General features: G+C 43.3%; 3 protein-coding genes across 5 annotated transcripts; all 3 read left to right on the top strand.

Annotated features, from left to right (window-relative positions):
• Positions 1–17,227: 17,227 nt before the first annotated feature.
• Positions 17,228–23,087, top strand: LOC109760819 (1,4-alpha-glucan-branching enzyme, chloroplastic/amyloplastic-like). Of its 2 annotated transcripts, XM_040395220.3 has the most exons (7): positions 17,228–17,441; positions 17,550–17,630; positions 18,030–18,234; positions 18,333–18,402; positions 18,609–18,875; positions 18,979–19,846; positions 22,586–23,087. In XM_040395220.3, the coding sequence occupies exons 1-7, from the start codon at positions 17,355–17,357 to the stop codon at positions 22,940–22,942; spliced, it is 1,935 nt and encodes a 644-aa protein (XP_040251154.1). In that variant the 5' UTR covers positions 17,228–17,354; the 3' UTR covers positions 22,943–23,087. The 2 variants fall into 2 exon arrangements, with proteins under 2 accessions (XP_040251154.1, XP_040251153.1); XM_040395219.3 differs by having other exon boundaries at positions 17,228–17,630.
• Positions 23,088–24,964: 1,877 nt separating this feature from the next.
• On the top strand, positions 24,965–53,712 carry LOC109760822 (1,4-alpha-glucan-branching enzyme, chloroplastic/amyloplastic). 2 transcript variants are annotated; one of them, XM_045231159.1, is made up of 22 exons: positions 24,965–25,080; positions 25,178–25,249; positions 25,370–25,396; positions 26,484–26,691; positions 26,800–26,869; positions 26,978–27,244; positions 27,350–28,259; positions 28,555–28,671; positions 28,828–28,890; positions 29,567–29,668; positions 48,757–48,964; positions 49,051–49,120; positions 49,381–49,650; positions 49,751–50,657; positions 50,977–51,093; positions 51,248–51,310; positions 51,794–51,901; positions 52,368–52,469; positions 52,653–52,720; positions 52,812–52,893; positions 53,013–53,129; positions 53,222–53,712. In XM_045231159.1, the coding sequence occupies exons 1-22, from the start codon at positions 25,006–25,008 to the stop codon at positions 53,441–53,443; spliced, it is 4,245 nt and encodes a 1,414-aa protein (XP_045087094.1). In that variant the 5' UTR covers positions 24,965–25,005; the 3' UTR covers positions 53,444–53,712. The 2 variants fall into 2 exon arrangements, with proteins under 2 accessions (XP_045087094.1, XP_045087095.1); XM_045231160.1 differs by lacking the exon at positions 25,370–25,396.
• Positions 53,713–59,845: 6,133 nt separating this feature from the next.
• On the top strand, positions 59,846–61,038 carry LOC109760823 (NAC domain-containing protein 22). The gene has a single exon (XM_020319629.4). The coding sequence runs from the start codon at positions 59,930–59,932 to the stop codon at positions 60,824–60,826; it is 897 nt and encodes a 298-aa protein (XP_020175218.1). The 5' UTR covers positions 59,846–59,929; the 3' UTR covers positions 60,827–61,038.
• The last annotated feature ends 11,051 nt before the right edge of the window (positions 61,039–72,089 follow it).

Here is a 72,089-nt window from a genome sequence, read left to right as displayed (position 1 = left end):
CTCGGATTTCATGGCCTCGAGCCATTCGTCGGAATATGGGCCCACCATCGCTTCTCCATAGCTCGTAGGTTCATAGTTGTCTAGCAACATGACTTCCAAGACACGATCACGCATTACTCTGAAGTAGTGCGCATCCTCGTCGTCCTACGAGGTTTGGTAGTGACTTGATCCGAAGTTTCATGATCACTATCATAAGCTTCCACTTCAATTGGTGTAGGTGCCACAGGAACAACTTCCTGTGCCCTGCTACACACTAGTTGAAGCGACGGTTCAATAACCTTATCAAGTCTCCACCATCCTCCCACTCAATTCTTTCGAGAGAAACTTTTCCTCAAGAAAGGACTCGTTTCTAGAAGCAATTACTTTTGCTTCCAGATCTGAAATAGGAGGTATACCCAACTGTTTTTGGGTATTCTATGAAGATGCATTTATCCGCTTTGGGTTCGAGCTTATCAGCCTGAAACTTTTCACATAAGCATCGCTGCCCCAAACTTTCAAGAAACGACAACTTAGGTTTCTATAAACGGTGTCGTCTCAACGGAATTGCGTGGTGCCCCTTTTAAAGTGAATGCGGTTGTCTCTAATGCCTAACCCATAAATGATAGTGGTAATTTGATAAGAAACATCATGGTATGCACCATATTCAATAGGGTGCAGTTATGATGTTCGGACACACCATCACACTATGGTGTTCCAGGCGGTATTAATTGTGAAACACTTTCCACAATGTCTCAATTGTGTGCCAAACTCGTATCTCAGATACTCATCTCTATGATCATATCACAGACATTTTATCCTCTTGTCACGACGATCTTCAACTTCACTCTGAAATTACTTGAACCTTTCAATAATTCAGACTTGTGTTTCATCAAGTAAATACACTCAGCATCTACTCAAATCATCTGTGAAGTAAGAACATAACGATATCCACTGCATGCCTCAGCACTCATTGGACTGCATACATCAAAATGTATTACTTCCAATAAGTTGCTCTCTTGTTCCAATTTACTGAAAACGAGGCCTTTCAGTCATCTTGCCCATGTGGTATGATTTGCATGTCTCAAGTGATTCAAAATCAAGTGAGTCCAAATGATCCATCTGCATGGAGTTTCTTCATGCATATATACCAATAGACATGGTTCGCATGTCTCAATCTTTTCAAAAACGACTGAGTCCAAAGATCCATCTACATGGAGCTTCTTCATGCGTTCTATACCAATATGACTCAAATTGCAGTGCCACAAGTATGTGGTACTATCATTACTATTTTATATCTTTTGGCACGAACATGTGTATCACTACGATCGAGATTCATTTTAGGTGCAAGACCATTGAAGGTATTATTCAAATAAACAGAGTAACCATTATTCTCCTTAAATGAATAACCGTTTTGCGGTAAACATAATCCAATCATATTCAACGCAAACACCAAATCTCGATGGTAGAGGGAGCATGCGATGCTTGATCACATCAACCTTGGAAACACTTCCAACACATATCGTCATCTCACCTTTAGCTAGTCTCCATTTATTCCGCAGCTTTTATTTTGAGTTACTAACACTTAGCAACCAAACCGGTATCTAATACCCTGGTGCTGCTAGGAGTACTAGTAAAGTACACATTCATATAACGTATATCCAATATACTTCTGTCGACCTTGCCTGCCTTCTCATCTACCAAGTATCTAGGGTAGTACTGCTTCAGTGACCGTTCCTCTCATTACAGAAGCACTTAGTCTCGGGTTTGGGTTCAACCTTGGGATTCTTCACTAGAGCAGCAAACGACTTGCTGTTTCATGAAGTATCCCTTTTGCCCTTGCCCTTCTTAAACTAGTGGTTTTACTAACCATCAACAATTGATGCTCCTTCTTGATTTCTACTCTCGCGGTGTCAAACATCGCGAATAGCTCAAGGATCATCATAACTATCCTTGATATGTTATAGTTCATCACGAAGCTCTACTAGCTTGGTGGCAGTGACTATGGAGAACTATCACTATCTCATCTGGGAGATTAACTCCCACTCGATTCAAGCGATTGTGGCACTCAGACAATCTGAGCACATGCTCAACGATTGAGCTTTTCTCCCTTAGTTTGCAGGCTTAAGAAACTTGTCAGAGGTCTCATACCTCTTGACGTGGGCACTAGTCTGAAATCCCAATTTCAGTCTTCGGAACATCTCACATGTTCTGCGACGTTTCAAAAACGTCTTGGGTGCCACAATTCTAAACCGCACTGAACTATCACGTAGTTATCAAAACGTGTATGTCAGATGTTTCGTAACATCTACAGACGACGCTGAGGTTCAGCACACCGAGCGGTGCATTAAGGACATAAGCCTTCTGTGCAGCAATGAGGACAATCCTCAGTTTACGGACCCAGTCCGCATAATTGCTACTACCAACTTTCAACTAAATTTTCTCTAGGAACATATCTTAACCAGTAGAACTAAAGCGCAAGCTATGACATAATTTGCAAATACCTTTTTGACTATGTTCATGATAATGAAGTTCATCTGATTATGAACTCCCACTCAGATAGACATCCCTCTAGTCATCTAAGTGAAACATGATCCGAGTTTAACTAGGCCGTGTCCGATCATCACGTGAGACGGACTAGTCAAGATCGGTGAACATCTCCATGTTGATCGTATCTTCTATACGACTCATGCTCGACCTTTCGGTCCTCCGTGTTCCGAGGCCATGTCTGTACATGCTTGGCTCGTCAAGTCAACCTAAGTGTATTGCGTGTGTTCCGAGGCCATGTCTGTACATGCTAGGCTCGTCAACACCCGTTGTATTCGAACGTTAGAATCTATCACACCCGATCATCACGTGGTGCTTCGAAACAACGAACCTTCGCAACGGTGCACAGTTAGGGTGAACACTTTCTTGAAATTATTATAAGGGATCATCTTACTTACTACCGTCGTTCTAAGCAAATAAGATGCAAAACATGATAAACATCACATGCAATCAAATAGTGACATGATATGGCCAATATCATCATGCTCCTTTGATCTCCATCTTCGGGGCACCATGATCATCTTTGTCACCGGCATGACACCATGATCTCCGTCATCATGATCTCCATCATTGTGTCTTCATGAAGTCGTCACGCCAACGATTACTTCTACTTCTATGGCTAACGCGTTTAGCAACAAAGTAAAGTAAATTACATGGCGTTATTCAATGACACGCAGGTCATGCAAAATAATAAAGACAACTCCTATGGCTCCTGCCGGTTGTCATACTCATCGACATGCAAGTCGTGATTCCTATTACAAGAATATGATCAATCTCATACATCACATATGTCATTCATCACATCTTCTGGCCATATCACATCACATAGCACTTGCTGCAAAAACAAGTTAGACGACCTCTAATTGTTGTTGCAAGTTTTTATGTGGTTTGTAGGTTTCTAGCAAGAACGTTTCTTACCTACGTATGACCACAACGTGATTTGCCAATTTCTATTTACCCTTCATAAGGACCCTTTTCATCGAATCCGTTCCGACTAAAGTAGGAGAGACAGACACCCGCTAGCCACCTTATGCAACTTGTGCATGTCAGTCGGTGGAACCTGTCTCACGTAAGTGTACGTGTAAGGTCGGTCCGGGCCGCTTCATCCTACAATGCCGCCGAAACAAGAAACGACTAGTAGCGGCAAGAAGAATTGGCAAACTCAACGCCCACAACTGCTTTGTGTTCTACTCGTGCATAGTAACTACGCATAGGCCTGGCTCATGATGCCACTGTTTGGAATCGTAGCATAATTTAAAATTTTCCTACGCTCACCAAGATGCATCTATGGAGTATACTAGCAACGAGGGGAAAGGAGTGCATCTACATACCCTTGTAGATCGCGAGCGGAAGCGTTCCAATGAACGTGGATGACGGAGTCATACTCGCCGTGATCCAAATCACCGATGACCGAGTGCCGAACGGACGGCACCTCCGCGTTCAACACACGTACGGTGCAGCGACGTCTCCTCCTTCTTGATCCAGCAAGGGGGAAGGCGAGGTTGATGGAGATCCAGCAGCACGACGGCGTGGTGGTGGATGTAGCGGGTCTCCGGCAGGGCTTCGCAAGCTTCTGCGAGAGAGAGAGAGGTGTTGCAGGGTAGGAGGGAGGCGCCCAAGGCTGTTGTGTGCTGCCCTCCCTCCCCCCTTTATATAGGCCCCCTGGGGGGGGGGCGCCGGCCCCAAGAGATGGGATCTCAAGGGGGGGCGGCGGCCACAAGGGGGGGAAGGGGTTGCCTTGCCCCCCAAGGCAAGGGGAAACTAACCCCCTAGGGTTCCCAACCCTAGGCGCATGGGGAAAGCCCAAGGGGGGCGCCCCAGCCCACTAAGGGCTGGTTCCCTTCCACTTTCAGCCCATGGGGCCCTCCGGGATAGGTGGCCCCACCCGGTGGACCCCCGGGACCCTTCCGGTGGTCCCGGTACAATACCGGTAACCCCCGAAACTTTCCCGGTGGCTGAAACTGGACTTCCTATATATAATTCTTCACCTCCGGACCATTCCGGAACCTCTCGTGACGTCCGGGATCTCATCCGGGACTCCGAACAACTTTCGGGTTTCCGCATACATATATCTCTACAACCCTAGCGTCACCGGACCTTAAGTGTGTAGACCCTACGGGTTCGGGAGACATGCAGACATGACCGAGACGCCTCTCCGGTCAATAACCAACAGCGGGATCTGGATACCCATGTTGGCTCCCACATGTTCCACGATGATCTCATCGGATGAACCACGATGTCGAGGATTCAGTCAATCCCGTATGCAATTCCCTTTGTCAAACGGTATGTTACTTGCCCGAGATTCGATCGTCGGTATCCCAATACCTTGTTCAATCTCGTTACCGACAAGTCTCTTTACTCGTACCACAATGCATGATCCCGTGACTAACGCCTTAGTCACATTGAGCTCATTATGATGATGCATTACCGAGTGGGCCCAGAGATACCTCTCCGTCACACGGAGTGACAAATCCCAGTCTCGATCCGTGCCAACCCAACAGACACTTCCGGAGATACCCGTAGTGCACCTTTATAGTCACCCAGTTACGTTGTGACGTTTGGCACACCCAAAGCACTCCTACGGTATCCGGGAGTTGCACGATCTCATGGTCTAAGGAAAAGATACTTGACATTGGAAAAGCTCTAGCAAACGAAACTACACGATCTTTTATGCTATGCTTAGGATTGGGTCTTGTCCATCACATCATTCTCCTAATGATGTGATCCCGTTATCAACGACATCCAATGTCCATGGTCAGGAAACCGTAACCATCTATTGATCAACGAGCTAGTCAACTAGAGGCTTACTAGGGACATGGTGTTGTCTATGTATCCACACATGTATCTGAGTTTCCTATCAATACAATTCTAGCATGGATAATAAACGATTATCATGAATAAGGAAATATAATAATAACCAATTTATTATTGTCTCTAGGGCATATTTCCAACAATATGTATGCGGAAACCCGAAAGTTGTTCGGAGTCCTGGATGAGATCCCGGACGTCACGAGAGGTTCCGGAATGGTCCGGAGGTGAAGAATTATATATAGGAAGTCCAGTTTCGGCCACCGAGAAAGTTTCGGGGGTTACACGTATTGTATCGGGACCACCGGAAGGGTCCCGGGGGTCCACCGGATGGGGCCACCTATCCCGGAGGGCCCCGTGGGCTGAAAGTGGAAGGGAACCAGCCCATAGTGGGCTGGGGCATCCCCCTTGGGCCTCCCCCCATGCGCCTAGGGTTGGGAACCCTAAGGGGGGGGAGTTCCCCCGTGCCTTGGGGGCCAAGGCAACCCCTTTCCCCCTTGTGGCCGCCCCCCCTTGAGATCCCATCTCTTGGGGCCGGCGCCCCCCCAGGGGGCCTATATAAAGGGGGGGGGGAGGGAGGGCAGCACACAACAGCCTTGGGCGCCTCCCTCCTCCCCTGCAACACCTCTCTCTCTCTCGCGCAGAAGCTCGGCAAAGCCCTGCCAGAGAACCGCTACATCCACCAGCACGCCATCGTGCTGCTGGATCTCCATCAACCTCTCCTTTCCCCTTGCTGGATCAAGAAGGAGGAGACGTCGCTGCACCGTACGTGTGTTGAACGCGGAGGTGCCGTCCGTTCGGCACTCGGTCATCGGTGATTTGGATCACGGCGAGTACGACTCCGTCATCCACGTTCATTGGAACGCTTCCGCTCGCGATCTACAAGGGTATGTAGATGCACTCCCTTCCCCTCGTTGCTAGTACACTCCATAGATGCATCTTGGTGAGCGTAGGAAAATTTTAAATTATGCTACGATTCCCAACAACAATGTGGAGGGGTTTATTGATACAATTGCTATAGGGGAAACTAGGAAGGTTTCCGATGCAAGAATTACTAGCATATATTTTCCTGTTTTACGTTACTTTGCAATTTTTTCTAGTAGATGCTTAATTGGTCACGGAAACTGTGGCAACCTTAGTGCCCCAGATATTGTTCTTTTGAGCCATGCCCTGTTTCGTGATGACACATTTAGTATGGGCGCTATTGTTGCAAAGCGGTTAAATCTTAACCGTACTAAGGGCCCCATCTTGGGAGGCATCTTCACCTTGCGCCTCGCTGCGTACTTTAACATACCTATTAGGCATTATGAGAAAGAAGAAAAGTTGTTGCCTACTGTTTTTCTAGACTACAAGAGTATGGTTGCACATGATTTCATTGTTAAGAACAAGAAAAAGGAGCTTAACTATAGACTGTTATTTGATAAAAATCACCCTGAGACTATTACTTTTCCTACTCCTTCCTTGTTTGACTTATCTGCAGGCAAGTACCTTGTTCCTCTGGAGGCCATTCATGCCTATCGGAACCCCACATCAGCTTCAGAGCCAGATTCGGAACCACAATTGCATTGTCCCAAGTGAGGAAAGGATGATGGAGACTATGATTCCCCCACAAGTCGGGATGAGACTCCGGACTAAAAAAAAGAGGCCATAAAAAAAGAGAAAAGGCCCAATCCAAAAAAAAGAGAAAAGAGAGAAGGGACAATGCTACTATCCTTTTTCCACACTTGTGCTTCAAAGTAGCACCATGATCTTCATGATAGAGAGTCTCCTATGATATCACTTTCATATACTAGTGGGAATTTTTCATTATAGAATTTGGCTTGTATATTCCAATGATGGGCTTCCTCAAATTGCCCTAGGTCTTCATGAGCAAGCAAGTTGGATGCACACCCACTTAGTTTCCATTATTGAGCTTTCATACACTTATAGCTCTAATGCATCCGTTGCATGACAATCCCGTTGATACGCCTAGTTGATGTGAGACTATCTTCTCCTTTTTGTCTTCTCCACAACCACCATTCTATTCCACCTATAGTGCTATATACATGGCTCACGCTCATGTATTGCGTGAAGATTGAAAAAGTTTGAGAACACCAAAAGTATGAAACAATTGCTTGGCTTGTCATCGGGGTTGTGCATGATTTAAATATTTTGTGTGGTGAAGATAGAGCATAGCCAGACTATATGATTTTGTAGGGATAACTTTCTTTGGCCATGATATTTTGAGAAGACATGATTGCTTTGTTAGTATGCTTGCAGTATTATTACTTTTATGTCAATATTAAACTTTTATCTTGAATCTTTCGAATCTGAATATTCATACCACAAATAAGAGAATTACATCGAAAATTATGCTAAGTAGCATTCCACATCAAAAATTCTGTTTTTATCATTTATCTACTCGAGGACGAGCAGGAATTAAGCTTGGGGATGCTTGATACATCTCCAGCGTATCTATAATTTTTGATTGTTCCATGCTATTATATATTCTGTTTTGGATGTTTAATGGGCTTTATTATACACTTTTATATTATTTTTGGTAATAACCTATTAACCGGAGGCCCAACCCAAATTGCTGTTTTTTTGCCTATTTCAGTGTTTCGAAGGAAAGGAATATCAAACGGGGTCCAAACGGAATGAAACCTTCGCGAACGTGATTTTCGGAACAAACGTGATCCAGAGGACTTGGAGTGGACGTCAAGAAACGAACGAGGAAGCCACGAGGCAGGGAGGCGCGCACGCCCCCCTAGGCGCGCCCCACCCTCGTGGGCCCCTCGTAGCTCTCCCGACCGACCTCTTTCGCCTATATATACTCATATACCCAGGAAACATCAGACACGGAGCCAAAACCCTATTTCCACCGTCGTAACCTTCTGTACCCGTGAGATTCCATCTTGGGGCCTTTTCCGGTGCTCCGCCGGAGGGTGCATCGATCACGGAGGGCTTCTACATCAACACCATAGCCTCTCCGATGATGTGTGAGTAGTTTACCTCAGACCTTCAGGTCCATAGTTATTAGCTAGATGGCTTCTTCTCTCTCTTTGGATCTCAATACAAAGTTCTCCTCGATCTTCTTGGAGATCTATTTGATGTAACTCTTATTTTTGCGGTGTGTTTGTCGAGATCCGATGAATTGTGGGTTTATGATCAAGATTATCTATGAACAATATTTGAATCTCCTCTGAATTCTTTTATGTATGATTGGTTATCTTTTCAAGTCTCTTCGAATTATCAGTTTGGTTTGGCCTACTAGATTGATTTTTCTTGCAATGGGAGAAGTGCTTAGCTTTGGGTTCAATCTTGTGGTGCTCGATCCCAGTGGCAGCAGGGGAAACGACACGTATTGTATTGTTGCCATCAAGGATAAAAAGATGGGGTTTATATCATATTTCATGAGTTTATCCCTCTACATCATGTCATCTTGCTTAAAGCGTTACTCCGTTCTTATAGACTTAATACTCTAGATGCATGCTGGATAGAGGTCGATGTGTGGAGTAATAGTAGTAGATGCAGGCAGGAGTCGGTCTACTTGTCACGAACGTGATGCCTATATACATGATCATACCTAGATATTCTCATAACTATGCTCAATTCTATCAATTGCTCGACAGTAATTCGTTAACCACAGTAATACTTATGCTCTTGAGAGAAGCCACTAGTGAAACCTATGGCCCCCGGGTCTATTTACCATCATATTAATCTCCCGTCAACAAGCTATTTCTGGCGCCGTTTATTTTTGCTTTCTTTACTTTTAGTCTTTATCATAAAAATACCAAAAATATTATCTGATCATCTCTATCAGATCTCACTCTCGTAAGTGACCGTGAAGGGATTGACAACCCCTTTATCGCGTTGGTTGCGAGGTTCTTATTTGTTTGTGTAGGTGTGTGGGACTTGAGCGTGGTCTGCTACTGGATTGATAGGGCTGGACGTACGAGCGAGCATTTTAGCTCGGCTCGAAGCTCGTTCTAGCTCGGCCCGACTGGGCTCGGCCCGACAACTAAAAAGGACGAGCCGAGCTGGAAATATAGGCCCGTTCAGCGACCGAGCCGAGCCTGTTTTCGCTCGGTCCAGCTCGGTGGCCCGTTTCGTCGCACACTCAAATTTTAAGATTCCGCAGCCCAGCGCTACACGAGCAGGCCAAGCCCAATACAAAGCAAACCGCTTTTCTCTGACCTACACGAGCAGCACGCACCCACGCACCCCATCCAGCACCATCCCCGCCGCCGCCGCCGCTGCACCCATCGGTCGCCCCCAGCCTCCCTCCTTGCAATCTCTTCTTCTTCCCGACGCCATCCATCGATCTGCCATTCTCTTTCCAAGCAAGTTGAGGAGGAGCTGACGTTGCGGCGGCGCTGGGCAACATGCCGCAGGGGCACCTGGGGCAGGACAACGCGACCACGCTGGACGCCGCGCCGACGCATGCCGTCGTCGGCGCGCACACACGCACGCCGGTGCTCGCGCGCTACCCACCCACGTCCTTCTCTGCTCCTAGTCCTCCCCAACGTTGGCCGCTGCGTTCCCGAAGCTGTGCCGCCACACTGCCCACGTCACTTGCCGTCCCGTCACGAGCCGCTCGGGTTGGACCGAGTCAGTGAAAAAACGAGCCGAGCCACCCATATGCAGCTCGTTGGTTTCACGAGCCGAGCCGAGCCGAGCCGCTCCACAGCGAGCTAAAGCGTGGCTCGGACCTAACTCGGCTCGGCTCGGCTCGTGTCCAGCCCTATGGATTGATACCTTGGTTCTCATAAACTGAAAGAAATACTTACGCTACTTTATTGCATCATCCTTTCCTCTTTAAGAGAAAACCAACGCAGTGCTCAAGAGGTAGCACCCGTCCACCACCGCGCGCTGCCGCCATCAGCCGTCTGCTTCGACCGACCGGCGGCCGCCGATACGACGTCTCCTGGGCGGTGGGGCGGGGCCGGGCGCGATTCCGTTGCTGCGACCCCAAGTCGTTGAGGAGCAACATGAATCGGGCTGGGCGCACCCGTTCCTCTGCTCTGATCTTCTAGGCGCGGTTGGACGCGGGCCGTCCGCCGTTTGGTCACTGGCACCGTTGCTCTGCTCTGCTGTCGTCATCATTGGTGAGGAGCCCGGTTCCATCAGTAGCGTCGTCTTCCAAGGGACACCACATTCTGGTTTGCCACATAGCTTACTTCACTGCTACTGAGTCTGGACTAAGCTTCTCGATGTGGAGATCATGTAATCATGTTGTTCTTCAGTAATTCTTCGTTTGCTGATACTAACCACACAGTCCACTGCCTGAACGTCTGTGCAGCCCCTCAACTGACCCACACTTTTATCTTATCAGTTGCCATTTACGGCCATCCAATAAACTATTCTCCTAAAAATCAAAGAAACCCTTCTGCTGAACGTCATTGATGATTGACACTTCACTTCCTCTCCCCATTATGTCCACAAGAAAATGATGGATTCCCATTTAAATTGGGTGCTCCACAACTCATTTCATTCCCGTCGTCCTCCATACGGGTGGCCGTTTTGCCATACTACTCATACAGCTACTAGTGGTGAGCAACTCCCTCCAATGGTTCCGTCATCTTAAATCCACCCCATGAGCCCCTCTCCCTTCCCAATCCGCTCGTGGACCATGGCGATATTCATGCTCCACCATCACTGTTATGACGCCGGGAATAACAAGGCTGCTGTCATGGGATGTTGATAGGCCGAAGAGGAGAATGGTGACAGTAAGGAGGCCAGTACAAATCTGCACCTCCTAAATACAGGTGAGTCTCTGCCGCCTCAAGCTGATTCCACACCCTAGCTTTCGAATTTCTCATGTGCCATCGTTGCTTTTGGACGTAGGGATTTTGGTGTAGGGATTTGCCTGCCGTGTCTAGGTTATGTTTGATTCGTCTAATCATGGTGTTCATGCCCTTAACTCTGTTTTGGCAGGTTTCAACGACATTGGACATTTGGGATCAATATTTTTGTTTTCATCCCTTGCTTCGTGTCTACATAAGTACATGATGATTTACGTTTTCTGTTCTTGCTGCTATGAATTTGCATGGAGGAGATACGGGTTGCTGACAGAAATTAGAAGAGCAATTTCTACCGTAATTTGGACATTGTTTCTTTCAAGGCTGCAAATGGAATACCTCACATTCTTTATTCCAAAATCAGGTTTGTTAGCTCTCTTTCAGTTAAGCCTCCCATATTATTTCTGTTTTTTTAGTTATTTCACATTGCTAAATCTGCAAAAAATGATATGTTGTAAGTACAGTTTCAGGTGTTCTAGAAAGTGGAATTTTGGAATTTTGATCTTCTGCTGCGAGAGAGCAAAAAACTGTTTGTCCATTATGCTACAATTGTTGTTTTATAGACCCGGTTCATGAATCCTAAGTGAAATGTCTTGCTTCGTTATGCTACTGCTTGATGGAAAGTTCATGCCTTGGCCGATGGAAAGGTATGCTGAACTTGCTATGATGTAGCCAATGGAAAGTTCATTTTTCCATGTACTCATATATCACCAGCATGTGTCAGTTAGTTCATTTTCCTCATATGTTTCTACCGCACATTAATACTATTTTCCGGCTATGCCTATGGATTTTAAGTTCTGGAAATAGGTAATGCTGATAAGGCTGTCAAGCTTTGCATGTAAACTAAACATGCAGAAAAATTTAGTGTCACCTATACTAAAAAATCATGCCCATCACACCATTTTTTCAGTTTGTAGTAGTGAGCAGAAAAGTAGGAGTGCATTTTATTTAGCTTCAATTGGTTCAGATATGATGCCGAACAATTTTGTCTTGAAAGCCATTTGTAGATACGTTAATTTTCCGTGCAACATTGCAAACTAGCTTTTCTATTTCTATATTTTATTTGTAGGCCATTATGTTACTACTAAGAATGCAAAGAATCTGAATGGTAAAGATTTAAGCTTATCCTCATTTGTCCAGCTACCCAGGACTTCTTAATGTTGCCGATTATTGTCGTCTCAGACTCTGAGTTGACTTCTTAACAAAGATTATACCACATATAATGTATCATATTATTGATTCAAATTAGTTTTCTTCTTTTCTATGTCGATGTTACTCTAAAAATCCTTGACACATTCCCGCAGCAACGCGCGGGGCATCATCTAGTTTAAATTAATTATTGTTACTCATGCAACAATTATCATGTTACATTTGTGGAACTTCATCTTGTGGTTTTCTCATGTATTATAAAGATCATATTTTTATTGTGTTACCATGTGCTTGTTGTAGTAGCTATCATAGTGTTGAAACCCACGGTTATGCATTGGTTTTAAACCCTTGGCTCAAAAACAGCTGCCTATTCCCTTTTTCTTGTTTGCTTTAGTCGGTATTCAGTGAAAGATTAGGCTGGGTAATTACAGTTACCAATGGTAAGGATTGTCACATGAACTTTCCTTTTTATTGAGCTCGAAAAAGCAATGGGTGGGTTGGCTGTGAAATGAGAGTAAAGCTTTTTAGTTTAGTAAGAAAAGTGTATTGGGTTTAAACCAGTTTGAGTGGAAACATAGCGGCTTCAGTTTTGGTTGGGATGAAAATGATAATTAAATGGGTATGGTTCAGGTATAGTTCAAAGAGATCATAGTATGGTTCAGGTATGATTCAGTTTTGAAACCATTCTCAGATTTACTGCCTTCCCACTTTTCCCGATTTTGATCATGTTGTGCTTATGATTTGAGAAGATGGGTAGTGAGGAAAATAGATCGCACCTATTTATACCAATATTTTTTACTTCTTTACAACCCATTGTTGTTAAATTTACACTATAAATGGCACAACTTTCATCACGCAATCTCAACAACAACTTTTGCACTATGTATAACACCGATTAAGACATAACATATTAATGTTTAAACTCAAGTTTATTGATATAAAATTAAAACTCTATCATTACAAATACACCGATACAATAATTATGTCTTAATCTAGACAAAGCATAAAACAATGAAAAATAATATTCATATAAAAAATATTGTGTCACTTTGATTTATTGTGTGTGTTTGGGACTTGGTTGGGGGGTGCATGTGCTTATTTGTGTCTATACTAATATATATAAATATCTTGATAGACAGTTCTACGATCCACGTGACTTAACAAATATTGCAATAAAAGTCTGATACAAGTTTGTAGAATAGGAAGTTTAGATTAGTTTTAACAAATATATATTTGAAAAACGTACAAGGTGTCAACAAGAAGTATGAAACTAAATTCCCCTCTAGTCCTTGCTACTTGGCATTGTTTTCCACCCTTCCATGGAAAATTCTTCTATTTCCAATTGGGTTCAATCTACATATGGCTAGCGTGCCTATCTAGTTTTTGCAACTAAACTAGGAAAACCACTTAACCGCTAACAAATGGAAACCAACCCAACCTAGATGTACCCAAATTTGTGCATTTGAGATGGCTTGAAAACTTACTATTGTACTTGTTGATGCAATAATTTGCCTCGTTGTGTTTTGGAGATTGTTTTCAAAAACAGTGAGGGACTAATGTGTTTGCTAGTGCACATAGAGACTATAGGTCCCTGGAGTCAAGAGGATTTTGGTACAAACTCCGAAGATAATCACCTGCATAGTAGTGAAGATTATGATCGAAGATTATGCGTGAGGAAGTTGACCCCCAAAAATTGCTGAAGTGAAGCAATTGCTTCGGGGCCTGGTCTGAATGATTTGAGTGCGGCTGGGAAGAATGAAGACGGAGAAAAAACGTAGTATTTTCTTTCGTAGTTCATTTCCTCATTCTTGAGTCATAGGACCATCGGACTACCAAGAGGGGCATAGTGTTCGAAAATTTTGTTTCTCTGATGGTAAACCGAAACCTATGAGAGTTGAGAGAAATCTCTTTGTGTTCCAAACCATCACTTGCCAGCCAGAGACGATTGATCTTCTGGGTTGTGAGAGATATGCTTCGGACCGAGGAGTCAAGTTACTTGTTTCTCAAGTAAAGTTGTTGGGTGCATTTGAATTACGTCCGTTGGAAACATGTCAGTTGGTCATTGGCTAGTTGTCACGTCCAAAATGGTCTTTTCCCTCTCAGAAGGACCGTGGTTGTAAATAGCCACCCCACTCCAATGTGGACTGTTGACTACTCCGTGTCATGCTGACTAGTTTGTTTGAGCACCCACTCTCCGAAAGATTTGAGTTTAAAATCCATCGAGAGAAAACCCAAAGCCAACAAATTAGATACTGGTTTAGCATCACATAAATCTATGTTTAGCATGCTCCACCTATTACTCTTGAGAGCTGCAAACTCTCTAGACGGTTAGGTGTAAAGTTCCTCAGTAATCAAGAGTAATTGTGGTTAACGAAGGCAAAGTCTGTGAAGGTTATGGAAGATCGCCTCAAGTATCTACCCTGAGGGATCGACACAAGTTGACGAACTTGTTGTCGAAGAGTACAGGAGGAAGAGAGTTTATCTTCTGTGATAAATCACAAGCCCATCCAACCAGACATATTTCTTTTGCAGAAGAGTGAATTGGTCTACCAAATCACTTGTAGCCATCGTGCATCACTGGTTTCGTCTTAACCCTCTATTCCTTCGGTTGTTTATCCTCGGTTAAGTTTCAGTCATGTGATTTCTCTTTGGTAGTCATACTTGATGTGATTCAGTAATTTTATTTTGTTGTCTTGTATCTGTTTAGTACCCTTATCCGCTGCAATGTTCTAAGAGATTTGAATTTCCTGAAAGAAATTTTAAATCTCCCATTCACCCCCTCTGGTGGAAACCAGTACCAAAAAGCAGTGAATGTGTAAGCTGGCGTGACATAGACATATACATCATGTCCCTATAGGTAGGGAGGTTCTAGGGTGGATTTCCTTGTTGTCCTAACCTATGCTCGGCAATACTCAAGAAGATTTATATCGGCCTAACTCATATGTAGTGTTTTCCGTTCGGTGGTAGTGAGACAATGATGTCGTCGTCGACCTTGTTCTCTCTCCCATGACATTTCTTGGTATCATTGCGAGGCTGGTGGAAGATTATATGTGCCCATATTTGTCTTAGTCTAGCGTTGTCTTTTGCAGGTTTCTCTTAGTCGTAGTGTCCTGCAAAGTGAACAACGTGATTTTGCGTCTTGATGCTCTGGGTCTGGCATTTGCTTATGCAAATTTGTCTCGGTCATGTTGTCCCGCGGAGCAGACCACGTGGTTGTGTGTCTTGGTATTCCAGTTGATCCAGTTTTGACCAACGAAGGTTGGCCAACCTCGGCCTCATCAGGAGCGTGTGAGATTTGTATTTCCCAGGTCCGTACTCATCGACGTTTATTTCTCCAGGGCGGCAATTTTCTATGTAGATCAACCACGACAAGTAATCTGGTCTACATCGACGACTTTCCTGCTGATGCTTCTACAAGCTACTGGGTTTGAACAAGTCCGCTTCACTGAGACGGAGATTCATTGATGGCAATGAGCTTTCTTCACGACGCTTCGCCGATGGATGCAAGAGTAAGAAGAGTTGGGCACCCCATGACAAGGGGGTATTTCTCAAATTTTATAAGGGTGCTTTTGAAAAGGTCTATGTTACTTAATATATGGTATTTAGCCTTTCCGCAAAACAAAATGAAAGTATGATGGACTAAGTTATATATTTCTTAACTGAATTATGGTTTTCGTTAGAAAGATAAAACAAAAACTAATACATTATTTTCAAATTTAAAATAAATATAAGTTTTAGCTTAATATCTAACAATACAGATTCATAACATGCATATCTTAACACACTAACCATCCCTCTTTCGCATGTACTGAGTGTATCCTTTCTCTCCTCCCTATAAGGTGAAAGAACCATGACCCAGTTTCCTCCTACATCTGTCGGCGAGGCCACGGGCTCTCTCCCGCTCCGACGGTAAGTTGGGGAGGGGACCCCAGTTCTCAGCCTCAGCTGTGTAGTTGGGGTCAGGATATGTGTTCCCTTGTCGTCGTTTAGATGGCAGTGACGTCTGCAGTTGGAATAAATTTCCACCGGTCCTGGCTCCATCTTGGCGACGCCATGACAAAAAGGTCGAGGGATCCATGTGACTTTGTCTTTGGTTGTTCCCTTGGTGCAGTAGATCTCGTGTCCCTTGGTAAGCCGGTGGTGGTTTCCCTAGATGGCATCGTCCATTTGAGTGGGAAGGCGACAATCCAAGAACTAGGATGTGGTCTGTGTATGGCAGTGCATCTGATATGCCTCGATGACGTTGTCGACAAGCAGCGGTTCCACGATAGAAGGAGTACTGGGACGTCGCCCAGTCGACGCGTCATAACGACTTTGGTTCCGCAACCGACGGGCCTCTCAATTGGCTTGCAAAACACTAGGGACTTTCTTGTATTTTCCATTTTTGGAGGGATGTTCAGCAAATGTTTTTGGACTCATATCTTCCCTCGCCCTTTCTAGTGATTCCACTTGCGCGTGTTGTATCACGACTTGTGATCATGTGATAAATGAATAAGTGGCAATCTTCTTTAAAAAAAACAATACATATTCATTAGGTACGCCAAATAAGGCACCTAGCCCGACAACCGACTCAAAATCACTTTTTCGGGTGGCTTGGCATAATAGTAGCAAAGTAATAGCTGAAACAAGAGATTCTCTAGTTCAAATCGTATTTTCCTTAATGCTAAAAATTCATCAGAACATGATCATATGATATCCAAACAAGGAATGTCACTATGCATCCTGTCTGTTCTAGAAAGTCTCTCTCTCAAACTTTTTTTTCTTCAGAAACCTCTCGCAATGTCGCAAAGTGAATTTTTTTAGGCAAGTCGCAAACTGACGAAAGCTGGGAGAGAGGCACGTGAGGGCCCAGACTTTTTCACTGGCTTTACCGCTTGCCTGTTACGCACGGGCACTCCCCGACCGTCCACGTGGCACCCGGCCCGCCCGGGCCCACAGATCCGCCTCGTCTTCCTCGTGCCTCCCCTCGTCAGTTGCTACCACTCTGCACTCCACTCTCCCGTTCCGTCTCCGGCGCCACGCTCCTCCTCCGGCCGCTCGAAAGCACGCCGGGCCACGAGCTCCGCCGACACCCCCGCCGTGCCGTGGACGACGATGCTGTGCCTCGCCTCCTCCTCCTCCCTGCCCTCTCTCCGGCCGCGAACCTCTCCCACTGCCGACCGGCCCGGTCCGGGGAACTCGGTGAGCAGAGATCTGTTCTGTTTTATTCTTTTAACGTTCTCCTTTATGCTTGCCCATGGCGAGGTTCTTGACGGCCCTGATGCGACGATGCTGACCGGTCGCCTGCAGGGCGGCGGCGGCGCCGGCGGCAGTGTGCGGCTGAGCGTGGTGTCCGTGCCGTCTTCGCTTCGCTGGTCGTGGCCACTGAAGGTAAACCTCTTCTCTGCCTATCAAGATCCGCTGGAAATCTTGTGCAAAATGTAATACGGAGTACTACTAATACACCGGAATTCGTCCACTAAACACCGTTTTGGGTCTAAAATGTTTCAACAAGTGGATGTGATTTCAATCAAATTTCTTTATGTATGTGGGATCAATACATAGAAGTATAACCTCTGATGCAGTATAAAATTTCAGACGTGCTACTTGTTATACAACCGAAATGTGCATAATCTGTGATGAATGTAGCAACCAATTAGTTGCTGCATTTGTGACATAAATATAGTTAACTGATATAGGCACATGATTATCTGCTGTATCTCTACTACTGCTTGTTCAGTTCTAATCTGCCGCTCGCTTTAACTGTCATTAGTCGTTCATATATGCAAGGCCAATAGCAAGATTTCTGTTCCCGAGACTGCGCGGGAGAACAAAACTGTGGCAACAGAAGATGGTGTCAGCCACCTTCCAATATACGATCTGGACCCGAAGTTGGCCGAATTCAAGAACCACTTCAACTACAGGATGAGAAGGTATCATTACCAGAAACATTTGATTGAGAAACATGAGGGAAGCCTTGAAGAATTCTCCAGAGGTTAGCTCTTGTTCATGCATTCGAGATGCTGGTATTTGTGATGCCCACAGCACATAGTAATTAACTCTGTTTCTGGCCTTTGGTGTGAACATATCTAGGCTATTTGAAGTTTGGGATCAATGCAGAACCTGGTGCGACTGTATACCGGGAATGGGCCCCTGCAGCAATGTAAGTTCAAATATTGTCATGCAGCTACTTGTTAATGGTCCAGGGTTAACGTACAATTAAAACAGGCAGATCCATGATGCACTACAGAGAAAATATGATCTGATTTCTTGTTTTTTTAAAGGTGATTTCTTATTTTCGACAGTACTTACTTCTCACTATCTTTAGTAGATCCATGTACTCACTTGCAAGGCTTTACTTTATTGTAGGGAAGCACAACTTGTTGGTGACTTCAACAACTGGAATGGTTCTGAGCACATGATGACAAAGGATAATTTTGGCGTCTGGTCAATCAAGATTTCTCATGTCGATGGGAAACCTGCCATCCCTCACAATTCCAAGGTTAAATTTCGATTTAGGCACGATGGAGTATGGGTTGAACGGATTCCTGCATGGATTCGTTATACAATTGTTAATACCTCTAAATTTGGAGCTCCATACGATGGTGTTCATTGGGATCCACCAACTAGTGAAAGGTCTACCTTTAGTAACTTGAGAGCAGGAAATTTAAGTAAAACCAATTAAAATAAAGTAAAATAAATAATGCCGTGACATGATATTTTTATCTTTGTTTAGCAGGTATGTGTTTAAGCATCCCCGGCCACGAAGGCCTGATATTCCACGTATCTATGAGGCGCATGTGGGGATGAGTGGTGAAAAGCCTGAAGTATACAGAGAATTTGCCGACAATGTGTTACCACGCATAAGGGCAAAGAACTACAACACAGTCCAGCTTATGGCAATCATGGAACATTCCTACTATGCTTCTTTTGGGTATCACGTGACAAATTTCTTCGCGGTTAGCAGCAAATCAGGCACTCCAGAGGACCTCAAATATCTTGTTGACAAGGCACATAGTTTAGGATTGCGTGTTCTAATGGATGTTGTCCATAGCCATGCAAGCAAAAATGTGACAGATGGTCTAAATGGCTATGATGTTGGACAAAGCGCACAAGAGTCATATTTCTACGCAGGAGACAGGGGCTATCATAAACTGTGGGATAGCCGCCTGTTCAACTATACCAATTGGGAGGTCTTAAGATTTCTTCTTTCCAATCTGAGATATTGGATGGACGAATTCATGTTTGATGGCTTCAGATTTGATGGGGTCACATCCATGCTATACAATCACCATGGAATCAATACGTCGTTCACTGGAAATTATAAGGAGTATTTTGGTTTGGATACAAATGTAGATGCAATCATTTATATGATGCTGGCTAACCATTTAATACACAAACTCCTGCCAGAAGCAACTATTATTGCTGAAGATGTTTCAGTCATGCCAGTTCTTTGTCGGCCAGTTGACGAAGGTGGAGTAGGGTTTGACTATCGCCAGGCTATGGCTATTCCAGAGAGATGGGTCGACTATTTGAAAAACAAAGATGCCCAGGAATTGTCAATGAGTGGAATATCACAGACTTTGAATAACAGGGACAAAGATCAGGTATGTTCTTTCTCATTTGTTGTTGTGCATGGGTGCATGTTTTCTCGGGTGGGGTAGCTATTCTATGGACTTATGGTTCAAAGGTGGGGGACTTTCTTTGCATGTTTGGAAATTTTAATAAATGTAAACACTTGGGTAGATGACTTTAGGTACCTTCTTTGCATAGGCTATCACAATTCTGTTTAGACAAATGATCATAGTAACCACTAAGCATCTACTCCCTCCATCCCAAAATAAGTGTCTTTGCTTTAGTACAACTTTGTACTGAAGTTGTACTAAATCAAAGACAATTATTTTGGGACGTAGGGAGTATTACGGACCATAGCATGTCCAAGGATCCAGTGTTGTATATCATTGACTTCGTGTTGGTCTGTTGAAACGACAACTTTAATCTTCACACAAATATTCAGTCTATTGTTGGCCATAAGACTATGAAGTTTCTCTGGATGGGCATGGAAACATATGTTGGTATGTCGGACTTGGAACCTGCTTCGATCATCTATAATTGATCGTAAAAAATCCACAACTTTGGAAGCTTTTGGATGACTCAAACCATCCAGGGTTGCCCCACAAACTTTAGAGTGACAAGTTTCAGGAAGAACTCAAGGGAAATTCAAAAGAGGCCAAGTGGAATCACAAATCTACTGTTCCTTTTTCTCTCACTCGAATCAAGGATTGATGGTTGTAGAGGGAGGATAGAAGCTCAAAGTGCTCAACAATGATAGAAAGCTAATGTGTGGTCGCCTCCTTCAGTTGGGGAAGAATGGCAACCTTTCGTATGGTCCTCGATTTTTGAACGTTACTCGGCAATCCAGATCAGCTTGTAGCCTCCCGTGCATCCCAGATATCTTGGGTCCTTCTGGGAAATACTCTCTTAACTTGCAGGATTAAGCCCAAACCTAGACCCCCCCCCCCCCCCCCCACCCACACACACACACAAGCAGGTCGGGATGTTTTGGGGTCCTTTTGCTGGCAAGAATGACAATTCCTCAATTCCTAGGGTATCTTTTGGGGTTTGTCACAAGGCTTTTTCGGAGTGTGTAGGATTTTGTACGTCGTCAATCTCCACTCTTGTCTGGTAGACTCCTGTCAATAGTACAGCTTCCCTATGACTCAAAGATATGAAAAAAAAATCTACGATTAAATTTAAAGACGTAGTCTTCTTTTATATTGTTTTCCTTGAGTGGTCTCTAACCACCCTTGCTTCATTTCCTTGGGACTAATAAACGACTCATCCACTCCAGAATATCATTAGTACCCCAATAACCCGTCATTATCACCAAATCCTACTTTTGGGCTAAAGATGTCATTTTAGTTGGCAACTGGAACAAGCAAACAGATAATTTTTTGGAGTTGTCACCTCAAAGAAGCAAAACTATCTTTCTTTAAAAAAAAGACACCCAAAAGGCATCTTAGATCCGATAATTATCAACAAAAATAGTACAATGGAATGACAACTAGACACAGAATGACAAGAAGAAAATAAATTACCTTAAAAGTCATACTAGCCCCCTTCTTCAGATTGTACACCATATTTCGGAGATTAAAAATTGCACTCAACCGACAATAAAGGAAAGGGATGCCTACAAACACCCTCGCCATACTAGGCTTTAAAGACTGCAATAGCCACTCTCTGCTTGAGAAAAGATCTAAAACACGCTGAAGAAGCATCGGTCGGTGCATCACCCCATGCAGTACAAGAGTTGGAGATACCAAATCATGCCGTAGAAGAACACGTAAGAAGATGTCGAAGTTGCTGCACAAATAGCCAACCATTTGCTCTCATTGATAGGCACATCAATTGTCAAAATCCGAAGACAGTCAACAAATTTGGCGACGCAAACTCTTAGAGGCCCTTTATCGGTGCCTAATCGAACGTCGTTGATGTAGAGACATGCTGAAGAGACCTTATTCCAACATGCCATCACCGCCAACACTTCGTTGATGCAACCAGGTATACAAAAGTGAAGGAAAAGAAAAATGAGACAGATGGGTCCCCACTCCTCTTGCCGTCGATGAGGCCACTGGAGGGGGAAGAAGAGCAGGACCGAGGCGATGGCATGGAGGAAACCTTTGACCAAAAAATGAGCATGCAACACCATGACTTTCCAGGGCGTCACCCATTCTAATACTACTCTCATCCAAGCATGCTTAACTTTGCTATTCTGATGGGATCCGTTGCTTTACTGTTGGTATAAACCTCGAAGAAGCAAAACGATCTTAGACTCAAGCATATGACTATTATCTTGTAAATGTGTGTCCCTCTTGTATTATTGTATATAAACTCTTTATCATGTTAGAGCAACTTTGCATCATGTCCATAGGCCAATGATGATGTTTAAAACCTTGGCATAATGAATGTTTGACGATGCTTTGCTTTATGTGTCTGCGGATATATGAAAATCTTAAAACTCAAGCAACACAGAATATGCATTCATTTGATGTCCAGCAATGTATAATGTGAGGTCTAGGTTGGTAAGTGTTGCTACGTTTTAGACGTACAAGCACATAAAGTCTAGGCAATCCTTTCTAAAAAGAGTATATCCCTATTGGTCTAGATGCATCGTGTCATTTTAAGCTAATGCAAGTTCAAGTATAGAAATATAGCTTCCCATGTCTAATTGTAGGATGCAAAATATTTAATATTTAATTTACCATATAGAAGTTAGTATGTTTTTCATGATTCACTGTTGTAACTTATTTCAACCTTACTCATGTCTAGTAACTGAAACTTAATAGGATGCAATTGAAACTACGATTGCACAACAAACGACCCCAAGATCAACATTTGATGCCGTTTCCGAGATACCCTCCCACATAAGTCCCACAAGCACCTTTGAACATAATTCCCAATTAGAGACAAGCCCATCGAAGTTGCCAATTATTCAAGCGCTTGAGGCTCTACTACTGGCTGAAAGACAGGGTGCAGCTGCACTCCGAGATGCAACTGACATCATGAGGAGGCAAATAGAGCAATCAGATGCACTCCTCACCAAAACCAAACAAGAGATGGATGAAGTTAGAAAGAAGCAAGCAAAGACCGACCAAATTCTTAGGCTTCTAATATCTGGAGCTCAGGGTAATCCCACTTCATAATCTTAGTTGAAATGTTGGTTCTCTTTGTGGGCTTGTCATGTGAAGATGTGTATGCATGAACTATTAGATGTATGTCAAACGTATATGAGTGTAATACGGGATGAACTAAAAATTATTGATTCTCCAAATTACTTACTGACAAAAATGATGTGGAGGTGGCAATGATGTGGATGTGGAGCCTATGACGAGAAAAAAGATGTTTCATCCAAAAAAATCATCTATGACGCGACATTTTCATTGTGGAGGTGGCAATTAATTCCATGTTGTAAGCAGAATATGGAGCGTGCACCTTCTCTCTATGGGGAATTCCCAATAGACGCAGGACGAGAAGACCCAATTTTTTGTATGTATCTAAATAAAGACCCAATTTGTGTATGTATCTCACTGTTTCATGAAACTTACGCGTTGATTTTCCTTTTCGGATACTGGTGTGTCTCTCATGGCGAGTGGTGATAATGTTTTTTCTCAATGGTGCATCATAATACTAACAAAAAGGAAACCGCCCCCTCTCATGTTGCCCCACCTGCAACGGGGAAGGAACCCTACCCGCCGTCTAACCCCCCCTCCCCCAGTCATCTCCCCTCTTCCTCCCATGACTCCGCCAAAGGGCACGGCTGGGCTAAACCCGACGGGCGTTGCCGGCGGCGGGGCGTCCTCGTCTCCTCGCAAGGTGGGATCGATGCGGGGCGGTGCTGCCGATGCAACACATGTGTAGGGTCATGATGGTGTGCCAGGGCGGTGATGACGCAAGAGGGAGGTGATGACGCAAGGGGGTGACGGCGGCGTGATGGGCTGCGTGGTGGCGGTGCGTGCCTGGGGTGGCAGCGGCGGCGGGTGCGGCTGGATGTGCCCTGCGGGCGACGGGAGCTGCGGGCGTCCATGGATCTGGGTGGTGGAGGCGGCGGCGCAGTGGTGGTGGGTTGGGCTTTGGAGTTTCCAGCCGGGAGGCGCAATCTCGTACAAGCAACTTCTCTTTCACTTTCGAAAAGTAGCAAAGCGGTGTCAGGTTACAAGCATGCGAGCCAGTTTGTTATAGCACCTCATTGGTCTAGCAGGCTAGGGTGGCTATGGGCAGCCGATGCGGGCGTCTTGGTATTGGGTCGACAACTAGGTAGTGGTCCACGGTAGGTGGCGGCAGAGGCTGACGAAGGCGTGGGTGGTGGTGATGACTGTCGATGCAAGGCTACCCCCCCCCCCCCCCCCGTTCTAGATCTAGAGTGGCCAGATCTGACGGGGCACTGGTCGATGCTCCATCTGAAGTGACACGCGTCTAGTCGTCGTGCAGGGCGGGGCGCTGCCCCTGCCTGATCTGGATATCCCCATGAGCGTCGGGTGCTTTTTACCAGAGGGTGCCATGGCGGCTGTGGCATTCTTCCGCTCTTCTATTATGGAGTGGGCCCATGGGTTCGATGGGAGGTGACTGCTTCCCTTCCTGGTGAGTGGCGTCAACTCGTTTTGGCATGGGTGAGAAGTTTGGCACATGATGTTGGGACAGCGGCCTCAGATGGTGGGCTACCCGGTCGACTCTCCGGTGGACTCCCTGTGTGTGTATAGCGGGACGAAAGCCTAGTTTCTTTCTCAATCCAATCTTATACTCCCTTCGTCCGAAAAATCTTGTCCCTAACTTGTTTCTCAAATGGACGTATCTAGCATCAACATCCATTTGAGGGACAAGTTTTTCCAGACGAAGGGAGTACGTTGTTCTACAACCTGCCCTCGCTATCTGACAAAGCCTGTATTTATTTTTCTGCTGTTCTAGACAAGTGAGGGCCCAGGCTCGCCCAGAAGTGTCGTGCGCACTACTCGTCGTGTGCACAGCAGTTTCGTGCCTAGAAACAGCACGGGCTCTCCCCCGCCGTCCACTCGCACTCTGGCCCCGTCGTCCTCGTGCCTCCAGCTCGTTGCTTCTACTCCACTCTTCTGCCGGAAGCGGCCAAGCAGAAAGAAAAGCTCTTCCGGCCGTTATAAGGCACACGCCGGGTCCCGAGCTTCACCGAAGATGGGACTTTCGTCCGCCACCAAGGCTGACAGCTCCACCGCCCTCGGTTGCGCCGTCGACGACGATGCTTTGCCTCAGCTCCTCTCTCCTGCCGCGCCCGTCTGCCGCTGCTGACCGGCCGGCTCCCGGGATCATCGCGGTGAGCCGAGATTTGTTATGTTTTACTAGTTGTTTCTGCGTTCTCCGTCGGCATGGCCCCGGCGAGGTCCTGATGCGGTGGGTCTCCTCTCGAGCAGGGCGGCGGCGGCAAGCGGCTGAGCGTGGTGCCGGCTGTCCCGTTTTTACTTCGCTGGTCGTGGCCACGGAAGGTAGACATCGTTTCCTTCCTTATTTCTGGGCAGGATACTGCTTTGGGTCTGGGTTCAGCAAGTGAATGAGATTCCCATTATATTTCTTTACATTTCTGAGATTCATATTTTATCCTGCAGTATTTGAAGTTTTCAGCCGTACTACTTGTAAGTTTTTCTTTAGGGGTACTATTTGTAAGTTGCAATACTACCTAAATGTGTGTATATACGTATCATGTCAAAATAATTGATTGTCTGATACAAGCCACATGATTATGTGCAATACCAAAAATATTGCTCTGTGTCCTAGTCCACCTGTGCGTACAGTCGGATCACACATTCTCTGACGACTTTTTGGAGATATACGTGTCCCTTTTTATTGTTAAGTGATGACTAACATACCTATATAACTCTTAACTTATTTGAACACATTATCCAATATCGCCCCCATATCTTTTGACTTGTTTGGATTTTTTTAATGTGCCTCAATGTGTCATTGAAAAAATATGACGTAAAAATCACAAAGATCAAATCTTCATGAAGTAAAGAACAAAAAATCTGACTTGTGTTAGGAAACAAGTTTAGTATTCAACATCTTTCTTTTTTAGAGCACCAGGGATTGTTTTTCACTAAGGGTGAATTATTATTATTATTTGCATGGAGTTGACATGAACATGTGAAATAATAGTTTTGTTAGTTTATATATTTTTTCACTATTGTTAATATCCTGGAAGTCCTAGTGATGTGCAAAAATACAAGCATGTCTTTTTTTTTAATGACCACATGGTATGAAGTGATATGGTAGCATTATTTTAGAAGCAAGTAGCACTAAAAGAACCGAAAGAAAACTACTTGTCCTAGACTCTGCTAAGCTTAAGATCCAATGGTTTTCAGCATAGGTGTGGGTGGATCCATGATCTAGAAACTCATTTCAGAATTCTGTGCAATACTAACCAAATAATTAATTCATGGATACTGGCCACACATGATCATTTGTTGTATCGGTACTACCGAGCAGCCGACACACACTAGCCGAACATGGGACGACACTGTGATCCAGCGGATGGCCTTCACTTTGTGCCACGCATGTACGGTCAGATCAGTACCATCGTGCAAACATCGGCCGCACACCGTCGTGTGTATAGCAGCGGTCTTGTTGTATCCCCATTGCTTGTTTAGTCAAATATGCCACTTGCTTTTACTCGCAAACAAAATATGCCACTTGCTTTAGTTAACTGTAATTCATTTATGGAAGGCCAAGAGCAGGTCTTCTGTTTCCGTGACTGCACGAGGAAACAAAATTGCGGCAGCAAATGGATATGGTTCTGACCACCTTCCCATGTATGATCTGGAACCAAAGTTGGCTGAATTCAAAGACCACTTCAACTATACGATGAAAAGGTACCTTGAACAGAAACTTTTGATTGAGAAACATGAGGGAGGCCTAGAGGAATTCTCTAAAGGTAAGCCTTTGTTCATGCATTCAAAATGCTCACATCACGAAATGACTTGTTTATACCAGTACAGGCATTATATCTAGCTCTGTGTTTCTGGCCTTCAATGTGATGTAGGCTATTTGAAGTTTGGGATCAACACGGAGCATGGTGCATCTCTGTACAGGGAATGGGCCCCTGCAGCAGAGTAAGTTCAACACAGAGCATGTTGCCATGCAACTATCCGTCAATGGTACACCTTCAGTATCTTTAGTTGATCCTGGTATTTACCTGCAAATCTCCTTTATGGGTTTAGGGAAGCACAACTAGTTGGTGACTTCAACAACTGGAATGGTTCTGGCCACAAGATGACGAAGGATAACTTTGGCGTTTGGTCAATCAGGATTTCCCATGTCAATGGGAAACCTGCCATCCCTCACAATTCCAAGGTTAAATTTCGATTTAGGCATGATGGAGTATGGGTTGAACGGATTCCAGCATGGATTCGTTATGCAACTGTTACTGCCTCTGAATCTGGAGCTCCATATGATGGTGTTCACTGGGATCCACCAACTAGTGAAAGGTCTACTTCTAGTAGCTTGAGAGCAAGAATTCGAAATAAAGCCCAATTAAAATAAAATACAAAAAATAATGCAGTGTTATGATAGTTTTATTGTTCATTTTGCAGGTATGTATTTAACCATCCTCGACCTCCAAAGCCTGATGTTCCACGTATCTATGAGGCTCATGTGGGGGTGAGTGGTGGAAAGCTTGAAGCAGGCACACACAGGGAATTTGCAGACAATGTGTTACCGCGCTTAAGGGCAACTACATACAACACGGTTCAGTTGATGGGAATCATGGAACATTCTGACGCTGCTTCTTTTGGGTATTATGTGACGAATTTCTTCGCAGTTAGCAGCAGATCAGGCACACCAGACGACCTCAAATATCTTATTGACAAGGCACATAGTCTTGGATTGTGTGTTCTGATGGATGTTGTCCACAGCCATGTGAGCAATAATGTGATAGATGGTCTCAATGGCTATGATGTTGGACAAAGTGCACACGAATCCTATTTCTACACAGGAGACAGGGGCTATAATAAGATGTGGAATGGCCGCATGTTCAACTATGCCAATTGGGAGGTCCTAAGATTCCTGCTTTCCAATTTGAGATATTGGATGGACGAATTCATGTTTGATGGCTTCCGATTTGTTGGGGTTACATCGATGCTATATAATCAAAATGGTATCAATATGTCATTCACTGGAAATTACAAAGAGTATTTTGGTTTGGATACCAATGTAGATGCAGTTGTTTATATGATGCTCGCGAACCATTTAATGCACAAACTCTACCCAGAAGCAATTGTTGTGGCCGTAGATGTTTCAGGCATTCCAGTTCTTTGTTGGCCAGTTGATGAAGGTGGATTAGGGTTTGACTATCGCCAGGCTATGACTATTCCCGATAGATGGATTGAATACTTGGAGAACAAAGGTGATCAACAGTGGTCAATGAGTAGTGTAATATCACAAACTTTGACTAACAGGCGATATCCGGAAAAGTTCATTGCGTATGCTGAGAGGCAAAATCATGTATGTTTCTCCCCTTTGTTGTTGTGCGTGAGTGTGGTTTCTTTGGGGTGGGGAGGTCATTCTAATGTCGGGCACTTTCTTTGCGTGGTTGGCAATTTTATTAAATAAACAATTGGGGATGGGAGGGGGGCTTTTAGTTACTTCACAAGCTCCAGATAATAGCACAAGCCATCACAGGTTCTAGATAATTGTTGGGAGGGGAGGGGGCAAGGATTCCCATTTGTATACAGCCAACTTTGTGTTCATCTATTTGAAATAACAACCGTATAGTTATTTTTACCACATAAATTTTCAGTCTATTATTGGCAGCAAGACTATGGCATTTCTCTTGATGGGATGGGAAACGTATTCCGGTATGTCGGCCATGGAGCCTGATTCACCTACAATAGATCGTGGCATTGCACTTCAAAAGGTTAAATTCCTATTAAGTATTCGTGAATTTAATTGTTCTATCTAGTTCTAAGTATTGCATTCCTTCTAGCTTTACTTAGATTTCTGGCTAGCCCTTGAAGATAAGGTGTCCTAGTCCCTTTAGGTAAATATGACTTACTGTGTTACAATATTTCAGATGATTCATTTCATCAGGATGGCCTTTGGAGGTGATAGCTACTTAAAATTTATGGGTAATGAGGTAATATCTAGTGATGTGTAAAAACTTGTTATCGATTAATCTATTTCATGATTCCTTCAAAATTGTTTTGTGAGTACAAGCATTTTCCGCAACTGATGTAAACAAGATAGAGATATTTCTCAAGTCCTTATTATCATTGGTTAAAAAAGTCGCCATTCTGATGGTAATGTTTCACAAATAAGGAAAGCTTCTAGCACAAAATTAGCAGTATATATCAAATAATTGACGCTATCCCATAACATTTATATTTCTTTTCTGATGCGCAATTACGTGCAGTTTACTTTCAGTTTGGTCACCTATAATGGACTGAGTTGGTCTCAAATGTCCCTTCTAAAACAGCTGATCATTTTGTCAACGTGGAAAATCAGTTGGGCTCAAATTTCCTTTCGAAATTGCCAATACAATGATCAAATATTTTTATCTTTTTTGGTGGTGGAACAATGGTCAAACATTGCCTGTGTTTACCTACTATTTTTCTCGATTCTTACATGTTACTAATATGTAGTACATGCATTACCGATACATAAATTGGCACTGTATTTTCCAAAATTTATTTGAAGGCTGCATTATTTTGTTGGTATGAAGTTATTTTTTCAATACATTTTTTATGTTATGGTTAGCTTTTCTGCAATACAACATTTTATTGATTTGTCACCTAATATATAAATTTGAACAGTACATGAATGCATTTGATCAAGCAGTGGACACGCCCAGCGATAAATGTTCCTTCCTATCATCATCAAAGCAGACTGCCAGCGACATGAATGAGGAAGAAAAGGTACTTAACTATACAATCTTCAGTCAAGGCACTTGTTTGAATCATTTGTTTCACTCTTATACTCTTTAGAATAGAACCACTAACTTGCTTGTGCGTTTAATGTGACTGAGAAAGGTGAAACCGTATCCATTTCATATGAATACTTGTTGTGTCAAAATGGCCTATGCATTTACTACATCACGGTTATTTGATTCGAACGTGTAGATTTGGTGTCCGTCTTCAGTTCTTATCATAGTAAAACTTATGCAAGAAAATGATTATGCACTGCTCATTGTTCCTTTTCTCCTTTTGTTTTTGTTAAAGTTTTGCTCTCTTTCCTTTTGTGTTTCCCTTTTTTCGGGTTTGGGGCCACCTCTGGATTACTAGGATATGTTTCTAACATGTCAATTCTTAATCTCTGATGATCTGGTTCCTGCGTACCTAGGTGTGTGTAATTCTTGTACATATAAGAACTCTGTGTGATAATATCTGCTTTTGTCAAAGGAGCATCCATTATATGGTCTTGCGTGGTCTACCGACATTGATAGAATACACAACACGTACAGTTCCGCCTTTACATAAGTCTCTCTCTCAGAAAGTGTTCGAACCTAATCGCTTTCACAAAGTTTCATTCTCCATATATATTGTTGCAACCAGTCTTGTCGACTGTCCTGCCCTACGCATAGTCTGGATGACCTCAACGATGAGCCGGTTGCAGCAAGGAGCCATTGCCCGCCTCAACAACAGCCCTACCTCCTGAGGAGGCAGTGCACACTTACCTTGCCTCCTTCCTTTCTTTTTGTTGCTTTAGCTCACTATGTAGCTAAAGAACGAAGCCATGATATAAAAGAATCAGCAGATGTTTAAACAATGAGGTACCAGTTCTGTCCCTCATTTGTGCCCTGAGCATGCAGCCACACCTCGCAAGCTGTTAAGTGGCATTGCAGGGGCAATCTTCTTCCCGTTTTGTTTCATCTCCAGTTGTTTGGAACCTTTAGACGGACGACGACGCGAGCAGCTAGTTGTTTCTCTCCATCATCAAGAGTCACCAAAAGCTTTGAACAGATGGCGACCACTTTGCACTAAAAACAGCACCAGCCACATGTACAAAACATAAAATAAAAAGAAATAAGCAGTTGTAGAAAAGGTACATTTTAATGTTTGTTTTTTTGGTACACAAGCTAGTGGATCACAATAAACATCTTCCAAGTAACAATGGTCAGATGCGTACGGGCTCTCCTGGACTGTCAACTAGCACAACACCCCTCTCGATCATCTCTCCTCTTGTGAGCTTTCTATGGAAAAACTATCCCCTCTTTTACTCTGGGCCAGCTGTTGGCTATGGTGTTGTCTTGAATGAAAGAAATAAACAAGCCACCAATGATTTTAGCGTTTTCTGTTCATGGATGCAATCACATGCACGTAGATGGCTGCAAAAAAAATTTTTTTGTAGCTTTTAGTTTCTTCAAGCCAAAGACTATATATTATGCTGTAAAACACGAGCACAGGATTTTAGCACCTGAGCTCCAGTAAGCTCTTTAATTTTAGAAATATTAAAAAACATAAATTAATAAGTTAAAGGATCCAAAGAATTTCTACCAGAATGCACTCCAAGCTGCCTGTTAGATATTACGAAAAATATTTCAAATGCCGCCTGCAAAAAAAATATGGTGATCTAAAATAGAAATAATGAAGATGATATTTGAATTTAAAAGTGTAGATCATCAAGCTTTGTTTCTCCCTTGAACCTCGCGGATAAATGCTTCTCCCAGCCCGCTAAATTTTGTTCATTCATCCATAGTGTATTCTCATATCTACACGTGATAGTTATTATGACGCATGTACATATTTTTTGTGTGTGTTTCTTTTCAAAATAAAGAAACCACTTGAGCTCAACTACCAAAATAATTGCCTAGAGAACCCACATAACAACACCCGACCTATCTCTCGACGATGTTTTCATCAGTCCCTCGTTTTATTTGGTTCTCTTATTCTCAAATGAAAAAGAAAACAATCACTAGTGTTTTCATATTCTTCCTTCGGTTCTTCTCATTCGCCTTGTTTTTTTGTTATTCGCAAAGCTCAGGTTTGCCAACTTGTAGACTAGTATATCATGTCTTGTTTATCATAACTTCTCTCTACCAGTTGTTGATTGCATTAAATTAACTGCTACAAAAAAGATTCATGATTATGTTGGTCTAGACGCGATGTATGCATGTACCAAAATAAAACGCTTATTATGATAAAATCATAAAATGGTATGGTGAATCGAAAGCTTGAAAGGAAATTATGCTCATCGGAGTCCTTGGTATCTAATGTTTGATCTCATCGCGGCATATCTACTTCACATATATTTTGATGCAAATGTTTGCCTCTGTTTACAAGTATGACTCCCTAGTAAACATTTACTACTTTCTTAACTAGTAAACATTATATAATAAAACAAACAAAATGCTCCAAACTTGTGAGATATAGTAAACATGCAAAACACAATAAGCACATGATGTACTTGAGACACGCGATGCAGTTGAGATGATACCGTTGACACATGCAAACACGGGTGACTGCATCTTTGTATTCTCAAATGCACATTTGTCTTTTTGTCAAGGCAAATTTGTGCTTATCAACTACATCTTTGTCGTAGTCAATTGCATCGATATCAACTACACCCTTTACTCAATTTTATAGGATAATGTGCACTTCATAAAATATTTTTTAATGCTCTATTTCCAACAGATTTCAAAATATATATTTTGCTCTTGATTAGTTTTTGATGGTGTGACTTGTTAATTTTGCTAAAGAAGATAAATTCGATATATATTGACATCAGTAAAACAATGACCGAGATGATTATCGTAGGTTGAACTTGATACTTTTGTAATCAAACTTGAAGTCATCAAGATCAGAACCATAGCATATTTAGGTCAACTAGGGACATAAAGACCTAGGGAATAAACCGACGTTTGCAAATGATATATGTTGATTTTTGGCGCATTATATTTATAGTTTAATGTGGTCCTCAACATCAATGGGATTACATGGTTGCCTTCTATTAAAATCAAATAACAGAAAATTTCACAATATTTTGAAAAATCTCTTATACAAAGACAAAATATACTCCATCACTATCTTCCATTTTCATAAGAATCTACTCTACTCATGAATCGTGCTTCTTCTAAACCAAAGCCTAATCACAAGCGGTTAGCTTAATCAATTTTGAATTATATGACACTTTCGAATGTGGAGAGAACATATCATTCACAAAGTGCTCTTCCTTATTTATAGTAATTTTTCTTACTTCCTTATAAATCACTGCCTTTAAATCGATGCTTGCTTTTTAACACAAATACATTTTTCATCTTATAATTGAAACGGCTATCAGTAACTATATATAACAAAACATAGCACATAATAGCATTAACAATGTTTTATGCTCGGAATTTCATAGATATATAATGTAGCGACCAGACCTCAAACAGTCTAGTCTCTGTGCATCAGTGTCATCCCTGGATCGGTAATGCTGACACGCACAGTACTTTGAAGGATATATAACAGAGTAGCAATCACACACTTATTACATCGAATAGTTCAAGAGAACTCAATACAATAAATATGGCTTAAGGCCATCTAAAATACGATAACAGCGGAAGGCTTGGAAGATAAAGTGAGTCCATCAACTCCAACGGCATCACTGAGTATAAGACCTCGACCTAAGGCTCCTTACTCGTTGCCTGAAAAGTCTGCAACATGATACGTAGCAGCCCGAAAACGGGTCAGCACATGGAATATGCTGGCAAGGTAACACATAGAGAGTAATGAACAGAATAATGCTATCACTACATGCATATTTGGCTGGTGGAAAGCTCTATGGTTACAGTTTTGCGAAAAGCCAATTTTTCCCTACCACAAAGGAATAAATTTTATTTAACTATCATGGTGGTTGTTAAACATTGAGAAGGTACCTCCAACTCAATCCCAATTAAGAACATGATTAACCCAATCAAATTAAATAAAGTAACATGATGATGAGATTCACATGGTAATCCAAGAATTAGATACTCAAGATGTCCATAACCGGGGACACGGCTAATCATGATTAGTTTGTACACTCTGCAGAGGTTTGTGCACTTTTCCCCACAAGACTCGATCGCCTCCGCTTGATTTCTCGCACTACATGGTGTTTGAGAAACGGATGACCGAGACACAGTCTTTCAGAAACACTACTCTTTACTCCGGGTGGACAGTTACACCTACTTTCCCCTATATCTGCTAGCCCACCTCTTCAAGAGGTCATGTACCTACTCAACTATGCTAGAGCCCATAATAGCTTGTGGCTGCACACGGAAGTTTCTAGCATGAATAATCTCATGATCCCTTTGAGTCTGGGTGGCGGTCCATAGGATGATCACACGGGTACTCCGGGATATCCAAAAATACAGACAACACTAGTTTCTCCAGGTGCCTCAATCCACCCAGATGTAAATTAAAGTAGCCACCTTAAGTTGAACCATAAATTAATAATCTCACATCTGTCATGAAGAATTCACTCAAACCCAATCCACGTCTACGAGCATAGCATAGCAATATAAGCAAACGTAGAAGTAACTCCCAAAGGTTTGATAGTAAACAGGACAATAGGTACTACCTCATCTACTTCCCAAAACCCACATATTAATCAGATCCTAATCATGCAACTGTTTGAGGATTGATCTAATTCAATAAAACTGGATGATGAAAAGTATGATCAAAGTGTTACTTGCCTTGCTGACGATCCGTGAAACCTAGAGACTCGTAGTAGCACGCTTCGCACTCCGGGTACTCTATCGCAAACAAACAATACATACATAAGCAATCAAGCAAGGGTGCACGAAATAAAACTCAAAATAAGAGATCTAACCAGAAAGTTCAACTTAAGAACTCCGGTTTGCAAAAAGAATCAATTCAAACGAAGCAACGAAGGTCAAACGGCGAAAGAAACAAGCTTCGTTTACTAATCTGGATCTAAGTCAAATTTTACATTAGCAAAAACTTGTTTGAGTTGGTTAAACGGAAAGAGAATTTCGAGACGAAACTCTAGACGCTTGAATTGCCTGATTCCGATAAACGAGCGAAAAGTTATACTAAAACGAAAAACAGATCGGAAATCGCGATCAGGAATAATCGCGAAAAATCCGAGAAAAAAAAACTGACGAACAGGATAACGATCGAACATTCGCTGTCTGTAAAAAAACGAAAACCGTTCGTTTAAACGAACGAACGAACGGGCGTTCGCTATTTAACTAAACCAGAAAAAAAATAAACCGATCTAATATAAAAAAAACGCATCTCGGTTTCGAAATAAACCGAACGGTTTTTTGAGAAAAACCGGCGGCTACCTCGGTTCGTGTGACGGCGGCGGCGGCGAGCGGCTCCGGCGGGTGGCGGCGTCGGGCGAGAGGCGGCGGGGCTTCGGCGGCGGCGGCGGACGGCGGCAGGGCTCGGGCGGGTGGCGGGCCGGGCGGCAGGGCGCGTGGCGGCGGGTCGGGCGGCGGGGCGACGCGGGGCGGCGGCGGCGCGGGGCGGCAGCGGCGGCGGCTAGGGTTTCGGGGCGGCGGCGACTTGGGCTGAGGCGGGGCTCGGGCCGCGGCTTTAAAGGCCGGCCGGGCTGAGGTGTCCGGGTCGGACACGGCCCGTAAGGCGGTTGACTTTTAAAAAAAAATCGGACATGTAGAAAAAGTAAGAAAAGAAATACTAAACGGACTCCAAAATTTCCGAAATAAATTTTCCCCGTCCTCTAAAAATAAGCCGGACAAGATGAACATTTATTTGGGCCTAAAATGCAATTTTGAAAAACGCGTATTTTTCCTAATTCGAATAAAATCAAATAAAATCAAATATTTGTTTTTAATATTTTTCCTCCAATATTTCATTATTTGTGGAGAAGTCATTTTATCCCCTCTCATATATTTTGATATGAAATATTTTCAGAGAGGAAAATAATTAAAACAAATGATTCTATTTTCAAAATTTGAGAAAACCCAAATATGAAAATAACGAAATCCCCAGCTCTCTCCGTGGGTCCTTGAGTTGCGTGAAATTTCTAGGATCGCAAATCAAAATGCAATAAAATATGATATGCATGATGATCTAATGTATAAAATTCCAAATTGAAAATTTGGGATGTTACAAACCTACCCCCTTAAGATGAATCTCGCCCTCGAGATTCGGGTTGGCTAGAAAATAGGTGAGAGTGGTCCTTCCGTAGATCTTCCTCTCGCTCCCAGGTGGCTTCATCCTCAGTATGGTGACTCCATTGAACTTTGCAAAACTTGATATCCTTGCTGCGGGTGACTCGGCTGGCATACTCAAGAATCTTAACTGGTTTCTCCTCATAGGTCAAGTCACTATCCAGCTGAATCGCTTCCAATGGCACTGTATCTCTCAGTGGTATCTCAGCCATCTCTGCGTGGCACTTCTTCAGCTGAGAAACATGGAACACATCGTGAACTCCCGACAATCCTTCGGGCAATTCCAACTTGTAAGCAACTTCCCCCATATGCTCCAAAACTTTGTATGGTCCTACAAAACGTGGCGCTAACTTTCCCTTAACTCCAAAGCGCTTTAATCCTCGAAGTGGTGATACTCGAAGATAAACTCTGTCTCCGACTTCGTAAACTGTCTCCTTGTGTTTAGAATCCGCATAACTCTTCTGCCTGGACTGGGCTACCTTGAGCCTATCGCGAATCAACTTCACTTTCTGTTCAGACTCTTTAATCAAATCTGGTCCAAACAACTGGCGGTCTCCAACTTCGTCCCACAACAACGGTGTCCTGCACCTCCTTCCATACAGAGCTTCGAAAGGGGCCATCTTCAAACTGGATTGATAACTGTTGTTGTAAGAGAACTCTGCATATGGCAAATTGTCGTCCCAACTAGATCCATAATCTAGCGCACAAGCTCTCAGCATGTCTTCCAAAATCTGATTGACTCTCTCGGTCTGTCCGTCTGTCTGTGGATAAAAGGTTGTACTGAACTCTAGCCTGGTACCCAAAGTCTCGTGCAACTGATTCCAAAACTTTGAAGTAAACTGGGTTCCTCTATCTGATACAATGGTCCTCAGAACTCCATGCAGACATACGATCCTGGTCATGTATATCTTTGCAAACTTAGCACTTGTATAAGTGGTCTATACTAGGATGAAATGAGCTACCTTCGTCAAACGATCGACTACAACCCATATCGAGTCATAGCCTGAACGAGTCCTGGGCAATCCTGTGATAAAATCCATGCCTAGCTTATCCCACTTCCATTCGGGTATCGGCAATGGTTGTAGCAATCCTGCTGGCTTCTGATGCTCTGCCTTTACTCTCTGACATACATCACAAACTGCTACATACTCTGGAATATCCTTCTTCATTCTGGTCCACCAGAAAGTATCCTTCAAATCCAAATACATCTTGGTATTTCCTGGGTGAATCGAATATGGTGAATCATGGGCCTCTTGCAGAATCAACTTCCTGATCTCCGGATCATTGGGCACATAAACGCGGTCCTCAAACCATAAGGTATCGTGTTCATCCTCACGAAATCCCTTGGCTTTTCCTTTACACATCCTTTCCTTTATCTCAGCAATTTCCTTGTCTGTTTTCTGAGCTTCTCTGATCTTATCCATCAAAGTAGACTGAATCTCCAATGCTGCTACAAAACCTCTTGGAACTATTTCCAAACATAGTTCACGAAGATCCTCTGCTAACTTCTTGGGTAACTCTCCGGTCATGAGCGTGTTGACATGGCTCTTGCGGCTCAACGCATCGGCTACTATGTTAGCCTTTCCTGGGTGATAATGCAATCTCATATCATAATCCTTAATGAGCTCCAACCATCTCCTTTGCCTGAGATTCAACTCCTTCTGCGTGAAAATGTACTTCAAACTTTTGTGATCCGTGTACACCTCACAATGGTTTCCGATGAGAAAATGTCTCCATGTCTTCAACGCATGCACTACGGCTGCTAACTCCAAATCATGTGTAGCATAATTCAACTCATGGGGTTTAAGCTGATGTGAGGCATATGAAACAACTCTTCCCTCCTGCATTAGCACTGCTCCAAGTCCTCGATGAGAAGCGTCGCAATATACTTCATAATCCTTGCGTTGATCTGGCAGAATCAACACTGGCGCTGTAACCAAACGTTTCTTCAATTCCTGGAAACTAGCCTCACATTCCTCAGTCCAAATGAATTTGGTGTCCTTCTTTAACAACTCCGTCATAGGCTTTGCAATCTTCGAGAAATTCTCGATGAATCTCCGGTAATATCCTGCGAGTCCAAGAAAACTCCGGATTTCTCCAACTGCCGTGGGTGCTTCCCAATTTGTCACAGTGTTAACCTTGGTGGGATCTACTGCTATTCCTTCTCCGGATATAACATGTCCAAGGAATCCAACTTCCTTTAACCAAAACTCGCACTTGCTGAACTTGGCATATAACTGATGTTCTCTAAGCTTTCCAAGTACCAAACGCAAATGCTCCTTATGCTCTTCTTCATTCTTCGAATAGACCAGAATATCATCAATGAACACTACGACGAACTTATCCAAAAACTCCATAAACACTTTGTTCATCATGTTCATGAATTAGGCAGGTGCATTAGTCAGGCCAAATGACATAACGGTGTACTCATATAGCCCATACCTTGTGGTAAAAGCTGTCTTGGGTATATCCTGCTCTTGAATCTTCAACTGGTGGTATCCTGATCGCAAATCAATCTTGGAAAATACTTTAGCTCCTTGTAGTCGGTCAAACAGATCATTGATCATCGGCAGTGGGTACTTCTTCTTGATTGTTACTTCATTCAATCCACGATAATCAACAACCATCCTCAACGATCCATCTTTCTTCTCCACTAGAAGTACGGGTGATCCCCAAGGTGACGAACTTGGGCGAATATATCCTTTATCCAGTAACTCCTTAATCTGCTTCTTAATTTCTTCCAAATCCTTAGCGGGCATCCTATACGGTCTCTTAGATATTGGCCTAGTGCCTGGCAAAAGCTCAATCAAAAACTCGATGTCTCTATCCGGTGGCATGCCTGGCAACTCCTCTGGAAATACGTCAGGGAATTCCTTCACCACTGGTACTTCCTCCTGTACAACTCCTGATAAGGAATTCACTTGAGTCCTCTTCGGCACATGTCGGGATACATACTTAATCCTTCTTCCTTCTGGGGTAGTAAGCAAAATCGTCTTACTAGCGCAATTGATGTTTCCTCCATACATCTATAGCCAATCCATTCCCAAAATTACATCCAAACCTTGTGACTCCAAAACTATTAGGTCTAAGGGGAAAACATGCCTACCTATGGCCAATGGCAACTGAAAACATCCTTGGCTTGCCATATACTCTGCTCCTGGCCAGGTTACTAAGATAGGTGTTCTAAGAACTTTGGTGGGCAACTTAAACTTATCCACAAATCCCCTTGATATGTATGAATGTGATGCACCAGTATCAAAAAGAACGATTGCAGTAAATGACTTAACCAAGAACTTACCTATTACTGCATCAGGCTGTGCTTCAACCTCCTCCACATTAATGTGGTTCACCTATCCCCTGTTGAAAGGGTTCAGCTTCTTCCCCGAGATTCCATTGCCATTTCCATTCTTTGCTTCTGGACAATCAGTGGCATAATGTCCAGTCTCCTAGCACTTGAAACAGGTAACGTGGCTTAGATCCCTCTTGGCTGGGGTTGATGGGTTGGTACGGTTCTGTCCGTTGCTTCCTCCGTTCCCATTGCCATTCTCGGGGCCACTATGATTGTGCGAACTTCCTCCATTGTGAATGTGACCTCCATGGTTATGCTGAAGGTGTCCTCCCGAGTTCGGGGTAAAACGAGGCTTCTGGTGAACTCCTGTACTGTACTTTCCTTGTCCATACTTCCTCTTACGACTCTCAATCTGCTGCTGCTTCCCTTCAATCATGAGAGCTCTATCTACCAACTCCTGGTAGTTGTTAAAAGTTGCCACCATCAACTGCATGCTCAGCTCATCATTCAGTCCTTCCAGAAACTTCTCCTGCTTAGCTGCATCCGTAGCAACGTCATCTGGGGCATAACGTGCTAACTTACTAAAATCCTCCACGTACTGGCCAACGGTACGTCCTCCTTGGCGTAAGTTGCGAAACTCACGCTTCTTCATGGCCATAGCTCCTACTGAAACATGGGCAGTACGGAAAGCTTGCTGACTGGTCCCATGTGACAGTGTCAATGGGGTGAGTGGCTGTGTAATTCTCCCACCATGATGCTGCGGGTCCATCAAGCTGATGTGCGGCAAAACGCACTCTCTCCGCATCTGTGCATCCTGCAGTGGTCAGCTCCCTTCCAACCTTGCGTAGCCAATCATCTGCCACAATCGGCTCGGTGCTACTGGAAAACACTGGCGGATTCAGCCTAAGAAATCGGGCTAAGTGATCAACAGGTGGTGGTGGGTTGTTGTTGTTGTTGCCTTGGTTTTGAACTAGCACTTGCATCAGGGCATTCTGCTGCTGAATCAACTGAGTGATCTCCGGTGGGAAAACAAATCCGGTGTCGCGTCTCAGAGGCATCTGATGGTTTAGAAAAGATGAGAAAATAGAATAGAATGAGGTCTAGAGGGAAAACACTACCCATATGCACATGAGACAAACACAATCATATCACTCCAATCAATTCAAACAAGGCATACAATCGATCTAACTATCGTTACAAAGTGCTTGGACTATAATATATACATGGTGGAATAATACTACTAATTTGGTGGTCTACTAGAAAAATTGCTCAGTCGAAGACTCCATGATATCTGCTCCGGCTTCATCCTCCAAATCATCCTCACTGGGGTCCGAGTTGGTGTCATCAATGATGATGTAATTCTCCGGGCAAGTAGAATCGTCATCATCTCCTCCTGGTGCTGGGTCTCCCATGAAAACTCCTAGCTTTTTTGTCAGGTCGTCATTCTTCTCCACCGGTGCGACGATTTCCTCCATATAATCCTCGCGTGTAGCCTTGAGTTCTTCCTCCAGTTCCATGATCCTAGTCTTTGCCTTCTTCAGTTCTATCATGTCTGCGCACATCTGGTTCTCCTGGCGACGAATGTGCTGGTTTAACTCCTGGATGAAAGCTGCAATAGATCTATCCTTCCTGGTACTGATCATCTCCCATTGCTCGTCTCGGCGCCCACAAATCTGATAGATAGTATCCTTGAGATCATTGTGTTACACTTCTCCAATGCGTCCCATGGTGATGTGGGCTGCCATGCTCTTTCCTAGACTCCAGGTTGGTGCATCAAAGGAAAACTCTATGGGCTCAGTGATTGGCGTGAACGTCCTTCCTGGAACTTGAACTTGAATCATCCAGCGCTCCTCTTCTGGTAGTGTGGCGTTGTAAGTTCCGGTGAAGCTTGGTATTCCGATGTTCAGGTACTTAGTAACTTCCTTCAAGTGTCGTCCAAAAGGTGTATCCTCATCTGGTTGCGCTAACTTGTTCCTTGCATCCGCCATCCTAAAAGAGTGGAAGAAAGGAGAGGAGTCAGAAATGAGAAGAGAGTAGTGATCTAGGGCTTTAGCTTAGTGGTCGTGTCCTACAGTCAGCATGTGCTCTGATACCATCTCTGTAGCGACCAGACCTCAAACAGTCTAGTCTCTGTGCATCAGTGTCATCCCTGGATCGGTAATGCTGACACGCACAGTACTTTGAAGGATTTATAACAGAGTAGCAATCACACACTTATTACATCGAATAGTTCAAGAGAACTCAATACAATAAATATGGCTTAAGGCCATCTAAAATACGATAACAGCGGAAGGCTTGGAAGATAAAGTGAGTCCATCAACTCCAACAGCATCACTGAGTATAAGACCACGACCTAAGGGTCCTTACTCATCGCCTGAAAAGTCTGCAACATGATACGTTGCAGCCCGAAAACGGGTCAGTACATGGAATATGCTGGCAAGGTAACACATAGAGAGTAATGAACAGAATAATGCTATCACTACATGCATATTTGGCTGGTGGAAAGCTCTATGGTTACAGTTTTGCGAAAAGCCAATTTTTCCCTACCACAAAGGAATAAATTTTATTTAACTATCATGGTGGTTGTTAAACATTGAGAAGGTACCTCCAACTCAATCCCAATTAAGAACGTGATTAACCCAATCAAATTAAATTAAGTAACATGATGATGAGATTCACATGTTAATCCAAGAATTAGATACTCAAGATGTCCATAACCGGGGACACGGCTAATCATGATTAGTTTGTACACTCTGCAGAGGTTTGTGCACTTTTCCCCACAAGACTCGATCGCCTCCGCTTGATTTCTCGCACTACATGGTGTTTGAGAAACGGATGACCGAGACACAGTCTTTCAGAAACACTACTCTTTACTCCGGGTGGACAGTTACACCTACTTTCCCCTACATCTGCTAGCCCACCTCTTCAAGAGGTCATGTACCTACTCAACTATGCTAGAGCCCATAATAGCTTGTGGCTGCACATGGAAGTTTCTAGCATGAATAATCTCATGATCTCTTTGAGTCTGGGTGGCGGTCCATAGGATGATCACACGGGTACTCCGGGATATCCAAAAATACAGACAACACTGGTTTCTCCAGGTGCCTCAATCCACCCAGATGTAAATTAAAGTAGCCACCTTAAGTTGAACCATAAATTAATAATCTCACATCTGTCATGAAGAATTCACTCAAACCCAATCCACGTCTACGAGCATAGCATAGCAATATAAGCAAACGTAGAAGTAACTCCCAAAGGTTTGATAGTAAACAGGACAATAGGTACTACCTCATCTACTTCCCAAAACCCACATATTAGTCAGATCCTAATCATGCAACTATTTGAGGATTGATCTAATGCAATAAAACTGGATGATGAAAAGTATGATCAAAGTGTTACTTGCCTTACTGATGATCCGTGAAACCTAGAGACTCGTAGTAGCACGCTTCGCACTCCAGGTACTCTATCGCAAACAAACAATACATACATAAGCAATCAAGCAAGGGTGCACGAAATAAAACTCAAAATAAGAGATCTAACCAGAAAGTTCAACTTAAGAACTCCGGTTTGCAAAAAGAATCAATTCAAACGAAGCAACGAAGGTCAAACGGCGAAAGAAACAAGCTTCGTTTACTAATCTGGATCTAAGTCAAATTTTACATTAGCAAAAACTTGTTTGAGTTGGTTAAACGGAAAGAGAATTTCGAGACGAAACTCTAGACGCTTGAATCGCCTGATTCCGATAAATGAGCGAAAAGTTATACTAAAACGAAAAACAGATCGGAAATCGCGATCAAGAATAATCGCGAAAAATCCAAGAAAAAGAAAAACTGACGAACAGGCTAACGATCGAGCATTCGCTGTCTGTAAAAAAACGAAAACCGTTCGTTTAAATGAACGAACGAACGGGCGTTCGCTATTTAACTAAACCGGAAAAAAATAAACCGATCTAATATAAAAAAACGCATCTCGGTTTCGAAATAAACCGAACGGTTTTTCGAGAAAAACCGGCGGCTACCTCGGTTCGTGTGACGGCGGCGGCGGCGAGCGGCTCCGGCGTGTGGCGGCGGACGGCGGCGGGGCTCCGGCGGGTGGCGGGTCGGGCGGCAAGGCGCGGGGCGGCGGCGGCGCGGGCGGCAGCGGCAGCGAGGGTTTCGCGGCGGCGGCGACTTGGGCTGAGGCGGGGCACGGGCCGCGGCTTTAAAGGCCGGCCAGGCTGAGGTGTCCGGGTCGGACACGGCCCATAAGGCAGTTGACTTTAAAAAATAATAATTCAGACATGCAAAAAAAGTAAGAAAAGAAATACTAAACGGACTCCAAAAATCCCGAAGTAAATTTTCCCCGTCCTCTAAAAATAAGCCGGACAAGATGAACATTTATTTGGGCCTAAAATGCAATTTTGAAAAATGCGTATTTTTCCTAATTCGAATAAAATCAAATAAAATCCAAATAAAATCAAATATTTGTTTTTAATATTTTTCCTCCAATATTTCATTATTTGTGAAGAAGTCATTTTATCCCATCTCATATATTTTGATATGAAATATTTTCGGAGAGAAAAATAATTAAAACAAATGATCCTATTTTCAAAATTTGAGAAAACCCAAATATGAAAATAACGAAATCCCCAACTCTCTCCGTGGGTCCTTGAGTTGCGTGAAATTTCTAGGATCGCAAATCAAAATGCAATAAAATATGATATGCATGATGATCTAATGTATAACATTCCAATTGAAAATTTGGGATGTTACATATAACTCAAATTCTATAATTATGAACACAGAAATATTAATGTAGAACTCTATTTTGTTTTGAAATTGTATTATTTTTTAGAATTTAGTCTAGAGCATTTCGTGAACTTGAATCAAACCTTTAAATAAAACAAAGCATAAAAATGACAAATTCACATATGAAATAACTTGTGTTACATAGATTTATTACAATAGCGTTGTATGTGTGTATGTGTGCGTGAGTGCCTATGGTAATATCAATAAATATCTTGATAGATGTTTCTACAATTCACGGGTCTAACTAGTAATGCAATGCAATGCATGCTAAAAGAATAGAACCTTAGTTTCATTTAACTAACAATTTTCAAATGTATGAGTTGCCAACAAGTGGCATACTTGGCACTGTTTGTTTGTTCATTTTATGGAAAGTTCTTCTCTTTTTACATGGTTTAGATTCCAGCATGTAGCCACAAAATATGATTGTCAAAAGATAATACCTCATAATACAATTCCACTAAAGTCACCTAGCCCAAGTGACCGACCTGATCCTGAAATAAAATCAGAAGATTTGGTGTCATCATCATGACAACAAATTATTAGGCGGTAGATCTTGTGGTAGTACTCATGATGTAAAATTATCAAGAGGGAGAGAATGTATGGAGATTTATGTGAAGTACATCGTACACCAGACATAGTTGACACATCGATTTTTTAAGATACATTTGGACGCGCCTTGTGGGAGTGTAAAGTACTACCATGTATTAGAAGAGGTGAAATGAGAAATGCCATAGCTAGCAAGTAGGCCTAGTTAAGGAAATTCTTCCTTAGACTCCCCTTCTCCCGAAGAGTGAAGTGCTTCAACTAAAGGTTAGACCCACTTAAAAAATGTCACTTTGAATCTTTGCTTCCCTTGTCGTAATCCTGTGCATTTGTAGGTCCCTCGGATCTGAGCCCTTTCTCCAAGCCCTTCATTGGATTCCCTGGATGTCTTTTTGTTACATTTTATTGAAGTGAGAGTGAATTATTATATGCCCATAGGAGGTGGGATATAAAGGCTGTTGGTATTCTGCACCATACATGCTAGAGTAGGGAGGAGAGGGTGGTGCATGATACATGGTGGACTAGCCCATATATTTACCCCTCCCCCACCCACCTAACAAGTTTTTTTCTATTAGGTCTTCATCCTCTGATTTGTTTTTCTGTTAGCCCATTCTTCATCATGGACTTATTAATCATGATTAGTTTCTTGGATTTTTGTTTACTTGACTTGAATTTGACAATGTGCCTCATATATGGCATGTGGGACTGATAGGAAGATATATTCTCACAACATTAACTTAAAAAGGATTATTTTTTTGGTGCAGTCGTAAAGAAAACTACTTTCTTTTATGCTAAAAGTTATTCAAACATAGATTTATAAACAAAGGATATCACCATGCATGACCATGCGCTCTCTCATGTTTACTCTAGAAACCATATATCTCTTTGTTGCAAAATATTTAATCTATCCTCCTTGTTTCTGGGAATGAGTCGGGGAAGGTAATCTTAGGGAAGGTTAAAGTGAGGCAAGTAAGAGCAACTCTAGCAGAGTCGCGATATTGGCCCAATCGCCATAATGCCAATATGGCATTTTTGGCCCAAAATGGCACTTCAGAAGAGTCACCATATCCCTTCGGATAGCCATAATTTAGGGAGCTCGCTCCACAAACAAGCTTCGAGCCTCCAAATATGGAGGCCATGGATTCGTTGTTTGGCACTCACTCCATATCCAACCGCAAGCGCATGCATGAGGGAAGTTTTAGCTTCTTCCTCCTTGCGCCAACGCCGGGATTTTACACAGCGCATTACAGGTACATGAACCAGCATGCACAGATAATCACCGACGAGTGGGGTGACAAGAAGGATAAGCACCCTCCCATTAGTGGTGCGCCCACTCCCCTCAAATTCATGAGGCAGCCATTTGGATGGTCATCGCGTGGCATAAGCTCCGACTATAAAATCTCAACGGCATCACCAAAACCATAGCTGCCGCCTCCCCCTTCCTCGGCATCACCTCCCCAAGACATCTCCTCCCCTCTATGCCACAATGTCATCATTATGGAGAGACACAACCTACTGGCTAAACCGCCTACCCAATCATGGTTTACCGGCAGTGCGAACCCCACCTTCCTCCACGATGGTAGGATATTCTCCTCCTAGAATGGCGCGTGTGGCGCTTCCTCCTCCCGAGGCTGATATGTCGGCTCCCATGATGGCGTGCATCATTGATTTGGCGCTTCGGGTCCATCATACATGTTAACGAGGTCATCCCCATTGATGTCGTTGGTCCCCTTGCCCCCAGTCGGATCCTGAGGACCCGTTCGATGTCGCAATGCGACTCTCCAAACTCAAAGCTCACAATGAGGAGTACGTCCTCTGGGAGTTCCGCCCCGCAACCATCTATAAGGAGGAGCAACGATAGCTCTCCCCTACGCCTTCCTCGACGATCTCTCTTAGGAGGACAACGGCTAGACGACGGCGGCGGCGGCGAAGGTACTGCAGGTAGTAGAACATAGCAATGTCGAATGGCGACATTGCATATTTTGAAAATGTCGCTCAACGACTTTTGAAGTCGCAAATAAAATGTAGTGTGACGACTTTTGGCCAGCAATATAAGTTTATCACATTTGATAATGATTTGAACCGGTGTGGTTCAACTAAATGTACCATAAATTGAACATACAAATTTTTAGCAAATGAAAAAAGAAACAAGTAAGACCACAAATATGAAAGCCGCATATCGCGACTATGTGTTTGAGCCACAGCTGCCAAGTACATATGAAGCGTACTCCATATGACATACGACAACCATACATATGAAGACTCTACTAGAGGTTCTCTAAGGCCGCTTTTAGCGCCTTTCGTGCAGTGGTGCCCATAGGGAGTGAGGGTAGTTGGACTGTTCGTTTCCCCTTTTTTCATTTCTTTGAAATCTATTTTATTTTTTTCTCTTTTGTAGGTTTCCCAAATTTATATACCATTTTTCTGTTTCTCGCTATTTTTTGTTGTTATATTCCAGTTTCATATTTTTCTATTATTAATTTGTGTCTCTTATGAGAAGTCCAGACTTGCATATGGAGGTGCACACACAAACATATAAAGTATAAATACTAACTTGAGAAGTATGTTTGCGTGGTCAAAAAAACATCATCAAAACCTGCCAATATGAGATATAGTTTTGAATATATCAATATGAGCAACGCAACCATTTAAAATGTGAACAATTGTTTTTTTAGAAAAAATATAAGAAATAACTCCAACCCAGCCAAACCACATGCTATACACTTGCTCCATATGAAACCATGTTTGCTATTGGGCAGTTGCCTGAAACCGAAAGTAATGTTAGCCGTTTTTCTATTCAAAGAAGAAGGAGAGTCGAGGTGACGCGATGCTTCGACGCTGAGATGGGGATGACCACAACGTCCCTACAGAGACCTCACCGGAGATGGGGACATTGCAGTTGACACGAGAGCAGTGAGGGGCTGCGAGGCGTGTGCGGCAACATGTGGCGAGGCGGACGTCGGGCTGGCAGGTAGGGGGGAGAGGGAAGGACCGGGGGAGGAAGAAGAGGAGTAGCCTGCAAAACATGGTACACCAGTTTTCTGCCCTACGAAAACCTCATTTCATTCCCCCACCCTGACAAGCAACAACCAACCATCGCAGTCCCACATGTCCCTCTGGTCTTTGCAAAAAGTAATTGTTCTTGCTGGACAGTGCAAAGAGTAAACTTTTGTTAGTTTTCATTTCTAGAAAAAGCAATCCTTTTATAGTTCTTTTGTGAAAGTAATGCTTTTATAGTGATTGGGATGTTCTTTTAGAGCAAATATCTTCTTTTTTTTTTAGGGAAAAGAGCAAATATCTTCCACTTTTCACAAAACTGACGAAGGCTGAAAGTGGCGAGACACGTGAGGGCCCATAGCTTTCGTCCGGCCCAGCGGCGCACGACCGTCCACGTGCACCCCGGCCCTCCCGGGCCCGCAGATCCGCTTCTCCCTCGCCCCCGTTTCCCCCTCCCTCCCTCTCGTTGCTTCCACTCCACTGTTCTCCTCTCCTGTCCAAAGCGGCCACGGACCGGAAAAAAATCACGCCTTTCCGTTGCGTCTCCGGCGCCACACTCCTCCTCCGGCCGCTATAAAGCGCGCCGGGCCACGGGCCCCGCGCAAAATGGGACTCCCGTCCGCCGCCATCGACGAAGATGCTCTGCCTCACCGCCCCCTCCTGCTCGCCATCTCTCCCGCCGCGCCCCTCCCGTCCCGCTGCTGACCGGCCCGGACCGGGGATCTCGGTGAGTCAGTCGGGATCTTCATTTCTTTTCTTTTCTTTCGTTTCCGGCCTCCGTTCTGCCGGGGTTCCCTGATGCGATGCCGCGCGCGCGCAGGGCGGCGGCAATGTGCGGCTGAGCGCGGTGCCCGCGCCCTCTTCGCTCCGCTGGTCGTGGCCGCGGAAGGTGAGCCCTCTCCCCTGTCTACCCAGATTTGCGACCGTGATCCCCTGTTGTCGCCGGGCAAACGGAATCTGATCCCCGGTGGTTATTGGAAATAGTATATACTACTAATAAACTTGAGGCTGGGATTCGTCCACTGAGGAACAAGTGGATGCGATTTCGATTGGATTTCTCTGCCTTTATGCGATCCGTACGCAGAATATCCCCTCCTGCAGTGTCTCAACCGTATTACTGGATGTACAACCCAAATGTGTATAATCTGTGCTGAATGTATCAACCAAATAATTGCTGCATTGTGAAAACATAATCCTGTGTTGTGTCTCTACTACTTGTTCAGTCCTGATCTGCCGCTTATCCTAACTGTTGTTCATTTATGGAAGGCCAAGAGCAAGTTCTCTGTTCCCGTGTCTGCGCCAAGAGACTACACCATGGCAACAGCTGAAGATGGTGTTGGCGACCTTCCGATATACGATCTGGATCCGAAGTTTGCCGGCTTCAAGGAACACTTCAGTTATAGGATGAAAAAGTACCTTGACCAGAAACATTCGATTGAGAAGCACGAGGGAGGCCTTGAAGAGTTCTCTAAAGGTTAGCTTTTGTTCATGTGTTTGAAACAATAGTTACATCTTGTGGCGTCCGCAGCACAAAAGACATAATGCGACTCCGTTTTGTAGGCTATTTGAAGTTTGGGATCAACACAGAAAATGACGCAACTGTGTACCGGGAATGGGCCCCTGCAGCAATGTAAGTTCTAGTGTTGTCACGCAACTAATTGCAATGGTCGTTGGTTAACTTATGAAGTGCTGATGAAACTGTCTTAAGAGTTTATGGCTTGTCTTTTCTGATTCTAGCTAGTAAAGAGTAGATAAATATGAAATATGTTTTCCCTTTTCTAGTTATGGTCATGGTTGGCTGGTATTCATTTCTTTTATGGCAATACTTGCTTCTAACTATCTTTAGTAGATTCATGTATTTACTTGTGAGTCATTACTTTATGGGTGTAGGGATGCACAACTTATTGGTGACTTCAACAACTGGAATGGCTCTGGGCACAGGATGACAAAGGATAATTATGGTGTTTGGTCAATCAGGATTTCCCATGTCAATGGGAAACCTGCCATCCCCCATAATTCCAAGGTTAAATTTCGATTTCACCGTGGAGATGGACTATGGGTCGATCGGGTTCCTGCATGGATTCGTTATGCAACTTTTGATGCCTCTAAATTTGGAGCTCCATATGACGGTGTTCACTGGGATCCACCTTCTGGTGAAAGGTCTACTTTTAGTGGCTCGAGAGCAAGAAATCTAAGTAAAACCCACACAATTAACTTACATTAATGTGGAGACATGATACTTTTATTGCTCGTTTTGCAGGTATGTGTTTAAGCATCCTCGGCCTCGAAAGCCTGACGCTCCACGTATTTACGAGGCTCATGTGGGGATGAGTGGTGAAAAGCCTGAAGTAAGCACATACAGAGAATTTGCAGACAATGTGTTACCGCGCATAAAGGCAAACAACTACAACACAGTTCAGCTGATGGCAATCATGGAACATTCATATTATGCTTCTTTTGGGTACCATGTGACGAATTTCTTCGCAGTTAGCAGCAGATCAGGAACGCCAGAGGACCTCAAATATCTTGTTGACAAGGCACATAGTTTAGGGTTGCGTGTTCTGATGGATGTTGTCCATAGCCATGCGAGCAGTAATAAGACAGATGGTCTTAATGGCTATGATGTTGGGCAAAACACACAGGAGTCCTATTTCCACACAGGAGAAAGGGGCTATCATAAACTGTGGGATAGCCGCCTGTTCAACTATGCCAATTGGGAGGTCTTACGATTTCTTCTTTCTAATCTGAGATATTGGATGGACGAATTCATGTTTGATGGCTTCCGATTTGATGGGGTAACATCCATGCTATATAATCACCATGGTATCAATATGTCATTCGCTGGAAGTTACAAGGAATATTTTGGTTTGGATACTGATGTAGATGCAGTTGTTTACCTGATGCTTGCGAACCATTTAATGCACAAACTCTTGCCAGAAGCAACTGTTGTTGCAGAAGATGTTTCAGGCATGCCAGTGCTTTGTCGGTCAGTTGATGAAGGTGGAGTAGGGTTTGACTATCGCCTGGCTATGGCTATTCCTGATAGATGGATCGACTACTTGAAGAACAAAGATGACCTTGAATGGTCAATGAGTGGAATAGCACATACTCTGACCAACAGGAGATATACGGAAAAGTGCATTGCATATGCTGAGAGCCATGATCAGGTATGTTTTCCCTCCTTTGTCGCTGTGCGTGAGTATGTGTTCTTTTTTTATGGGGCACTGGTCTAAGAACATACAGTTCAAAGGTGAGACACTTTCTTTGCCTGGTAGACAAATTTGAGAAATAAACATTTCGCTTGATGACTTTTAGTTGCTTCACAAGTTCGAATTAAGTTAGTTATATTCTGATAACTAGTGATAGTACCCACTAACCAGCTATTACGGACCATGTAAGAATGTCCGAAGACTGCAGTTATATATCGTTGACTTTGTGTTCATCTATTGAAACAACTTAGTAGTTAACTTTCACGCAAATTTTCAGTCTATTGTTGGCGACAAGACTATGGCATTTCTCTTGATGGACAAGGAAATGTATACTGGCATGTCAGACTTGCAGCCTGCTTCGCCTACAATTGATCGTGGAATTGCACTTCAAAAGGTTCGATTCGTTTTAAGTATTCCTGAATTTGATGTTCTAGTTCCAGACGAGTATTGTAATGTTCGTTGTTACTCAGAGTTCTGCTTAGTCCTTGAAGATAATGTATTCCAGTCCCTTTTGGTACATTTGGCTTATTTTGTTACAAATATTTCAGATGATTCACTTCATCACCATGGCCCTTGGAGGTGATGGCTACTTGAATTTTATGGGTAATGAGGTAATATCTGGTTATCTGTCAAAACTTATTTCTGATCAATATGTTTCGGGATTCCTCGAAAAAAATCCTTTGGGCAGGGCGAAAAGTTTAAACATCTGTTTTCTATGATAGCCAAGTACTCCCCAGCTATTTCCATGTTATCACGTATCATTTAGCTGTGCCGGTAGTTAATCTTTATTCTAATTCATTGTTGTTTTTTAGCGTGGCAGTCTATTGTTGGATCCTCTTATTCCAATTACATATATGCCGACATCACACACTTATGAATATTCCCTGTTTAAAAGATTTTTATTTTATACCAATGTTTCTCCGTAAATGATGCAAACATGATAGAGATGTTAGCATGTCTTTCTTAACCTACTCATGTTTTACATATCACGACAAGCTTCTTGCAGAAAATCAGCAGTATATGGCAAATTGCTGCAACCTGACAACGTTTATATCTGTTTTCTAACTCATACTGACGGTGCAATTTCCTTTTAGTTTGGCCACCCAGAATGGATTGACTTTCCAAGAGAAGGCAACAACTGGAGTTATGATAAATGCAGACGCCAGTGGAGCCTCGCAGACATTGATCACCTACGATACAAGGTTATGCCTATGTATATTTTTACAGTTTCTGGTCTGGTAGCTCTCTTGGGATCTTGACCTCACTTAGTTCCTTCATCTCTGACTGTAGCTTATTTACACTGTGTTCCAACTTCTGTCTTGTGGATAAATTCTCCCTTCTAACGTTTCATATTAAGCCTTTCAAACTAAACTAAATTGCTGATCTACTACTAGTTGCTCAGTACGATGACCAAATCTTGCCTGTGGTAACCTAGTAATTTTCTTGATTCTTACACATTAGTGATATGCAGTGCATACATTATCCATATAAATTGACATTGCAATTTCCCAAATATTATTTGAAGGCTGTGTTCTTTTGTTAACAGGAAGTTATTTTCTCTGCATCTGATAAATAATAATAGCCTTTCACGATTTTTCTCATATTTTATCCAACTTTTCTGCATTCAAGCATTTTTTATTTCTCGCCTAACATATATAATTTGAACAGTACATGAACGCATTTGATCAAGCAATGAATGCGCTCGACGACAAATTTTCCTTCCTATCATCATCAAAGCAGATTGTCAGCGACATGAATGAGGAAAAGAAGGTAGTTAACTATACAATGTTTAGTCAGGGCAGCTGTTGCATCATTTGATTCACTCCTACTCTTAAGAATAGCAACTCTGACTTGTGCGTTTTATGTTACCAAATAAGTTGAAACCGTATCTGTTTGATATGAACCATTGTTGTCTCAAAATGGGCTATGGACTCAATCCAACTTCCTTTCCAGATTATTGTATTTGAACGTGGAGATCTGGTCTTCGTCTTCAATTTTCATCCCAGTAAAACTTATGATGGGTAACTGATCTCTTGCAAGCTTTGCCTTTCAATATTTCTTCTGCTTAATGACTAATGTGCTTAATCTCGTTTCCACTTTTAAAACACGCAGTTACAAAGTCGGATGTGACTTGCCTGGGAAGTACAAGGTAGCTCTGGACTCTGATGCTCTGATGTTTGGTGGACATGGAAGAGTAAGCAATGTTAATGATGTTCAAGATCTGTTTTGCACACCTATGTTCTTCTATAGAAGGGGCCATCAAGGCTGCATCAGATAATCTTATTTGCAGTGTTGATCTGTGCTGCATCGCAGGTGGCCCATGACAACGATCACTTTACGTCACCTGAAGGAGTACCAGGAGTACCTGAAACAAACTTCAACAACCGCCCTAACTCATTCAAAATCCTGTCTCCATCCCGCACTTGTGTGGTAATGCTAATTACTAGGAGGATTTAGTAACAATAAATAAATAACAGCAAAAGATATCTGCAGTACGATCTCACAAAATGCTCTCTTGCCAGGCTTACTATCGCGTCGAGGAGAAAGCGGAAAAGCCCAAGGATGAAGGAGCTGCTTCTTGGGGGAAAACTGCTCTCGGGTACATCGATGTTGAAGCCACTGGCGTCAAAGACGCAGCAGATGGTGAGGCGACTTCTGGTTCCGAAAAGGCGTCTACAGGAGGTGACTCCAGCAAGAAGGGAATTAACTTTGTCTTTCTGTCACCCGACAAAGACAACAAATAAGCACCATATCAACGCTTGATCAGGACCGTGTGCCGACGTCCTTGTAATACTCCTGCTATTGCTAGTAGTAGCAATACTGTCAAACTGTGCAGACTTGAGATTCTGGCTTGGACTTTGCTGAGGTTACCTACTATATAGAAAGATAAATAAGCGGTGATGGTGCGGGTCGAGTCCAGCTATATGTGCCAAATATGCGCCATCCCGAGTCCTCTGTCATAAAGAAAGTTTCGGGCTTCCATCCCAGAATAAAAACAGTTGTCTGTTTGCAATTTCTTTTTGTCTTGCATAGTTACATGATAATTGATGCATATTGCTATAAGCCTGGATTGCATCTTCTTTTGCTAATAACTGCAGGGCCAAGAAAGCCTAGATTGTATCTTTTTGTGCTAATAACTGCAGTGCTGGGGAAGCTTCAGTCCTTGTTTCCGTTCTCGAGACAAGGCGTCATGTTTGGCGCACAAAGGTAAGCCATCATCTTATCAAGTCCCAAAATTCTCTGGTTGAAAGAAACCCATCACTAACTTGTTCCAGGTGTTGGTTCCTCCACAACCAAAAGGCGACCATCGTCGTCATCATCGCTCACAGCACTGACCATCGAAGCCACGGTGGGCATGAGAAGTGCGCATCGCCCAAGACTTGGACCGTTTCAAAGTATCACAAGCTGCCATGGCCATCTTCTGCCAAAGGCTGCACTGCACCTTTGGCATGAACAGAGGCGACGCAGGGGCATGGACTTGACCGGCCGAGATGAGGTCGACAGCGGCCTGGGCCGGATGGAAGGGGAAACGGTCTAGATTCTACGTGATGTGGATTGGATGGACGGATGGGTGCTTGCTGGTGTTCAAGCTGCTGCAGGGCGTCCCTCTCTTGATTTTCAGCAGCGGACGGTCCAGTCTCCAGTCTATGGCTGTGGCTTGTTGTGACAGTGACACACACACACACTAGTCCCTACATGTTTTATTCTGCAGCACAGAAAATAATGTGCATTTCAGCAGCCTAATCGCTTCACCTTTTGCAGGAGAGAATTAATTCTGTTCGAGCTGTTTTCTGGGAGGGTTCCGAGGGTGCTTCCCGGCGAAGAGGCACACGAAGACGTTGAAGCCGAAGGCAACTTCCTTTACCCTTTTTTCCTCTATGGTGTCAACCAACATGGAGCACTAGATTTGGCCAGAGATAGTGGCCCAAATGCAAATGCAACGCGCCTAAAAAGGTGGAACCACTTTCATCAAAACCATTATTATTACAGTATATTTTATGTTATTTTATTTTGTTTTAGTATTAGTCTTTGTGTAATGATTTTCCACCTTGAATTCCCTCTCGTCAACACAGGGAAAAAAAGAAAAGGAGGAAGGAAGTTCAAGGCTTTGGAACAATTCAACACGGTTTTCTGCATTCAGCGACACCGACGGCCGGATGGACGGACGGAAAAGGATATTTGGAGATATGTGGTGCGGTGTGTCACCCCCTTTTGGAATTTGCTGTGGAAAGTCACGGCCGCTCGCCGCTAGTGGACACGCACGCAGAGCGACTTCCTTGGAAAATCTTGGTGAATTTTGTTGAGCCTGTGACGATCCACATCACTTAACCTTTTACCGTTTCAAAGCCGAGGGACGACGTCAGCTTCAGTGGAGCTTAGTTTACCTGCGACCGAGGCAATGCTTCACCTTCACTGCTCACTTTGCCTGCTGGATCAATCGTCTGGATCTCCCTGATTTGAACGCATGGATGGATTTCTGCTTGGAACAGTGGGGAAATGCTGGCGCGAAATTCCGGCATTTTCATACGGGACGAAATATTTTTCATGGGCTTGATTAGCACCGGCCTGGCTCGAGTTCAAGATATATAAACTGGTCAAAGATTTGTGTTGAGCACAGCAATTTGTTTTCTTTTTCCTCAACCGCATCCATATTTATTTTGTAAAGTATGTGTGGCTGCGAAAGGATTGACCGTGGGGGTCAAGAGTGGCTTCATTTCTTTTTAAAGTATGTGTGCTTTGGAGTTGCTGGTCAGACATTATTCTGCTCCTCATGCCTCTTGAGAGCGACCTTGGCCCAATCTGGTTATCTGTGCCAATCTTCTAATTATCCAATCACAAACTCGCCTCACATCCTTAAGAAAAAAAGCCTCTCCTGCTTAGCTGTACTACGGGTGGAAGTGAATAAAGAAGACGGCCACCAACGAGATGACGTTCCCTTGTTTGAGCGAACGCGCTATTGGAGAGCGTTACCTCAGAAAACCACTCTCGACGAGCGTTCATGAATTGTCATGGTATAACAGAAATATTTGTCATTCTATAACAGAGATATCTGCCATGTTGAAAAGAAAAAAGATTGCATGCTAGCAGAAAGAATTCTCACGACTTTGCCACCCCGCGGCAGAGTAAATCGCCATATGGTTAAGGGATTTGCCATGATACCACATAGAGAACTGCCAGGCTAAAAGCAAAACATTCGACCACATGTCTGGGAATATGTCGTGCTGCAATAGGCCGGACTGCCATGTTGCATGGAGGAGTTGCCATACATAGGTGTCATTGTTATACATGAAGCCGTTCCCTCTCAATGGTGTATGGAAGCGAACATTCGCGTCATTTCCTCGAGAGGCTACATGCGAGCTAGCAGAGATTGCCATGTGTGTCACTTTGAGTTTCACATACCGGAATTGAACATACGTCAGGTGATTCCGATAAAAAAAAACCCCCGAACATAGGTGTCATGTGTGTCACTTTGAGTTTCACATACCGGAATTGAACATACCAGAGAGCATTCCCTCAAAAACCACTCCTATGAAACGTCAGTTGATTCCGATAAAAAAAACCCCGAACATAAGCCCTTTGTAATCAGACGGTATAGGATATGTTATACATTTGAGAGTTAGGATATGTTATTCACAAATGGTAATCTGATTCATCTTGTTGGATTATTCGGCTCTTTTAAATGGGATAGGCTATACGCAAGTCACCTGAAAATTTTATTTTGGGTAAGTCAATTATCTGGGCTATTAGATTAAATGATCTAGCATTTCTCCTTCTTTCTTCTTCCTTTAGCTTTCTTCTCTTTCCAACCGTTCCTTCTCCTACAAAATTGATTTATCCAAATTGTAAATTCAGTCAAATTACATATACAAGTTGTGCTTTTTAATGGGTTTCCTGAGATTAGCACTGCCCTAGTTCAAGATAAAACAGGTCAAAGATTTGTGTTCAACAGCTTATTTATTTTTGCCTAACCGCATCTTTTTTCATAAAATAAGTATGGCTGCGAAAGGATTGACCCAGGGTCAAGAGTGAGTGGCTTCTTGGAATGTTACTATATATGAACTTTGCTGGTCAGAGATTATTCTGCCGATGCCTCTTGAGAGCGACGTCAGCCCAATCAGATTAGCTACGCTAATCTTCTAATTATCCAATCACACACTCGCCTGATTTTTTTAATTTTTTTTGGAATGGTGACTCTACAAAGTTTTATTTAATTGTGAGCATAGCAGGCAAATTTAACCATTCTTGATTGATTTCTAGATTCTTCCACGACCTTGAGCTGTCAGGGCGGCTCCTGCAAAACTCTGTTTATGGATGCTGCTCCGTACACATAGTTTTTTTCTAAATACTCCCTCCGTCCCATACTAGTGTCAAAAACGCTCTTATATTATGGGACGGAGGGAGTATTTAATTATTCTACTCCCTGATGGTTGCTGTCAGGGAGGCTGCGAAACTTGTTCCTTAATGCTCCCTTTTTTTTGGCATAATCGACCTCAAAGGCTACCATAGCGGGCATCAACAGGGGAGCACTACATAAAACACAACCTACACCTTCTAATTTGTTTCCTTTCTGCGAACCAACCTGTGATTGAGATGGTTAGGTGGATAGTGGTATCCCCAACCCACCAGGGTTCAGATCCTGGTGCTCGCATTATTTCTGGATTTATTTCAGGATTTCCGGCGATGCGCTTTCAGTGGGAGGAGACGTTCCCGTCGACGACGAGGCGCCTGCGGTGGCTTCGTAAATCTCAAGATGATATGCCGGCTCGGTCTCTCGGAGGTGCTCATAGGGGTAGGGTGTGCGTGTGTGCGTTCATATAGGTGAGTGTATGCGCGTGTATATGAGCGTCTGTGTCTGTACTGATGCTCAAAAAAAATTTGTTTCCTTTCTATTTATCATTTTAATCACCACCATTAAGAAAACTGATATGCCTAGGTTCCTTGTGGTGGAATGTGCCCAATCGGGTTAACACGAGTGGTCACATTATTCTAAATTTATTTCAGGCTTTTCGATGATATTTGTTTATGGCATGCATGCCGACTCAATCTCTTGAAGGTGTTCACAGGGAAGGGTGTACGTGCATGCATTCATAGGGGGGATTGTGCCGGCGCGCACGTGAATGTCCGTTAGTGTTGTGTTTCTCAAAAAGAAAATCCTCACTAGCTAGGGTGAACACGGTTAAATAACTACCAACCAAAGCCGTTCTCGGCTAAAGCGGCATAGGATATAGTAAAAGATATCTGAAATACAAAAAAACTTTATTTGGACTGCAACCTAGCTGTGAGGAAATGTTTTGCGTGTGTGTGTGGGGTAGTTGCCAGGATATGATTCTTTTTTGCCAATATATATATTGTTTCTGTGTGTGCTTAAGGTGTTTAAGTATTAACAATTGTTTAATTATGAATGATTTTGCTTTAAATTACAACGTGCTTCGTAGTTTGTACATTGACATACTTGTGTTTAAAACACATTTGTTTAATTGATGATGTAGGCATTTCCATGTCATTTCCTACCCTTGGCTGGTGAAGACCACATCCCCTTCACACTCCATCGGCCAGCCCGTGGATTCATGTCCCCTCTTCCCGCCGCTCCGGCGGTTGATGGCGTGAAGGGAATCCCGGTGTCTCAGCTCCGGCTTGTAGTTTAGGTTAGGTTTTTTAGTCCTAGCAAGTCCGGCACTCGGGTGGATGGTGATGCTTCATCTTCAAAATGGTCTTACGGGCTCCGATCCCTCCTCGAGTACATCTGCCAGGACGGAGTCGACGGAGCTCCAGCATAGATCATTGTCGTCTCCTTGGCAACGAGGTTAGGGTTTCTCGTCAAGGCGTACGTGACGGCGAGATTTATGTCAATTCAAGGGTTCAACAAGGATTAGGGCTCTAGGGCACTGGTCCTTAGAGACATGTGCATGATGATTTCCCGGCGATCAGTGGCAAGGTCAAGCCGACTCTGGCAAGGGAACGTCTACATCGGCATGTCGGCAGCTCATTATATGTTAGTGTGCGTTTTACTTCTAGTGAACTTTTATAATGGATTTGTGCCCTTTTCCTTGCAACAAATGTATTTCTTCCTACATATGCATCTTGTGACAAGGCATGGCTCCATTATGACAACAAATGTATTTCTTCCTACATGGCAATGCTAAGGCATTACGTGTGACAATATCTTAGGAGCGCCGGGTACCTTTAGCATTGCTACGCCAGCCTTTAAAGGTATCTTTTTGTCATGAAAAAAAATACAAATTGAGCCCATTCTTTAGATCTTTATTATCTATAGGCCTTGTTTGATTTGTAGGATAAAAAACTATATAAATTTTCCTATGATCTACTTTGCATGGAATGAAAATTCTCATTGAGCCCAATCTTTGCTACTCCCTCCGTCCCATAATATAAGAGCGTTTTTGATGTGCCAAAAACGCTCTTATATTATGGGACGGAGGGAGTATGTTTCTATGACAACTTGCCAGCCTGCCTTTTGGGCGGTTTTGCTGCGGGGTAACCAACTTCTATTACATATTCTTTGATTTATTCATGTAAAGTTATGAAGCTAAAATGTATTCACAATGTCCAAAAGTAAAAAAAATATCGCAAGTTTCTGATTCAAAGTCAAATTTACTGTGCGGATTGCTCTCCAGTGGTTGACCAATCATGATTCTCCCATTAACTTGGACTAGTGAAGGGGAAACTTCATCATGTAAAACTTGGTGGATTTTAATAAGGAACCACTACACACAAACATAACTTCCTACCAGTTTCCTTTCTTAATTAATCCATTTTTTAAAGCCTTGCCATCATCAACTTGAGATGAGATCACACAGGAAGTACTAGAAGGTACATCCACAACAGTAGATGCAGACCATTGATTCCTAGGTTACCACCACTAAACAAATCACCATTACCCCAAGTTGGCAGTTATTTAATCACATACAAACCACACTCACACCTTGTAGCTATCCAAGATTAACCCCCGGTCAATTAATCAACACAAATTACCACTTAAAATTCCAAGTCCACACACACTCACACTCACTCACTGTCTGCAGTTTGGCCAGTAAAAGTCGTGCCAAGACTTGGAATTTGGACAGAAAGCGACCCCATTTCCCTCTTGAGCTTCGCCGCCGGCCTATATATGCTGCAAACCTCCTCTGCTCTTTCCCAACACATTCATCCTCTGCTAGCTTTGCTCACCACACTGGAATCTATCTACTCAAGCTAGCTAGCTGATCTGAGCCATGGAGCGGCGAGGAGGAGCGGCGGCGCCGTCGCTGGAGCTGCCGGGGTTCCGCTTCCACCCCACGGAGGAGGAGCTGCTGGAGTTCTACCTCAAGCACCATGTCACCCGAAACAACAAGCAGCAGCACCTCAAGGCGGCGCCGTTCGACATCATCCCCACGGTGCACCTGTACCGGCACGACCCCTGGGACCTCCCGGGGCTCGCCGCCATCGCCAGCGAGCGCGAGTGGTACTTCTTCGTGCCCCGCGACGGCGCCCGGAAGCACGCGTCCGGCGTTGCCGGCGGCGGGCGCCCCAGCCGCACCACGGAGCGCGGGTTCTGGAAGGCCACGGGGTCCGACCGCGCCGTGCGGTGCGCCGCCGACCCCAAGCGCCTCGTCGGCCTCAAGAAGACGCTCGTCTACTACCAGGGCCGCGCGCCCCGGGGCACCAAGACGGACTGGGTCATGAACGAGTACCGCCTGCCCGACCTCTCCGGCGCCGGCGCCGGCGAGCAGCAGGACGTGGTGCTCTGCAAGGTGTACCGCAAGGCCGTGTCGCTCAAGGAGCTGGAGCAGCGGGTCGCCATGGAGGAGCTCGCGCGCGCGCGGTCCTCCCCGCCCACCACGGCCTCCCACTCCCACTCCCACTCCCACTGCAGCGCCGGCTCGCCCGACGTCTCGTCCGCGTCCGAGCTCGCCCACGAGGCCGCCCTCCACCATGTCCACCACGGGGTGAAGAAGGAGGAGGCCGTGGCGGTGGCGAGGCCGCCGGCCATGCGGCTGCCGCAGCTGGAGACCGCGAAGGCCAACGGCGGGCTGGAGTGGATGCAGGACCCGTTCCTGACGCAGCTGAGGAGCCCATGGATGGAGGGCCTCTGCTTGTCTCCCTACTACGCCAGCGTCCTCAACTTCTAGCATGAACCAAAAATTATTACTAATCACTAGTCCAGTAATCCATGGAGCCATCCCAAAATTCAGAGATAAAATACATCAGCCAGCAGGAGTGTGTAGCGGTCGTCGAATCTGGCAACAGGCGCTCTTGGAATGGAGTCTACTGGTTGTCAAATGATACTCAATATGTGACACAACTAGAGAAAAAGAATGGTGAAATTTCACCATTTATAGTACAGATAGAGGAGCCAAATTTTCACTACTCTATTAATTACTAGTTCAATGGAGTTTGTCCAGAATTCATAGATTTGATGGATGCATGATCGGTGCAAGGTGTGTTTACATATCCGATCAAGTACATGACTACATGCATAATAGATTGGGCATTCACACCAAATTCCATCACCTGAGCTTTTTTGATGGGGTTTATTGCTGGGCGCATGAAACTCACTGTGATATGTGAGTCGGAGAAAGAGGGAATTGATGAGCTAGAAATACATGTAACCCGTTTAATTTTGAATACAAAGGGTCGATCAGTATTTATGTTTGGCCCTCTTTGGTTTTGTATTTTTTAACGGTAAACGGTGATCTTTTTTGAAAAATTAAATGATGATCTTGAGCTGCCTTCCTTTTCAATACAACGAGGGATGGCTGTTTCTAGCTGCCTAATTAATTGGCTTGAACTTATACTTGTCGGGGTCACGATTGGCAACAAGTACATTATTTTCTTGGGCTATAAATGTTACTAAAACTAGGGGTTAAGACTCATATGCCTGATTGGGCTAAAGTTTACGGGGACACATGGTCCCTCAACCTGTTGATTTACCACACAAAAGATATATCTCACTTACTGCGATGTACAATGAGTGACCACCCCTGTCGTTCCACCCACGGACCAGGCCTATTAACGCATTTTTTCTGCTTTATTTCTTTGTGCAGTTTTTTTGTTTCTTTTCTTGTTTTGTTTTCAGTTTTCCTTTTTGTGTTTTTACCTTTTTTGTTTATTCTTTGATTTTTTTTACTTTTCATTTGTCTTGTTCTCTAATTTAGGTTCATCTTTTATTCCCTTCTCTCCATTTTTTTATCTCTTTCCATTTATCTCTTTTGTTTTGTCTTTTTTACTAAACACTATTTTTGCTTCCATTTCCTTTTCTGAATACTGTTTACGATAAATAATTACTTAGGAAAGGATACAAGATTTCTTTAAAACAAGAATACTTTGAATTACGTGATGCACATTTGTTTTCATATGGGGTGGACATTGTTCTAAGTACATGACGAACATTTTTCGAACATGTGGTAAATAATTTTAAAACTTGTGATGAACATTTACAAAATGCACAGTGAATATTTCATAAATAAGAGATGAAACGTTTTTCAATATGTGGTGAATTTTTATTAAATACAAGATGCACTTTTTTTGAACACGTTGGAACAGTCTCCCAAAAATATGAAGTGAAAATCACAACATGGGCCCGTGTTCCTTCACGCATGCAGGGCTCATGTTGCGCATGGGCGGACATCCTGAACACTTGTTTTCAGATAAAAAGTTGGGCATTCTCCGGGATGAGCTGGGTTCAGACCGGGCTGTACAAAGCCCGACCTAAATTGCACACGCCTGGGCCTCGCTATGCCTAGTTCGTAGCCCAGGTAAATGGCTGTTTTCTCATTTCAGATTAATAAAATACCAAATTTCGGTGCTATATAAACTATATTATACCTATATTTGTTAATATACCTCAAAAAAACATGTTTCATTGGGCTTTTCCCTGACTTTGGGCAGGGCCATGGGCGATAAAGGGAGGCCCGAGCCTGGCCCGGATGTCGGGCTCCGGGACAAACTTCCAGTTTTCTTTTTTTTCCCCTTTATTGTGTACTGCTTATTTTGCTTTTTGTTTCTTCTTTTGGTTTGATTATATCTTTTCTTTTTTTCTGGTTTTCTAATTTAGTTTTATGTTTTATTCTCATCTTTCCATTTATCTGTTTTGTTTTGTCTTTTTCCCTTTGTACTATTTTTGTTTCCATTTCCTTTTTCTAAATATTATTTAGGATACATAAATATTTAAAATATGTTCAAATATTTTTTAATATAAGAATAATTTTGAATGACGTGATGCACATTTATCCATATTGGGTGGACGTCTTTCTAAGTACGCGATGAACATTTTTTGAATATGTGATGAATAATAAATATGTGATGACCATTTATAAAATACACGATGAAATATTTAATAAATACATCATGAAACTTTTCACAATATACGGTGAAATTTCATTAAATACGCGGTGAATATTTTTTTGAACACACGGTGAAAAATTCTTAAATACACAACATTTTTTTAAAAATATGCAAAGAAGACTTCTACTAATATGTTGTGAATAGTTTTTTGAATACGCGACGAAGATTTTTGGAATACAGGAAGAACATGCTTTGAATATGTGGTTCACATTTAAAAAAAAACTGGATGTACATTTTCTAAATACATGAAAACATTTTTGAAATGCAACGAGCATTTTCCAAATAAATGAGGAATATTTTCCAAATATGCAAGAAACATTTATCAAATATGTGTTTACCGCGTAATACAAAAGAGGATTATGGCATACTAAAAGTTGTCATAATGTGTTTGAAAAAAGTCCGTTAATGTTTGTTTTGAAAAGTGTTCATGCATTAAAGAAAAGGTTTACGAGATTTGAAGAAAGTATTTACACATTCTTTGTTAATTTAGAGACTATTCTTGACAAAGGAAAATAAACAGAAAAAGATGAAGAATTAAAAAGAGTAGAGAAAGAGAACAAAACATGTTGCACTGCACGTCTGCACTTTTTTTTGAGGGGTTAAGTCAAGCTTTATTGATCGAAATCCACATGGAGTGGTATACAAAAAGGATCATGAGGTTCGACCAACCAGATGTATGGGCCTCGATCTAGCGAATGTGAATACTTTTTTTTTTCGGATGTAGCGAATGTGAATACTTGGCTAACCTATCAGCATCGCAATTAGTTGCTCTGCCTTCGAAAGTAACAGAAAGCAGGCGCAGGGAAAAAAAATGAGCATCACTATTTTCAGCCTGATGTCCAGCCCGGTGATGTCTCTACGAGCACGAAGCACATCCGCATCTAGTTCAGTGTCGTACGTTGTCTAAAAAAAAAAAGGTTCAGTGTCGTACTCGAGAAGTACACTAGTATACTTCTTCGCGCTCTCTCAATCCTATTGGGAATACCGGAATAGGGATCACGGTGAGCACTAGAATGCACAGGAACATGCCACGATGGAACCAAATAGGATCTGATGAAGAAAAACAAAAGAATCTATGGGTGAAATAGAAGAGAATTGTACTAACCATTGCAAATTGAGATGTGAATTGTTGGAAAGCAACGAATGGGAAATTTCGTCCCCATTAACTGGTGGAAACGGCAGCGAGCACGCCGTCGTCGGCGATACTGTTTTCATCGGGCAACGGGAGTATGGAATGAGAAGCTGAGAGGAGTAGAGGACAGAGGCGACGCGCGACGGCCTCGCTGGTCTCTCGATTAAAATTGGTTGCACACACCAACAAGTCAAGGGCCTAAGAGCATCTACAGCCGTGATGGACAAATCCGGTGTCCCTAAACGCCCGCGGGCGTGTCCGGACGCGTTCGCCGACACTGACCGGTCACGCCTTAAATAATGCAATCCACATTTGGATACCTTAAATTAGATATCTCAAATCCATATTATTACATGCAATGGAGCGAGCGATTTTTAAGCGAAGCTCGTCCGGTCGCCGTGGCCATGTCCGGCGGCTGGCTGTGCTCCCCAGAGTGTTGGTCCGGTCGCCGGCAATGTAGAGTAGGGCATGGGACACGAGCCGGCTCACGGGACTCAAGGCGCCGCTGTCTCCATGCCCTACTCCTTCTCGTCGGAGGCCGGAACCCGTTGGGTGCTGGTGGACGCCAGATCGATGATGGATCCGTTTTGGGATGAGCGGCGATATCCAGCATGACGCGGTTGTGGCGCCCGGAGTGTTGCACCATAAGGGGCACCGGAGAATGCGACTCCGCCTCGCCGACGTTTACTGCCTCGAGCGCTGCCGCCGCCTCCCACGCCCGCTGCCTCGCAAGGCGGGCACGCCGCACCATGGTTGCGTCAGACGACGCTCACGGTGCGTGTATGACCTTGACGCGCCAACGGAGGGGTTGCGCGTCCGTCATCGTGTTCAGACGCCTGACAGACCGCACCGCCTCCGGTGAGGCAACGACAGCTGCCCTAGCGCTGGATTCATGCGCCATTTGGGTGGATGCAATGGATTCCCGACGGAAGGAGTCGAGCGATGCCGTGCACGGGCCTCCTGTCGGGAGCGGCGGAGCGCAAGCCGGAGGACCATCTCCTCTTCGGAGGCCGCGTGGGATGAGCTCAGGTTCGACTAAGCTAGAGGTGAAGGACTCGTATCCGCTGCCCGCCATGCCAGAGACGGCCGTATGGCGCCGGAGACAAGCTTGGGTAGCGGAGGGGAGTGGAGTGAAGTGGCTAGGGTTTTGTCTGGTGAGCGGACGGGGAGGAATATATGTGGGGTTGGTTGGGCTAGCGTGGGCCGGGTCCGACGTGGCGGGCGTGCTCGGGTGCCCCATATCCGCCCCATATTTGGGCTGAATATGAGTGGTACCGGTCAACCCGGACGTTTGAGGCCCGTTTAAAGCGCCCGACTGGGTCGAAATTTCGTGATTGATCAGTTACCGGACGGGCCGCACGGGTGTTTGAGGAGGGTTTGGGGTGCCCGGCTGTTGATGCTCTAAAGCCGCTAGCTTACTATGAGATTTTCAGTCCGAGTTTGTTTTTTCTAACAGGTTAGGCCTACTACTGCTAGCCAATCTATATGTCCCATGGTATAATAAATGGCATTAACTAATTAAGGAGTACTCTTTTTGGAGCCCTCTCAAGAATGACTTGGGGTGAGCTGGAGGATGCCAAGTGGCACGCTCTCAGTCGCCGTCACATATTGCGCTTTGGGCGTTCTCTTTGGGTGTTTTCTCTATGCGCGCTTTCGGCTGGTTCATCTCGGCTTATAGTTTTTCCTCCTGTTTTTTTAGCTTTTGGACCCAAAAAAATCTGCGAAAAAATGTGATTTTTTTTATTCCGCGAGAGGCACAAATTTACTTCTCGTGGAGGCACAGATTTGCTTACGCGTGAGGCAGGACCGTGACTCTCGCAAAAGGGAAAAATGGGTTTTCATTTTTCTTTTTTCTTCCATGAGAGGCATGATGCACTTCTCGTGAAGGCACGGATTTTCTTCGGGGAGAGGCGCGGTCGTGCCTCTTGGTAAAGAAAAAAAAAATGCATTTTTCCCTTCTGCGAGAGGCATAAATTTACTTCTCGTGCCTCGCAAAAGGGAAAAACATGTTTTTTCTTGTGAGAGGCACGGATTTACTTCTCCTGGAGGCACGGATTTGCTTCCGTGGTGCTTCTCGAAAAAGAAAAATAGATGTTTTTTGTTCCGCCGTGTCTCTCGGAAAAGGAAAAAAACGCGTTTTTTCACGAGAGGTACATATTTGCTTCTGCAAGAGGCACGACCGTGCCTCACATAAAGAAAAAAAAGGCATCTTCTTTTCTCCTTCTGTAAGAGGCACGGATTTACTTCTCGTGAAGGCACGGATTTGCTTCCGCGAGAGGCACGTGCTTCCTATTCGGGTTTTTTCGTCTGGTTTTTTCGTGGAAAAAAGTTCGTTGAAACTTATCAACATGGGATCTAGTTTTGAAGATCTCGACGCGAGGAATCCACCAGTGAAAACGGTTCGAGATCTGGATGTGCCGTTTGAGAGATAAAATGTTTTGAATAAATAAATATATGGAAAAAAGGAAAAAACTCCCGGGTTACGAAAAGTGGCGTATATGCAGTGTGACACTTGTTGCAACCTGGGGAGGTGAGAGTGATTTTTGCAAAGAATACTCATTTTTGCAAAGAATACTCCTTAATAGTAATTTCGATAATTAAAAACCTAGGAGGTGCACTGCGATTTGGGGGTTCTACGAAGTTGCACCGCATGCACCTACTCTGATCATCATGGGCTGTGGTTTATGTTTCTATATCCATGCAAGGCACGGACGCTTGACACACCACGGTGATATTAGAACTATATAGCTAGAGACAAGATGAGTGTGTAGGAAATGGTATGTGAGGGTTACATGGATATTTGCTAACTAGCATCAATGTAGCAGAATTCTCTAGTTGTGATGACATAATTTTTAATTTTTCAAGTGTGACATAATTCTTATTTTTTCTTGGGTATCAGTGTCTTGATCTTCAAACTCAAAAGTTGAGTTACCTCCCATGTTAATTTTTATTAAGATTGTTATCTTGTGTTTATATCACACACATACCTCCCGCAATGAATCCGTGCTTCTTGAGCCCTTTCGTCTGGTCTAATTCCAGCTCTGACCACAACCTATCTTGTACCCTTGTGCCTGAGAACCACAACCACTGCGAAACCGCCTCTCACTCTTAACACACCCGCACCCCCCCCCCCCCCCCCCCCCCCCGAGCACGTCGCCTGGACCCAGCCCAAAATCACCAATTTCCTGCTCGACAACATCACACTCAGCTCACTTTGTCTTTTGTACCGTTGATCGCATCTTTCTGTCGACCTATGCACCCTCTCTCTATGCACGACCTTAGCCTTGTTTCCCCCTTAGCTCCATCCTAGTAGAGCCACCCCACAATGCACACGAGATGGACACATGGGAAATATCTAGTTATTTCATGACTGAAAGGAAAATTTCATTGTGTATTTTCTCACCCATTTCTTCTATTAATTGTTCATATAAAATATCACTCCATGGTCAGAAATGCTATCATGCAGTATGTGATGTATTTAATGCTTTGTTGTAGAATAACACTTGGTATTTGATTCCTCGTCCAACATGTGTGAATGCCATCTTTGGGAAATGCATCTTTCGACCTAAATTCAACACCAACATGGTATGTTGGCGAGGTACAAGGTAAGGAGGGGCAGGGGGTGTTCGTGGATTCAATAAATGTGAGGGTGTTGAGCATACCTACATATTAGTCCGATTATCAAATTGACCATTATTCATATGGTGCTCAGTCTTGCCACATCCTCCCCGTGGCAGTATCTTTTGAATGAGATCACTGTATCGACCAACATACTAGTGTAGGGATTCTTTTCGAATTGAGGTGTCCGCTCTAGAAGGATTGTTTTGGAAACACATTCTTAAAAAAAAGTGAAACTACACTGTATCGACCCACATACTAGTGTAGGGATTCTTTTCGGATTGAGGTGTCCGCTCTAGAAAGACTTTTTGGAAACATAAAAAATCATAACACTCCGGGTCCGGTACATGCATTAAAATTTGAATCCTAACACATAAGCTGCCCATTTGGTAAAATACCTTTTTCCTTTTTGAAAAGACAGGTACTTCTCTGGCTGCTCAATCAATTGATGCACACAACCTTTCTTGCGGAATTTTTGTGTACTTTATTTTCATGATGAAATACCTTGAATTGTGAGCTGCACAAAAATAAGATTATTTACCTTATTTTACACACACACACACGCACACACACACACACACACACACACACACACACACACACACACACTCCTTTTGGGGTATGTGCGTAAAATTTCATGATGAAATAGCTTGAATTGTGAGCTGCACAAAAAATAAAAATCATGGACTTTGGGGATGAACAGAACATGTGCTGAAAAGCACAAATTTGTTCTTTTATTTAGCCGTCATTTTATTGTATTTCATCATGAAAATTTGGACACATGTACACTATGTCTCTGGGTATATGTGTATTTTTTGAAACGTAAAAGCATGGTTTGAAAATTTCAAAATTAAGGCCTCCATTTGTAATTTGTTGCTCAAGCTAGCACTGTTTATTTGTCAGTTGATCGACCTAATTACATATCCAAGTGACTTGTGAAGGCCTGTGACGTTGATCCCCTCATCATCATGGGCTGTGGTTTATATCTCTATATCCATGCAAGGCAATGACGCCTGACACACCTCGGTGGTACTAGGACTCTATAGCTGGAGATGTTATGAGTGTGTGGAAATGGTAGGTGAGGGTTACGTGGATATTCTCTAACTAGCATTAGTGTAGCAGTATTCTCTAACAGCGAGCAATTATTAATTGTGTGTTTATTTTAAGTAGCAAGTGTGACATAATTCTAATTTTTTCTTGGGTATTTATTTCACAATATCTATAAGAGGTAAATTTATATGTAACAAATATATATTTTAATTGGTAGGTTCTTCCTTCAAAATGTTAGAAAGGATAGAGGGGGATTGATGGAATAGTTCGTTGTATTGCTTGAGCCTCGTGGGCGTATATATAGTGAGTACATGATCTGCTTGGAGTATAAAGCAAGGTACATGTTATTCTCTTTTGAACTGTTGAGAAATCAGATAGTAGATGCTTGCAATATTGAGCTAGCTGTGTATTAATGCAACTCATTAAATAATTTGAAGTCACGATATAAAATTGCTGGTGCTGGACACATGGTATAGTTAACGTATAGATCTAATTTTAGATCGGCTAATGTGAAATAAAACATCACCAAATAAATCAGCTCAAGAAACTAAGAATCACATGAAATAGCCTGAAGAATATGTTCTAGATGCATCAAAGTATCAAACACAAAGTGACACACATACATAGCAAACCAGCTTAATTGCAGATTGCAGTCCTCATTTATTTATCTATTGAGCGGGGATCGATCGATCGAGAGGTATTTGCACACCAAGTCTGGAAACACAAAGTCAAAGAGAGGTCCGGCCCGAGGTCACCGAGAGGTTCCAGCTGCGGTCCGTGTGGCTGCGCATGTGGCCATGGACGGCCTTGGCACTGGCGAATGTGCGGAAGCAGATGGGGCACCGGTAAGGCTCTACCGGTGCTCCACGGGCGATGGCAGGGACGACGGCGTCCACCTCGTGCAGGGACTTGAAGCTCCAGGGGTACCTGGGGTCGTCGCCTCCTCCGGAGCCTCCCGCGACGAGGTAGTGGACATGGCTGGCGCCGGGCATGATGAACACTCGGGAGCTCGATCCGGTCATCATGTTGTGGGTTCTGGGTTGTGGCTGCCGTTTCTGTATTTGTGTATGTAGACGAAGATGACAACACACTCTAGCTGCATTTTGTATTTGTGTATATATAGTGGCTTGGGACTGCTGCAGTAGGCGTGGAGAGTACTGTGAGTAGATGGGCGGTAGGCGTGGTGAGTACAGTATCTGTTTATCTAGTTCGGTCTTGTCTTTAATAATTCATTCATACTGGTGTCGCCGGTGGGGAGACTGTAAGCTTTGCTAACAAACCTTTGCGTAATTTCACATGGAGACAAAAAAAATTACAATTTCAGTTTCTGTTTGAGAAGAGAAGCCACCCCTGGTTTTTGCAAAAACAGTGGGCTGTTTACTAAAACTAGGCACTCTCCTAACCCTCTCACAACCAGCACGCTTTGGGCGGTCGGATTTTGTAATCTTGCCGTCGTGAAGGTTTCTAATATGGGGTCCACTTTCACACGGGCCATCCGGCCACCGTCTGTAGATTCGCAGGCCAAAAGTTCTGGATGGAACCTAGTACCCTTTGTTGTGCTCTGTCAAGAAAAGAGCCGTGTTCAATCGACGACCGGTTCTTTTTGAGACGATGCCGATCCAACGCCCTAATAATTAATGAAGATAGGAAAAGGAACAAAAAAGAATCGAGGAAGAAAAGGAGACAACAAAAAGGTTTTGTCAAATCTGACGTTGGTTCTACCAAGATCGTCAAGGGTGCGCCTATGTAAGCATTGCAACCTAGTTTATATGGTTTGATCTCAACTAGGAAGCTTCCCATGACACATAGTACATTCTTGTCTGACGTTGGTATATCCCTAACATCTTAAATGGATGAAAATAAAAGAAAATAGATTTGACTGCAAAAGTAGCACAATACAATTCTTGTAATTTCACATGGAGATAAAACTCTATAATTTCAGTTTTTTTTGCCGGGCTATAATTTCAGTTTCTCATTGAGGATAAGCCACCCCTGGTTTTGCTAAAACCATGGGCTAGTTTGGCATTCTGCAAATATATTTTATGCACATCAATACTGAGCACTCTCCAACCCATCTCATGACATGTGTGCTTTTCGGCTCTCAGATTTCGTGATATTGATGTCCTGATGCATTCTAGTGGCCGAGCCTCCAGCTGGGCCGCCCTTTTTCTTCTGTCGTTTTTCGGCTGTATTATTTTCTTTTTTCTATGTGTGGTTTTTTGTTTCAATTTTATTTTTATTTTTATTTATGTTTTTCTATTTCTCTTTTGAGATTTGGTTTTTCTTCTGGTTTTCGGTTTATTTTTGCACATTTAATTTTTAGAGTTTTTGCAACATATGTTAAACATTTTTTTCAAAATAGAATAGTGAACATTTAATTTTTAAACCGTTTTAATACATGGGAACAATATATTTAATACATGGCAAAAAATCATTAATATATGATGTAAATATTTTGAATACACACTTAACTTTTATGTAATATACATTGAACAATTTAATATCAGACCAACCTTTTTAAGATATATGATGAACATTTCTTAATACGCACTGATCATATTTTCTTATATATGGCGGATTCCTTTTCAATATACCGTGAACATTTTTAATATACACTAATTTTTTTAAACAAATAATAATTTTTTATTCAAATTTCTAAAATAGTTTTAGAAACTTGTTGATACTTTTGGAAGTTGTTTAAAATTTCGAAAAAAATTACATTTTAGGAATTGTTTTAGTATTTTTAAAGAATATTCATATTTTAAGAAATTATTTGGAAAATCGTATTTAAAACTGGCATGTTAAAGTTAAAGTGTATCGAAAGCTACAATGTTGCTAAATGGACCGCCCAGATGTTTCGCACCACGGCGAAGGTGCAGCTGTTTTACACACGTGGGCGTCATACGGGACCTCTCGTCTAGTGTAGGCGGAGGCCAGTAACACTAGTTCTTTTCTTCCGTTCCTTTTTTATTTGTTTCATTTTCATTATATATGATCCTCTTTTTCTTTACTTTTTCCATTGTTTTTAGGTTTTATGGTTCTATTATTCAATATTAGTTAATTTTATTATCTATTTATCAATGTATTAAAGTTTGGTTTTCTTTTTTCTTTCCTTTTTCGTTTGTTTCTTTGTTTCCTTTTCATTTTTGAGATACATGCACACACTTTTCAAAATCGTGAAATATTCTCACACACAAGAACATGTGAAATATATATGTATAATCTTTTGACACGCAATAACATGTAAC

Source organism: Aegilops tauschii, chromosome 7, assembly GCF_002575655.3.
Source record: "Aegilops tauschii subsp. strangulata cultivar AL8/78 chromosome 7, Aet v6.0, whole genome shotgun sequence".
In the NCBI taxonomy this organism is placed as follows: Eukaryota; Viridiplantae; Streptophyta; class Magnoliopsida; order Poales; family Poaceae; genus Aegilops; species Aegilops tauschii.
The sequence above is the reverse complement of the archived record's forward strand: the minus strand, read 5'-3'. Positions and strand labels throughout refer to the sequence as shown.

Coding starts and splice junctions, on each gene's coding strand:
- LOC109760823 (XM_020319629.4), top strand. CDS start 59,930: ATGGAGCGGCGAGGAGGAGCGGCGGCGCCGTCGCTGGAGCTGCCGGGG.
- LOC109760819 (XM_040395219.3), top strand. CDS start 17,355: ATGCTGTGCCTCGCCTCCTCCTCCTCCCTGCCCTCTCTCCGGCCGCGA. Junction 18,403..18,608: donor GAATGGGCCCCTGCAGCAAT/GTAAGTTCAAAT, acceptor ACTTTATTGTAG/GGAAGCACAACTTGTTGGTG. Junction 18,876..18,978: donor GATCCACCAACTAGTGAAAG/GTCTACCTTTAG, acceptor TTTGTTTAGCAG/GTATGTGTTTAAGCATCCCC.
- LOC109760822 (XM_045231159.1), top strand. CDS start 25,006: ATGCTTTGCCTCAGCTCCTCTCTCCTGCCGCGCCCGTCTGCCGCTGCT. Junction 25,081..25,177: donor CGGCTCCCGGGATCATCGCG/GTGAGCCGAGAT, acceptor CCTCTCGAGCAG/GGCGGCGGCGGCAAGCGGCT. Junction 48,965..49,050: donor CCTTGAAGAGTTCTCTAAAG/GTTAGCTTTTGT, acceptor TCCGTTTTGTAG/GCTATTTGAAGTTTGGGATC.